Source organism: Cornus florida, unplaced genomic scaffold, assembly GCF_030987335.1.
Source record: "Cornus florida cultivar Cherokee Brave unplaced genomic scaffold, ASM3098733v1 CherokeeBrave_3.0.0_Hap2_Chr05, whole genome shotgun sequence".
Taxonomy (NCBI): Eukaryota; Viridiplantae; Streptophyta; class Magnoliopsida; order Cornales; family Cornaceae; genus Cornus; species Cornus florida.
Genome location: NW_026775575.1, coordinates 81,255,003 through 81,310,789, shown reverse-complemented (window position 1 = coordinate 81,310,789; position 55,787 = coordinate 81,255,003). Strand labels below are relative to the sequence as shown.

The 55,787-nt window shown below is 35.2% G+C and overlaps 5 protein-coding genes across 8 annotated transcripts; 1 reads left to right on the top strand and 4 right to left on the bottom strand.

Annotated features, from left to right (window-relative positions):
* The first annotated feature begins 17,126 nt into the window (after nucleotides 1-17,126).
* On the top strand, nucleotides 17,127-28,997 carry LOC132307134 (transcription initiation factor IIA large subunit-like). Of its 2 annotated transcripts, XM_059804805.1 has the most exons (11): nucleotides 17,128-17,489; nucleotides 17,742-17,909; nucleotides 18,018-18,227; nucleotides 18,436-18,493; nucleotides 18,642-18,718; nucleotides 20,350-20,469; nucleotides 25,331-25,477; nucleotides 28,011-28,074; nucleotides 28,166-28,326; nucleotides 28,432-28,515; nucleotides 28,675-28,997. In XM_059804805.1, the coding sequence occupies exons 1-11, from the start codon at nucleotides 17,364-17,366 to the stop codon at nucleotides 28,696-28,698; spliced, it is 1,239 nt and encodes a 412-aa protein (XP_059660788.1). In that variant the 5' UTR covers nucleotides 17,128-17,363; the 3' UTR covers nucleotides 28,699-28,997. The 2 variants fall into 2 exon arrangements, with proteins under 2 accessions (XP_059660789.1, XP_059660788.1); XM_059804806.1 differs by lacking the exon at nucleotides 20,350-20,469 and having other exon boundaries at nucleotides 17,127-17,489.
* Nucleotides 28,998-29,434: 437 nt separating this feature from the next.
* LOC132307135 (uncharacterized) lies at nucleotides 29,435-30,263 on the bottom strand. The gene has a single exon (XM_059804807.1). The coding sequence runs from the start codon at nucleotides 30,085-30,087 to the stop codon at nucleotides 29,701-29,703; it is 387 nt and encodes a 128-aa protein (XP_059660790.1). The 5' UTR covers nucleotides 30,088-30,263; the 3' UTR covers nucleotides 29,435-29,700.
* A 910-nt stretch (nucleotides 30,264-31,173) lies between these two features.
* LOC132307133 (uncharacterized) lies at nucleotides 31,174-38,379 on the bottom strand. Of its 2 annotated transcripts, XM_059804802.1 has the most exons (5): nucleotides 37,928-38,379; nucleotides 33,194-33,365; nucleotides 32,095-32,127; nucleotides 31,866-31,960; nucleotides 31,174-31,750 (listed from the first exon to the last, which is right to left on the bottom strand). In XM_059804802.1, exons 1-5 carry the CDS (start codon nucleotides 38,366-38,368, stop codon nucleotides 31,526-31,528), a joined length of 966 nt encoding a protein of 321 aa, XP_059660785.1. In that variant the 5' UTR covers nucleotides 38,369-38,379; the 3' UTR covers nucleotides 31,174-31,525. The 2 variants fall into 2 exon arrangements, with proteins under 2 accessions (XP_059660785.1, XP_059660787.1); XM_059804804.1 differs by lacking the exon at nucleotides 32,095-32,127.
* A 2,774-nt stretch (nucleotides 38,380-41,153) lies between these two features.
* On the bottom strand, nucleotides 41,154-42,422 carry LOC132307132 (transcription factor PCL1-like). Its single transcript, XM_059804801.1, has one exon. The coding sequence runs from the start codon at nucleotides 42,225-42,227 to the stop codon at nucleotides 41,304-41,306; it is 924 nt and encodes a 307-aa protein (XP_059660784.1). The 5' UTR covers nucleotides 42,228-42,422; the 3' UTR covers nucleotides 41,154-41,303.
* Nucleotides 42,423-44,457: 2,035 nt separating this feature from the next.
* On the bottom strand, nucleotides 44,458-55,491 carry LOC132307131 (pumilio homolog 2-like). 2 transcript variants are annotated; one of them, XM_059804799.1, is made up of 9 exons: nucleotides 54,212-55,482; nucleotides 50,384-51,972; nucleotides 50,153-50,294; nucleotides 49,959-50,066; nucleotides 49,236-49,448; nucleotides 49,045-49,155; nucleotides 48,169-48,363; nucleotides 45,666-45,840; nucleotides 44,458-44,986 (listed from the first exon to the last, which is right to left on the bottom strand). In XM_059804799.1, the coding sequence occupies exons 1-9, from the start codon at nucleotides 54,845-54,847 to the stop codon at nucleotides 44,949-44,951; spliced, it is 3,207 nt and encodes a 1,068-aa protein (XP_059660782.1). In that variant the 5' UTR covers nucleotides 54,848-55,482; the 3' UTR covers nucleotides 44,458-44,948. The 2 variants fall into 2 exon arrangements, with proteins under 2 accessions (XP_059660782.1, XP_059660783.1); XM_059804800.1 differs by lacking the exons at nucleotides 44,458-44,986; nucleotides 45,666-45,840 and adding an exon at nucleotides 47,046-48,041 and having other exon boundaries at nucleotides 54,212-55,491.
* Between the last annotated feature and the right edge of the window lie 296 nt (nucleotides 55,492-55,787).

Genomic DNA, 55,787 nt, shown 5'->3' with positions numbered 1-55,787 from the left:
GGTTTCTCATTCCTTATTTCACCTGCTTCATTTTTGCCTCGTTATCCAAAAATGTTTATTTCCTAATTAAGGAAAATAAACAATCCAACAATATCCAAGCACCATGCTTAACGGATCATAAATCAACTAAACATAACAGTTCCCCCCATCAAATAAACTAGAAGACCTTCCACCATCCATTTTGTATCGAACAGAACTATACACTCTGAATAGTGCAGCTAAGACTCAATTAATCATAGGCTTAGCCGCTCAGGTTAAGGAAAGAAAAAGGTAGAAAGAAAAATTGTATGGCTTGTTAATCAAAATGGGCTATAAATTGCTTGGTATAGAAAGTTTAATGGCTGGGACTAAAATAAATAGTTGCCAGAAATATTAAACAGCATATACTTCTTTTCTTTTCTTTTCTTTTTTGAAAGATCAGCTAATATATCATTGTTTCAAGTATTAAATTAAAGGTGAAAGGGAAAGAAGAAGATGAAAGTAGGAATCTCACAAAGAATTCCTTTATACTCAACCCTTAAAGTCGAAAACAGAAATTAGCAGAGCATCACATTCTCTCATCAACTTTAATTCAACTAAAGGAAAGAAATCAAAAAAACATATACATAACCTGTTGTAGTGCTACTACTTCTACTAAGACAAAGATTTCATAAAACAAATTTTGACCATCAATACTAATCTAAACGCACCATATGGTAAGAACCACCGCCCTACCATCCAATAACAGAACAATAAAACTCTAGAAATCACAGAAGATTGTTGATTTTCTTTTTCATCCTCTTTTCGTTTTTGTTCTTTCTTACTTCCTGTAAAAAGGTGAGATAATTTTGTATTCTTTAATGTCTTTTTTTTCTTTGATAAATTATTCTTTAATGTCTTCAGTGGTGATCATATGTGTTGAGTCATAATCTGACTGCAAAAAATTGACCTTTCTCCATCTCTTTGGTTCAAGATTTGGTCTATTTATTTTTCAAATGATTTTTATGTTTTTTTTTCCTTTATTATTGTTTTTTAATCTTTGCCTTTGACATTGGCTAATCACTTGGTTTTGGATGTTAAATTATGGCCTCGACAGTTGAGGAACACCAGTAGAGTTGGTTTAGTTGATTTTATTTGTTGTGCAATATGCAACAATCATTGTTTGTTGTGTGAGTTTTGTTGCAGATTTGAGTTTTGTTTCAAAATCCATGAAACTAAGAGAAGTGAATGAATGAGAAAATGAAGGCTACTAAGGTTTCAGATACAAAGTAAGCTTCAACATGCAGGTCTAGTTAAACAGACATGCTTAATCATCACCCTATATTATAATACACACACACACATATATATTATATAGTTTAGTTATAAAGTATGTTAATTACCAACACATGTATGGTCCATTAATTCCCATCTAGAAATAATTTATATAGAGCTATACTGTAGATGAAGATTGGGCAGAGCAAGCCGACCTCCCAGCATCATTGTGGTCGAATCTAATTAAACATGAATGGATAATCAAATAATCGGAGATGAATTAAGCAAGCACACTGAATGAACTGCTACGACACCAATGAAAATGCAACCTCCTTTGAGAAGGCTTTCAAAGCAAGGTGGTTTTATAGCCAGTTGTTTTACAGAATGAACACTTCCCCATTTTGAGGTACCCAACCCTAGGACTGATCACCAATAATGGCTTCAAAAAATATGTAGAATTTTATGTTACTTGGTATGTAAATTTGGACTAAATCTGGCGCTTTGGTGAGGCTCGTTATTTAATTTTGATCTTTCTGAGAGTTTGATTTTTAACCCCATTCCTTTGTTAGATCTCCTGTTTTCCAATTGGATTCAAACTGTTGAAGTCTGCCCTAATTAATGGGCCTAATTAGTGTTTGGTTGCCGAGAAAACCAGGGAAATGAGTGAGTTTTATTTATTTATTATTATTTTTTTTCTTGAACATCATTGACTTTGCTAAGCAATGCAAAACAGTTATGTGCTAGATTTGGTTGCTACCTTGGAATTTTATTGGTGTTTCTAAATATTTAAAGCTTGTTTGATTCTTAACTGTTGGATTAGCATTATCAATTTGGATTAGAAATTATGTTCAGAGGTGGATTAACTTTATGGGTATGATATATATTTGAGTTGTGTGAAAATCTTTTATTACTTGTAATTCTTTGCCTAATGCACAAATAAAGGATGGCATCTCAAATTGCTGATGTTGAGGAGTCAGCTCTGTGGTCTACACAATTAAAGAGATGTTTTGTTGATATAATAGTTGAGGAGGTCAACAAGGGGAACATGCCATCTGGGATATTTACTTCCAAGTGTTAGAAAAAGATTGCGGAGGAGTTCATAAACAAGACTAACCACGCTTATAATGTGAAGCAACTAAAGGAAAAATTTAATCGATTACGTACAAAGCATCGTGAGTTTTCAACACTTCTAAACGAGACAATTGGGTTTGGTTGGGATGCGGAAACAAACATTGTGACTGCTGATGAAGAAACTTGGCAAACATATTTGCGGTAAAAATATGTATTTAATTAATTATTTTACAATAGTTAGTTTAATTTTTGAACATGGTTATTCCTAAGAATCTTTATATATATATATATATATATATATATTTTCAGGCTCATCCCAATGCTAAGTGGAAAATTACAAACTTTTGGGAGTTCTTTTTAATACGTCAACTGCTACTGGGCAACTTCACTATGCATCCACTCAAGATCCACCTAATACAAACGAAGAACGAGAGCAGGAGGATCAATTTATGAATACAAGTGTCCGTGTTAGTTCAACTGCTGAAGGTCAAGATGATGCAAATAATATTCTAGTTGAAGACAATAATCCTCATCGTCGTAAATCCATATCCTCTAATCGTCGTGCAAAAAAGGAGCGTAAAAAAGATTCCATTAATGATACTCTTGCTTGTATTGTTGAAGCTTCCAAAGCAAGGACTGAAGCTTCATTAGTTAAGGCAGAGACGTATAAGAAAATAAAACATACTCAAAAGGCAACTAGCCCAGACGCATACTCTCTAAGTAATTGTATTGAATGCCTTGAGGGTCTTGATGAGATAGATGATGACACATATTTGAAGGCAACTGAAAAGTTCAAGGAATTGCACTACAGAGAATTGTTCATTAAGATGAGTATTTTCAGGAAGTTTGCTTGGTTGAAGAGCTTGGACTGACTTGGGTCGTTACTGAATGCAAGGTTTAGTTTTTGGTTGCATGTGACTTGAAACACATATTTGGTTTTATGTGTTATTGAACAATTTCCTTATGCCTTAATTTGTTTTTTTTTTTTTTTTGTTTTTTTTCCTATGCATGTGACTTTATGTTATATTCGTGTGGGGGACAATTTATTATGTTTTATGTTATGAAAACTTTGTTTTGGTGTACCTTTTATTATGTTTAATTTATAATGTTTCATGTAACTCTTTTATTATATTTAAATTTAAGAAGAATGTACATGGAGTCCCATGAAGGGGAAACAAAATACAAGCACCAAACAGAACCTCCATTTTGGAGTTATGCAGAAGGAGGCTTGTAATTAACTGGATATATGTATTTGTGTAACTGTTATTAAGTTAAGAATACTAGCTAAAATGAATTTACCTCCAACACTTATTTACATTAATAGTTAATATCATAAATTAAAGAAATAAAAAAATGAGGTACAATAATATTTTTATTTATTTTCTTAGTTCATAAAACTATTTTCAAAAACTCATACAACCAAGTAGTTTTATGAGTTTTTGTTTTTCGGAAACTGTTTTGTAAAATCTCTTAACCAAGCAGGCTTAAAATCTGAAAAAACTAAAAACCGTTATCTGAAAATTGTTTTCGAGAACTGTTCTTGAGAACTGTTTTCTGAAATGCAATCTAAGCATGACCTTTGTATTTCTTAAACAATCATATTCAGGAACTATTAACAATATTTTTATACAAAACTATCCTGTATCGGAACATAAATTTCTTACTCTAATGTGGAGTTGTTGTAAATGACAATAAATGATATCTCACATAATTATAGAGATTATATGTATCCTCCCTCCAAATCTACAAAAATCTCCCTTCTAAAATATTCTCTGCTTTTTATAAATATCTACAATCTTTCTAATACTATAGAATATTCTAACATTTTGAAAGATAATTTCATTACACTCATGCCATGCAGAGTATCCTTAGGTGTCTGAGTTCTTGAAGTTCCAAAATCCAATAATTGAAAACATGAACTTGTTGTGAGATATATATTTTGTAATTGGTTAATTTCGGTGTCAAAACAAGTTTGATCAAGTTGTATTTTTAATTTTAAAATTCAAGTTCGAGATCAATTGCAGAATTGAAGAATTGTTCGCGTTCGATAGCTTGAAGTCTACGAAAAGGTAAGAACAACACCTTAGGAAGATGAGTTAGAAGGTTATAACACTTGCATACATTGTTTGATTTTCAAAACTACATGTTGCCGAAATTTTTCTAAGTGTTTAAACCTACCGTTCAGGTCTAGCCAACTTGAATTGGTTCCAGACAGCTGAACTAGTTCAAGATGTAATGCTTAACAAAATCAATATTGGCCAACTTGAACCGGTTCAAGTGTTTCTGCAAATTAAGGTAACTTGTTTCCTACTCTGCTTTAACTTTCTATTTGATATAGACTTCTTTCCAAAAACCTGTGCACGAAACTAACTTATTTTCCAAGTACAATTAGGGTTTTGAAAATTTATGTAAATATCTTTTCTTATGGCTTTTTGCATTAAAATTATGATATTCATTCAAAACCTTTTTTGTGAGATTTTTAAGAGTATACACACTATATACACACGAGTGATTTTAGGGTGGTGTTCAAATCTTGATCATGTTCAAGTCTATTGAAGATTGTATTTACAAGATCAGAGAAAATAGATCTATTTCTTCTACATCAAATTCAGATTCAAATAAAAAGAATTTCATATCACACTTTGAATGGATCAAGTCACTTGTGGAGTGTTGTTGATTTACCAACAATCCTTGTACAAGGTTTGAGGGATAAGTTTGAAGTTAAGAACTGTTGGACGAGAAGTTCGGTATACTTTGCTTCATACACAGTGGATCTTTTTACGCTTGGGATAGCGCACAAAACCTCAAGGTTTTCCAATTGGTGTCTTCGCTAAAATCTGGTGTCACTCTAAACTTTACTTGCTTTTATTTTGCATGTGATTGTTTAATTAATCGATAATTTTAGTAGAGTTAATTGAATAAAAATACATGTGATTAAATCTTCTCTCGATAAAACTCAAACTTTCTACAATATATTTCACTACATAACTCATACTTGTAAAAGAACACTACCACCATTGCTTTTTCTTCCTTTTTATAAAAGTAAATTCATATTTGTAATTTCTACTCACATGATAACAATTGTATTTTATTTTATTTTCATTCACAAAAAAAGAAAAAAAGAAAGAGGATAATGTTATGAGTCCGTTTATTTTTTAAAACTAATGTTATCATTATATTTTATTTCTTTTCAGCATATTTTATTTTTTCCAACTTTAATACATATCAAAATGCATTGTTAAATAAACAAATGAAGTACATTTATTTTTAAAGGCTTTGTGCTCTGGTCGGTAAGAAGTTAAAAAAAATTTGGATGGAAGGAAAAAAGTAAATGATGGATGAGACATCCGATTGTATCATTTCCTCTTTTAGTTCAGTTGAATCGAAAGAATAGAAGATAGAGTTTTAAATTGTTTTTATCAACATATCCAACACTATCTATATTATTGTCACTATTTATACTATAATATTAAGGATAGTATTGTTATGTAAAACTTTTATAATAGCTCACTTGTTTTCTCTACTCTATTCCATCAATATTTGGAGGGATGAAAATTTGTATAGGGGGAACGATAACTCATTCATCATATTATTTTTATCTACATATCTCCTCTTTACCGAACAAAGGAAGTTTATTTCTTCATTCCTATCTTTCTTCCACCCCTCTTATTTCATCCCTGCCAAACAAAGCATTAATTACACAAAGCTTTCCGATAAAGGAGCATAAAGTAATCTAACCCAAGCACAAGGAAAGGGAAATTAGTAGGTATTATTTAATTTTGGGTTAGTTACAACATTTCCCATGGATTATTCTTAAGGGCTAAAATCATAAAACAACCCTATTGTTTACAAAAACTATCAACTAAAGAAATTATCATATTACCCCTTGATATTTTTATAAATCTATCATATCACCTCCTCCCCGTTAGTTTATCGTCTAAAATTAATGGAAGCAAATCACATAACAATCATGTGCATTATTTGTTAGTTTTAACTGACCAAAATACCACTGTAATTGCGTAATGACCAAATTACCCTTTCCTACACCACCACAAGTGTTACACGTGACCTCCCTATGTTACTAATTATGTTGGTATTGATTTCATTATTAGCAACACTGGTTAGGGCAAAAGAGACGTTTTGGGTGAGATTGGTTTAACCAACCCAGGTTGATTAGTCACTTTGTTCATGGGTTCATAGTCTCAATTCCACCCCACATCAATGGTTCATACGCTAGATTCTTAGCCTCTTTACAAATTGAAACTTCATGGATTCCAATGACCATGGCGTCCATTGATTCTGATGATTGACCATGGCGACTATCTCATCGACGACTATAGAGGCTCCATATTTGGAGACCATTTCATTCCGGTAACAATTTCTCATGTGTTTGAGGATGAATGGTTTGATGATGGTGACTTAATTCTGGTGAAGGTGAAGTCACGATGCTGTAACGAGGCAAACAGTGCTAGGTCTTGGGTTTTATAATTGGTTTATACGATCGGTTCGTAGGATTTATGGGTCTTCGGTTTGGGTTTGACAAAACGTGGGTAGGGGTGGTGGTGGTTATAATACCCCTAATTTTAAAAAGGACTTAATTGGAATTTAATTATTGTATTTTAGGTGCTTATGTGGATATGTGTTTATGTGAGTTCATGTTATTTGTTTAACTGTTAATTGTTTAAATTGGTAATTGATTTCTTTGTGATTATTGAATTATATGCTTATGTGGATGTTCGTTAATGGGTTAAATTAATTTGTTTGTTTAACTGACATTGTTTGTTTAATTGAAATTATAAAATAGGTGACTTGAATTAAGTGGTTAAATAAATTGTTTCAATTAAGATGTTTAATTTATTAAGGATGGGATTGGATAATATGGAGTAAATGGGTATGGTTAATACCTATGAATGTGTATATATGTATATATGGGTATATATGTATATATGGATTAATGATAATTATTAACAACTGGATTATATTTTTATTCATTATATAGGGTGTAATATAATTCTAGGGTTTTGTATATACTCACGAGTTAGCCGACTTGGTGTAGCTTTATTTTATTTTTCTTTTCCGTCTTCCCTAAGAATTAAAATTAGGTTTTCCTTAAGCCTATATAAATATTACACTAGACGTCGGCTTAGGATTAGAAATCAATAAAACCTTGAGCACAAACAGAGAGTGTTAAGAGAGAAACTGAGATAAGGGGATAAGGGTTTTGGCCAAAGAATTAGGCTGGAACAAGGACGAAAGTTGAGGGCTGTTCGAGGGTTAGAACCAGAGCAGAGGAGTCCTTGACGGCAGTCACAATCGCCAGAAGAACCTAGGAAGAAGATGGTTAAGGTTTCAATTCGAAACCAAGAGGCAAGTTCTATTCTGTCTCTCTCCCCTTAGCCCGTGTTCTGTGCATACCTAGATAGTCTCTAGAATTTTAATTAAATATTAATTGAGTTTTTGCATGCGTATTATATGTCAAAGTGATCATCTGTATATGTTTAATGTTTGTCTAAAATAATTCTTGCAAGTTTGGAGGTTCGTCGTCTGTTCTTAAGGCATAACAAATTGATATTGTTTTAATCGTTGTATTAGTTCTTACTGTTATAAACTAAGAACTAGGGGTGATACTGGATATATGTTAGATTGTTATGAGCAATTTTAGGGAAGAACAGAAGGGTAGGAAAAGGAAGGAGACGGAGCAGATAATCAGAATCAGAGCTGAAAAGGGTTTAGTGCTCTCAAAGAAGGAGAGAGCCAACTCCAGGAGGTTGGGAGCCGGCTTCCCCCTTCATAGAGTCGGCTCCAAGGGCTAGCAAGCCCGCTCTATGGTGCTTAGAGCCTGCTCTGTTGGTTAGAGAGCAGGCTCCCTTGCTTTCCCTTGTTTTGACGAATTCCAGAACAATTTTGGGCACTGTTTTGGACGTGTTTGGGATTCTGAATTGTTTCAAGGACTGGAATGAGAATTTTAAAAGTAATTTCATGGGATTTTAAACTCTCTAATTGCATAATTTGATCTGTAGTGCAAATAAAATAAACAGTATAAAAATAAACAACTTTGCACGCTGCTAATGGATAGGAAAGACTGAATTGTTTAATCTTGTTTTAAAAATTTAACAGATTGTAGCATGGACTCTAAACATGATATTATGCTGTAATTGAACCCACAGTGCATAATTTATCTCTATATGCTAATGATATTCACAGTGTGGAAGTTTTAAGCAATGTCGCACATGGTTGACATATGTAAAGTATTTAGTGCTTACATTTATTTTAGCTACCTAGATAACTGGAGTAGGATTTTTAAAGTTGTATTGGATGCATAATAGGGTCTTATACATATTAGATTTTTGTTATGTTTCTCCCGGATTTAATTGAAGGATAAATTACATATTTTCTGTCAATTACATGGATGTTGGTCTGGTTTTTAATTGAAGAATTAGTAAATTATATTCTGTCAATTACATGGATGTATACTAGATTTTGAATTGATGAACTATTAAATCTTGTCTCATCAACTACATGGATGGATTCTGGATTTTAAATTGACGAATGATTAAACATTGTCTCATCAATTACATGGATATTATTATGAATTTTTAGTTGATTAACTGTTTGAATTCTGTTTTTATCAACTATATGGATTATGTGGATTTTATTTGATGTACTGTTTAAAGTGTTGCATCATTTACAGATCATATGCATTATATGCACCGGTATGGGACGGTGGCATATAGAGGGACGGATTAGATCAAAATGATAATTCCTGCCCATTCATACATACGGAATGGATTAACTAAAACAGTTAAATCCTACATGGTTTCATGTCCTGTTAACTAAAACAGTTGAACTACATATTGGATGGTTGTTTATATTTCTGTATTAGGAATGATAGAGATTTAATTAAAACATTTAAATCCTAATTATATGTTGTGTTTTGGCGACGAACAGTTGACCGGCACAACATTATATTTGGATGGAATTTATATATATAATTATGGTACCGCGATATGAGCTTGAGTCTCATAGTCGACAGTTAGGGAGCACATATGCAGTAAGATGCGTAGCTAGCTATGTTGGTTGAGGTATACCCTGTTAGGCTTAGGTAGTCATGCCCACTCAGGTGCGTTTTACATGTTGCCTTCTATTCAAGTTGAGACCTTCATCATAGTCCAGTGAGAGTTCTGTAGTGTGGATATATATATTTATTTACGAACTATATAGATATGGTTGAGACATCTAGGATGTATCTGCGTATCAGGTCTCTGTTTGGATTGTAATTAGGATAGAACTTGTTTATGGGCCTGACCCACTATCATTTTTTTAGGTATCGAACGGTTCCAGTCTTAGAGCTTATTCGTGCTGAACAGAGACGGTCTCTCATTCTTCCGTTCTTCCGACTGCGTAGGATCACTATTTGTATTTAGCTTTGGATTTCCTTTTTTATTTATTTTGTCTTCAGTTTAAATTTTCTAGGGGTCCACACAGTATGGATTCCCGAGTTGTATTTTGGAGGATCAGTTGTTATCAGAAGACTTTATTAATCAATGGAAATTTATTCTGAGGTTTTCATTATTGGATTATCACTTTAGTATGTTTTCAGTAATTTTCTTTTATTCCTATTTATCATAATTGTATTCTGTGTTCATTTATTACTAATTGGTTTGATATCCTCGGGTAATCGGACGTGGGCCTGGCCAACCTGCATCCGGAAATCCGAGGGTATCACAGTGGTGGTAGTGGTAATGGTGGTGGTGGTGGTTTATTCTCTGTAATACATAATTATGGCGGTGTTGGAGCCACCGATTATGATGGTCGTGCTTTCAATTTTGCGTGGTTTTGATATGGAGATGATGGTAGCTCGTCTCCGAAATACAATGGTGGTGGTGGAAATAAGATAGGGATGGCGACGGTTGCGGTACTGGCATTGCTCTACATCTGTGTTGGCGTCACTGCCTATAATCTCAGTGGTGTTATACGCTATCAACCCTGGTGGTTCTATATGTCATTGACCTTATGGTGCTTTGCGCCGGCGGTCCTATTGGTGCTCTACGCTAATAATTATGGTAGTGATGAAGTCATTATTGTACAAAATGAATCTTGAACGAAGGGGTGTGAAAAAAAAAGGTATGCCAAACTACGTCATTCATCTTTAATTTCATGAAATTTTTAGTTCATTTGTGGTGGACCCTATGAAGGACATAACTATCATTTTTAAGAGGAGACATTTAACTTTTAAATTAATATTATATTATAAAGGTCGTTTTTATCAATTTGCAATAATTTAACGGTTCTGTCACGAAAATGGGGCAAAACGATAGTTTTTGTTAGTTTCTGGGATTTTTTTATCAATTAAGGGGGTTATTTGACGTTTTTGAAAACAATAGGGAGATTTTATGATTTTAACCCTATTATTAATTCCAAAAAACTCACTCGACCATCCGAGCATATCCCCTGAATTAATCAAAACCTCATTTAAATTTGGGTTTATTATAGCATATCCCTTGAATGGGATCTATAGCTACTTTATAAGTGTAATGCATATACCCACATTAGCAATTTGTATCAGGCTTTACTCTCCGTGAATCTCCAAAGTATAATGAGTGGGCACTTGCCGATTGTGATACCCAAAAGCTTAAGTTATTGAATAGTGCTGCATACCTATCCATTTATATCAATTACTCTCCCATCTGGATCCGATGTGGGACAAATTTCCCCTTATAACATTATACCCCACCCGAACTTGCAACGCCCTCGTTGCGATCAAGCCACCCTGCCAACCCAGGTGGCTTACCCGGACGCTTTCCGAGCCAGGCGCTTGGCGTGGCACCAGATCAAGGACTGGGTCTGGCTCTGATACCAACTATAACGGGTCGGCGCTTACCTATTTACCCAATATCTTAAGCTATTAAATAGTGCTTTATACCCACCCATTTATACCCAATCACTTTCCTATCCGAATCTAATGTGAGACAAATTTTCTCTTGTAACACAAATCCTCTAACTCAACGGTATAATCTCGATATCTAATCTCTTTCTGTCCGAGGGAAAATCCTTCTTGAAAAAAGAGTCTATAAATATTTAGGTGACAAAAAATAAAATAAAATAAAAAACAAAAACTATTAATCATTTAATGCAAAAATAACCGAAATACAGTGTTGTGTGTATTATCAATGATAAAACCACTCGAAATAGAATGAATCCTTGTAGGATAGGGTTATGTTGAGGATGTAGAACCTCAAGGACTGTGGTGAATTGTCAAGTGTAAAATTAATTACTGATTTAATTTCGAGAAAAGATTTGTTTGTTTGTTTATATCTAAATAACATTAAAAAAAAAAAAAAAAAAAACAATGAAAATAATGATTGAGATCAAGAGAAGAAATACTTAGAGCTGAACTTCACCACGAACCTCGTAATATGGTCAATTGATTCAACCTTAGGGATTTTAATATGATCAGGAATTAAATGAATTAACATTCTATTTAATTCAATTTTAAGAAAATAAATCATGAATTCATGTTAAGCCATAACTTATTTTCGATTGACACGAATTGTCTGCCTAACTACTCTAATCTAGGTTGCAGTACAACTTGTCTTCCCTAGGCATAGATTATTAACACATTCATTCATAAAACAATTTACCAACCATTGCATGATCACTATTCAGATCGTTATGAGAAACCGTTAGCTACTAATCTCAAACACTAATAATAGTTTGGATTTGATTAAGGACAAATCAATTCTAAGACAAGATATTAATTTTAGCGAAAACTAAGTTTATTCCTTAAAACTCCAATTGCTTAGAAACCCTAAATTAGTTGCTCTTAATCATGCAATCAAAATACATAAATAATGAAAATCCTCAAAGTTAAAGAACAATCAAACCATATTATCATCAAGGCCTAAGATGGTGTTTAGCTACTCATGGAGAGAAAAGATGTCTTCATTGATGTTTTAGAAGCCATTTCCATGGACCACCAAAAACTCCTTTGGATCTTCTTTTTCAATCTTCAAAACCCTAAAAGCCGCCGTGAGATTTGAGAGCTGCAAGAGAGAGTGAGATAGATGATGATCTTAATATGTCTTCCCATCTTCTTTTATAGTGGAGAATAAGTCCTAATCCATTTTGGATGAGTTTTATAGTTTTTGGGAACAATTGGACCCATAAGGAATCAAAGAGGGTGATTTTACATCATTCCCGCATGTTTTTTTAACTTCAAAGAGGTTTGCGCTCAAGCACAAAACTTTGTACCCGAGCATTTTTCTTTTAGTAAATTATTCTAAATTTGTAATGCTATTTGGATACGTTTAGAGTATGAATCTCGAAATTGCTATTAGAGATAAAAATATCGGACTTCGAATCTTCTTTCCATAGCCTCTAAGTTTGCCCAATTTGAATTTTGGAGTGAAAAGTTATGCCTAAAATACCAAAGCAGGTCCAGAATTTTTGGAAAATGCTTGAGCTCTGGGACTAGGAACTTCCGGGGCGTCTTTTTATCTTTCCAAGGGTGTTTGTGCTTAAGCATTTTGGAAAATGCTCAAGCTTTTTGGCCTTGTGCTCTTCAATTACTCTAGAATGACTCAAGAATAAGCTTGGAAGGTCCAGTACATCTCTAGCAACCCCGAAAACGTCTTTTTAAGCTCTAAAATCATGATTTTGTCCTATTTTTAGGGAAATGACCTACAAAAGGCAAATATTCGAAAAGAAGTATAAAACCTGGATAAAAGTATCATTAAGGTGTTAACATACGCATGTTTAGAGACTTGAATATGCAATATTCATCGCTTATCTTACAGTCTCTAATATGGTACCTCGAGTTGCATTCATGGAGTTGATTGAAAAATTATTTGCAATTGTTTATTTATTTATTTATTTTTTATTATTATTATTTTTTTAATGGTAAAATAAACTCACACACATATGTCTCCACGAAGACTTAAACTATTGGGCCAATTTTGTACCAGTTAAGTTATACTGGAGTGATAATCACATGAATTAGAATAGTAAGGAGTTGACTTTTGAAGTTGCTCTTGGTGTGTGTGTGTTTTTTTTTTTCAATATATATATATATATATATATATATATATATATTACAAAATTAATTTTATATATATAATGAAAGAATAACAGTAATTTTATGTGGTATAAGTAAAGATAACATGATGTTTTTTTTATTTTATTTATTTATAGATTTTTCTTTTTTATTTTTTTTGGTCCAGAAAGTTATATGAATATATATCAATAACTAAGTATACAAATTTGTGTTAAACCTTCAGGTTTTGGATGTTGTTTACTCCCTCAAAGATGACCTTATCAAAATTCCACACTAAAACCGTGATAATTGCCTTTTAATAACCAACGTAAGAAAAGAAAAATTAGTTCTTAGAAGGCCACTCTCGTGGTTTCACAATGGAATTTTGATAGGGTCGTCTTTGAAGGAGATGCTAAAGTGGTGGCTAAAATTGTAAATGATCTCGTTGCTTCTCCAGTTTTGTTGAAAACATTATTGCATATATTCAAAATTATTTGGCTGGCTATCAAAGCTTTTCGGTTCTTCCGTGCCTTGTGAAGCTAATATGGTGTTAGTTCACCATTTAGCAAGGTGGGCTTTCACCAATAAATTGGAAAAACTTTTTTATTTTTAAAATTCCTTTGTGTATTCAAAGTTATATGGCTCTTAAACAACTATCAAATTTTATTTTCTTTTCTTTAGAAAAAAAAAGAAAAAAGAAAAAGGAAAGGATGACAAGTTTAAGTGGGATCTCGTTACAAGTGGGATTTATCCCACATCAGATCTGGATAGGAATTAAAATATGTATAAATGTGTGGGTATGTAGCACTACCCAACAACTTAAATTTTTAAATAAATGGGTAAGCGTTCACCCGTTACAATTGGAATCAAAGCCACACCCAGTTCTTCATCCGGTATCACGCCAAGCGTTGGAAACGAAACATACAAAACATAAATTTTGGGCAAAATTTTAAGTAGATCCCGCTAAGAATTTTATACGAATCTATAGATGAATGCGTTTCTCTCTATAAGAAGATGATCGTGGTATATTTATTTTCTCAAATCTGTTTCCGAGTGAATTGGAAATTAGTTTCAAAGTAAAGTGTTTGATAAGCTTAAATAGGTATGCATAATGTGGGAAGTCATTATCCTACATTGAAAATAAAGTGAAACCAATTAGAGTTTAAATAAGCCAAATTTGGGTTTTGGGTTTAGGCCCAAGGGCACCAAAGTTTTTTAGAGGGGGAAGACCTAGGCAAATTTGGGTTCAAACTATTTACCACACGCGCTTGCCCGACCCGGTCCGATCCGAGCTTAGGTTTGGGCTTAATTATAAAGTCCGGTAAATCTTTTTTTTTTTTAAACAGAATTTTGAATTGGGCCTGTGTTTGGACTTAATATAGTTTTTGGGCTGAGCTTATTTAAATGGGTTTCATGAATGGGTGCATTCAAAAGGTTAAACCTGGTCCGAACCAACGTTTCTGTTTGAACCGAACCATCACATCCAGTGCAGGTGATGGTTTCAGGCCATATGAAAAGGCACCGGGCTGCCTATAAATACCCTATTGGGGTCATTTGTAAATCACACAAAAAATTCAGAATACTTATCTTCTACTTCTCAAATTTTCCTTTCTTCCTTCTTCAAATTTCTTTGCATAAAATGGGATTTTATTTTTTTATATTTTTGTAATTATAAAATATTTTTTTTCCTAGTTGACCCCTCTCTAAGGAATTATTTGTATTCAAGATGAGTCAAACTTTAAACTAGATATTTCTCTAAGCACCAGGACCAAATGACTTTCTTACTTAAGCCAAACACTTTAAATTTTGTAGTTATAAAGCAATAGTTTTTTTTTTTTTTTTTTTTTTTTTTTTTTTTTTTTTTTTTTTTCGTGAATTTTAAAGCAACATTGTAGTTATAAAGTTTGTTAACTCATAGGTGACATTATTATCATAATTATGTTAAATCTTATTTATAACAATTTTACGATCACAAATCAAATCACTATCTAAATAATTTAGTGATCCATTTAATTTGAGAAATGAAAAATAGATTGAAGAAAAATGAGGAGGGATGGATGAGATATCCCCAGATTGGAGAATGTGTCTCCTTCACTTTTTATTTGATTGAATGAGAATGATAGTAGAAAGGATTAGGGATGGCAACGGGGGCGGGTTTGGGCGGATGTACCCACCTCCGCCCTTGCAACCGTTTAAAAATCTCACCATCGTCCCCGCCCAAAACAGCAAAAAGGGGGACTTTCCACCCCATCCCCACCCCGCCCCGTTTAACATCTTTACCCCCGCGGGTACCCGCCTCGCCCTGTTTAAGACCATAAATTTTCCTCCATTTAATATTTTTTATCAACTAAAATTATATAATTATTGAAAAGATTCATTAAAAAAAATGGACAATAAATAGTTTAACATAAAATTCAATATTAAAAACATTCTAAACGGTCGTGCAAGCTACTTGTTCAGGATTTTTAGATTTTGTTGCAAAACAAACTATTTCAATATATATACTAATGAAATAAGGTAACTAATGCGAAATATATATTATAATGAAATAAGGGTACTTAAGTAATTTACCTATCTAAACAGGGCGGGACGGGGGCAGGGTGACCTTTCCCCCACCCCCGCACTGAACTTGTGCGGGTTTTTATTACATCAAACTATTTTCGAGATAAACGGTCCTCCAAAATTATTAAAAACGGAGCGAAACGAGACAAGTATCTGCGGGTGGGCCAAATTGCCATCCTGAAAAAGGATGGTTGAGGGGACTTATTTTTATTGTTTGGCTGCAAAGAAAGGAATGAAAATATATATATATATATATATATTTTAGGGATGTGCGCACTCATTATATGTGGGAGAATTTTATTTACATTTAATAAGTAATTTTGTAAATAATTAAAGTTAAAATTGATAGTAGATACTGTATTTTATATTAGTTATTCTTAACAATGGGAAGGAGGGATGAAGAAAGCTTCTAGTCTCTTTTATCCTTTCTCAATCCCTCCATAAAATAATTACAATAAATATACAACTTCTGTTGTTTAAAAATTAAAATATTGTTAAGCTTCGTCCTCTTCAAGCCCTCATCCAATAAATAATTACAACTTTCCTTGTCTACATAAACAATCACACACATATGCATATGTGTGTGTATATATATATATATATATATATATAAAACTACTATATTAGGAATAATAAAAAAATGATAAATTATATTAATTTCCAATGAAGTTTGGACAAATTATACACCCAAAAAATGTTTAATTTTTATTACTCTAACATTATGTTTGCAGGTGATCAAAAACAAATTGAAGTTTGGACAAATTAGACGCGGAAAAAAATATTTAATTTTTATTACTCTAATATTATGTTTGCGGGTGATCAAAAACAAATTTTAAGTGTGAAAAATTAACATGTCTTTATATTATAATACTCTATATATATTATATTATATTTTGTATAAGGAAAAGACGAAAAATATTAGTTTATAAATTTTGGTCACACCAAAAAAAATGTTAGAGATGTCATTAAATATACACATTAAATTTAAAATGAGGTAAAATAATAAATGAACGATTTATTTGTCTATAATTTTTTTAAATCTCATAGTAGATTAGTGTAATTTATTAAAATAAAAAAAGGTACAAAGAAAAAAAGGAGAAGCATATATATATATACATACACGTGTGTATGATGTGTATATATATATGGAAAGGAGGCGACATCCCCCGAGCGTGAACATCTTGAGAGTTGACACGTAGACTCACGCATATAAACGGATGCAAACCTATTTATATTCCACATTTATTTCCTTTTCTGGTCCGCCCCTTTCTCTTCTCTTCCCCTCTGCTCACCCATATCCACCCTTCACTCCAGACCCCGCAACCTCAAAACCCTAGACCTCTGCCCAACAAACCGTTCAACACTCTCTATTTCCGAAACATATCTCAGTCAATATTGCGAAGATCTAGTATCATCTGTGTTGAAAAATTCGACGGCAAAGAACAAAGGTTCGGAGAATCGGAACATGGCGGGTTCGTCGACGACGAGTACTGTGTATGTCCACGTCATCGAAGATGTCATCAACAAGGTCCGAGACGAGTTCGTCAACAACGGTGGTCCAGGCGATGGTGTTCTCCACGAGCTTCAAGGAGTAATCTCTAAATCTTATTAATAATTGATTTTTTTTTTTTTTTTGTAATTTGATTGATTGTTTTGTTTGGGTTTATTTACACTGGATGTTAAATTAATTTATAGTCTTGGTTGTATCGGAAATTGGCTTCTTTAGCTGATGAATTTAGAGTTTTGATCTGATTAGGATTAGGGTTTTGTCATCTATTGATTTATTGATTTCTAATAGCTACTGAATGTAATTGGAATAATCAATTTATTGCAAATCTTTTAGATTTGGGAAATGAAAATGATTCAAGCCGGTGCTATATTGGGTCCGATAGATAGGGCTCCCAAGCTGGCACCAGGGGGCCCTATTACTCCTACTGTTCACGATCTTAATGTACCTTATGAAGGGACTGAGGAATATGAAACTCCCACCGCTGAGATACTCTTCCCTCCAGTGAGTTGTCACTTCTTTTTGTCTCTCTCTCTCGTGAAAAATTTAAGTGATTTCTTATGTTAATAGTTCCATGGTTTTTGTTTTTTTGATATGGGTGTTCAAACTCAGACACCATTGCAGACTCCCATCCAAACACCTTTACCAGGAATGGCACAAACACCTTTACCGGGGACGGTACAAACACCTTTGCCTGGAACAGCAGACAACTCACCATATAACATTCCTACCGGTACTCCCATCACCCCCAGTGACTATAATTCGGTAAATGATAGTGGTGGTGTCACAGAGATGAAAGCTGGGAGACCTAGTCAGTACATGGTAAACACATATTTCTCCCATCTATTTTATTGACTTTTGTTATTTCACAAGCTTTAGGTTCACTTATTTTTCACTCATTTAAATTTCTGCATTTGTGTTTTGTTTATGTTTCCGGAATGGCGTTGCATTTGTGAATGCTATTCTTGCTGTCTGACACGTGTCTTTGGGCTGTTTTATATAGTGACTTCTAAATATCTCTTCTGTGCAGCAACCACCTTCTTCTTGGATGAATCAGAGGCCCCCTCTTAGTGTCGATGTTAATGTTGGTAAGTATTACGGGGAGGTGCACTTATAAATGCTGACATTTTTTGTTTTTCTTCTGGGGGTTGTGGGAGGAGGGGAAGTAAGTAAGAAACATAAATAGTAACATTAACACTCAACAGTTATGCACTGATTATCATTTTCTTTCTGTAGCTTACGTGGAAGGGCGGGAAGAAGCAGACAGGGGACAAAACGCAGACAGGGGACAAAATCATCAACCCACGACACAGGTTAATATTATTTGCAGTTTGGGGTCCATATGGTTTCGGCACCGGGTTTTTTTTTTTTTTTTTTTTTGTAAAAAAAAAAACTGGAAAGATGTACGTGTTACTTTTCTTCTTATTTTCTGGAAATGGGGAATATGTTTGGCAGAGTTATTTTCTGCAAATGGGGAACTTGTTTGGCAGAGTGTTACATATTATTATATTTCCGCTTATATAGTTTCTATATGTGTGGTAGACACGATTGTTTTGTTTGGTACGGGGTGGGAACAGGCAACCCAAGGAACAATTGACATACAAAGATAGTAAAAACACAAATTTAATATGATAGAATTAAAGTTACCAGGTAAAAATTCAATGAAGTACCATAAATTCAGTAATTCCCCCTTCCAAAAGAAAAAAAAGAACGGAAAAGGAAAAGAGAACTGTACCAAACTGTAAGCATATATACAAATTGTTCAGTTACACACCCAACAAAAAATGACATCACAAGTACCACAATTACTTTGGATGCAATCCCAGTCAGTTGGTTGGATTGAGGGCTCAACCTGGGCTCAACTTGGGGTGTAAAGTCCTTAATCCATGCTCAAGCCCAATCCGATCTCCAATCGAACAAGCCCAATCTGAGACCAGCCTAAACTTTCTTTTCTAAGGTCGAATTAAGCTCGAGTTAGGCTCAAGTTAGTCAGTATGAGCTTGCGTTATACTCTTATTATGCTCAGGTTGGGATTGGTTTATTAAATTTTCTATAATAACATTGATGATAAAAATATAACTCGGTTTCTGGTTGGGCTTGGGTAGCCTGACACCTTTGTTTATTGAAGTGAAGTTGCGGTTGAATTTTTTCAAAAGGTCCAACCCCAAGCAACAAAATAGCTCCCCAAGCTCATCTAAAAACCTTGTAGATCTCAGGCTGAGTTTAGATTGGCTTGTCCAAGTTGCACCACTGAAATTATATGAAGGAAAACATTGCAGAAGTAACAAGAAAAAGAAGTAAAAAAAAAAAAATCCCAGACTTCACAACCTGATAAGATGGATTAAAAAAGAAGAAGTCGAGAGTGGAAATTAAATTAATTAATGTACCAAAAAGTGAAAAATCTTACATTTGACTTCAAATTAATCACCAAAGGCAAGGAAATAAAAAAGATGAATTTTGATCAATTCAGGGAATCTAAAAAAGGATCTGACTTCCTTGGATTCTCTTCCTGATAAACAACCTTACTCCAACAGGGATGTACTGTTTGAGACGGCAAATGGCTGAGATGAGTGCAATACAGGAAGTGTCAAAGTAATCAAGATGAAAGTTGGTTTTAGGGTTGTGGCTAAAATGATTCTGTGTTGAGTGACTTGAAACTGAACTTCTTACCCCAATTAATGCTTGAAGAAATTATGCACACATCCACCCTGTGTTTTCTCTTTGTTTTGGGAAACACTAATATCATGTTTCCTGAGTTTTTTTCATGATAAAAGAAAAAAACTGAACGCTTTTTCTACTATCTCTTGTTCTTGTTAAAACTGGAAACTTAAATTAAAAAGTAAAGCCAACACGCCGTCTGTTTAAGAGATACTATCTCATTTTAAAATGATCATCTAGTGTGACCAGTGATCATTATTGTTTTTATTGTTGGAACAAAATTCAGGACTTCTTCTTGATGTCTGCTGGAAAGCGGAAACGTGAGGATTTCGCTTCGCAATATCATACTGGTGGATACATTCCACAGCAAGATGGAGCTGGAGATGCTATATCAGCCCACATTGAGGTGGATTTATTTCCTACCATTGTTTGTATTACTTGATGCCTTGTTTTGTCTTGGGAAAATATCATCATCTTGATGCATGCGTGAATAAGTAGTACCTTTCTTGGTAGTAAGAAGGTAGGCTATGTCTTTTGACAAGACTGATCACTCTTCTAATACTAACTTGCCAACCACTAACCAAGAACCCTGCTGTCAATACCAGCAAATGTTGTGAATGGGTCTTATTGATGCTTCAATAACTTGCCTTGTGGGCAAAAATAACTAAAAGAAGGAATCTTTTGTTAATTGTTTTTATTTTTTTAGTTGAAAAAGTTTCCAGCGACGATGAAGCAAATCAAATTTAAATGAGCAAAAAATTTTTAAAATCCTGTCATTGTTGTAATGGGTCTTAGGGATCAGTGAACCACCTTCTCCTTCATTGTCCAGTGGCAAGGGATGTGTGGTCTTTGTTCTTCATTGCTTTTGGCATGTTATTGAGCTAAACCTGGACTACTTTACCTTAAACCAAATAACCAATTAGATACCTTGATCATAGGTCTTGGCTTGGGTGTTTCCCGAATGATATGTTAGAGGCTTGGAGAGGGTGTATATTGGAGAGCCGAGCTAGGGATGCATGGAGAACCACACCCCTTTGTTTATGGTGGGGTCTGTGGCGTGAGAGAAATAGGAGATCCTTTGATGGAGAGGAGTCCCCTATTTGGTCTCTCAAATACAATATTCTTTCTACTCTATTTTTTTGGGTCAATGGGGCAAATTGTAAATCTTTGGGGCATCTTTTAGATTTTGTGGATGGCTTGAAATTTGAGTGCCGTTTTAGGCTTCTTTGTATTCCTTTGGGAGCGCTTCCCTCTTGAGCGCCTTTAATGAAATCTTACTTACCAAAAAAAAAATACACACACACACACACACACACACATTTACCACATACATACACATACATATAGAACATCTATATATATATATGTATGTATATATAGGAAACATAATTTATTTTCTGATTTTGGATCATGTTTAGGACATTTGGAGTATTCAGTTGGCATGCTCTTGTGGTCGGCCACAATTTAGTTCTGGCTACTTCATAATTAGTTTAAGCATTGGTTGTGTATGAAAATAGCTTGAGTTCTTCTTTTCATACATATAAACCCTTGTGTGAGATGATATATCGTTCCCTCCACACAACACACACGGTCACAACCAAAAATGTGAAGTTTTGGAAATTATTTCACTCCCTTTTAGGAATTACTAAATAGGTTCATGGTTTAAGTCACTGGGTTGGTGGTGTTATGGGATTGGACTAAAAATCTGAACATTAAAAGTTTTCCTGTTCTATTGTTTAGAGCAGGAAATTAACTTTTGATCTAAGTATTGTTGGCTCGGATGTGGGCTACATGACCCATTTTCCTGACAGCCCTAAGCCCCCAGTACTTATGTACTATTTACGACATTAATGTGCTAACTGAATTTTATGCTGCAAACCACTTGGGCTGGAATCTGAGCTATTGCCTTCTTCTCTCGCTCCACCTCTTTGTTCAAATTGCTGATCTCACTTGACTTTGATTCATAGGACCTTCTATCATAAATTTCCTCCTCCTAGAGCAAAAAACAATACCTTTCAACAAGCATAATCAGAAGAAAAGTCGAGAATATCTTATTTTTTTATTTTTTGGGTAAGACACGTTCACCCACCAGTTTTTTTTTTCTCAATTGGGACTTGAACCCTCAACATCCTCTTTGGAAGGTGGGGGAGACCACACAAGCTAATGCTCAGTGGTCAATTAGAGAATCTGTTCATAAAGCAGCAGTTTCCAAAATAAGAAATGCTTTAGTTTGGAAAGTTAGGATTAGGTTATTAAAATTAAGTAAGACACACACCAACTTTTTTCTCTATTGGGACTTGAAGCCTCAACCCCCTCTTTGGAAGGTGGGGGGGACCACACAAGCTAATGCTTAGCAGTCAAGTTGAGAACATATTCATAAAGCAACAGGTTCCAAAAGATGAAATGCTTTAGTTTGGAAAGTTGGATTAGGTTATTAAAATTAAGAGGTGATCTCACTATTTATTATCTATTTTCTTAGTTTCTCTCTCAAGCACCCTAATTTAATGTCAATCTTAAAGTGGGTTGGTTAGGGGGTAAAATAACATAGTGCAAAACGATTAAGGGTGTAAAATATGTTGGTTACACACATGTATCTCATATACCTGTTGAAAAGTTCTGATTTAATGCAATTGGCCCTTTATAAGTACCTATGTTATATGGACTTGGACACATATATTGGGTACACTTACAAAAAAATTATAGTGGGTACACTTATGTGTCCAAGTTTTGGACCTCCTTGAATCCCAAATCTTAGGATCCGGGAACTTAATTTAAACTGTTTCTAAAACTTGGATACGAATACGTGGACATGCCTTGCACACTTAAAAAATATTATGATATTGATACATAAAAGTGTAATTTATGATGCCATTGCTCTTTAAAAATATACTCATTGGTAATTTAAATTAAATAAAATATGGTGAAAAAGGGAATTCCATCCATCTTATAAGTAGGAAACCCTTCTTTGCCATATGAGTTTCTTCTTCCATAATCACAGTTAAACTTCAGGTGTCCGATTTGGGTACATGCTTCGAACACATTCCACACCTATACCTATACCCATGTTGTGTGTCGTGTCGTGTTGACACTCGACACCAGTACATTAAGAGAGATATGAGAGTCCATGTAGCACTGATAAGTACCGTTATACACATTGATACAATGGATTTTGGTACCTAAATTACATGGGTGCCACATTTTAGAATCACATTAAATAATTATGTTTACCAGAACTTGGACCATCTTGTTGCAATACATTGGCAATTTGACATATATAATTTTCTAAAAAGACATTGAATGAATGGTGAAGTAATTGGTCAAAAAAAAAAAGGCGATGAAAATATTTGGTATAATCTTGTTAGTATAAATCATTTTTTAGGGGGTTGTATACCAGCATTTGCTTGCCATTTTTGGTGTTTGTTGTTAATGTTAAATCAGTTATTTTGTAATGCTGTTATACCCTCATGCTTTGGTCAACTAATTCGATTTGTTAAGAGTTCATACTCCGACCTTGCTTCGTTTGTGCCTGAGTTTGTTTTCATTTATTATATGTAAGACTACATTTTTGCTTATCCGAGTTGGTTAAACCATCTGGCTTCAAACTATCCTGCAAAATGTTAAAACAATGTTGCATCTTTTCTGTTTTTACCATCCTCATGTCTACTTGAGATCAGAGGCCTCCAGAGACTGCCTGTTTCGTATTTATTATCCCTATTCCTTTACCAATTCTTTATCCTTAAGCTTAAAAGGAAGCATTTTTTGAACTTGGACCACTCAAACCCTTGCATTTCATTTTTGAATTAGGCAACTGAATGCTACATCTTTGCAGTAAATGATTCCTTCGTCTAATTTAAAATTAATGGAGCAAAGACCAAGTACGTAAATAAGCTAAGAAAGAACATGATTGTTGTGCTATATATTCTTGCTGAAATAGGGTTTTTAATGTGTTTTGAGATATCTCTCCCTATGTTGTCTTGTTCTCCAAATCTTTTTTCCATTTGATATTCAGTCAAATGGCTAGCAAAAGAGATATGTCAAATGAACCATCAATTTCTGAACTTCACAACAATATTAAAGGGACAGGGAAACAAAATCTTCCTTACTCATTAGTTTAAGGCCAGGGAAACAATATTTTCTCAACAGAGGCTTCTATTTAATTTTTTTTTTTTCTTAGTTATAACTGGCTAGCCTTTTCGGGTTATTTAAATCTCAAAGGGATAGGAACAAGAATAAACCTTGTCCCATTTGGGTACGGCAACGGGGCGGGTATTGGATGGGATCATGGGACCTGTTGTTTTGACGCTGTCCTGCCAGAAGCAACACACACTCCAATACCGTCTCATCCTGAACCTGCATCAGTTTCCATCCTTGGTCCCATCCCTGACCATGAATTTGTACAACGCCTTGCCCTGAGGGAGGCAGGGAGTACTACTCCTGAGTCCTGACCCCGAGATAGGGAAGGAGGGCCTCAAATCTAACGAACAAGAGTTGGGAGAAGATGGAGACAAATAAGATGACGATGGAGAATGACATCATGAATCAAAGCTAATAAATCCTTCATTACATTAAGGAAAATACCTACATCTGGAAACCCATGGTGGTGATGAGTAGAGGGAACAATGGCAAAGAGTCTTTAAGTGGGTCACCTGCTTGGTAGACTTTCTTCACTCCCTTTTCCTTCCTCCTCCCTGTGCATTTTTGTGTATGCATTACCAATGGCAGAATTATGAATGAATATGTGAATTACTACCCAACCATTAATTGGATTGAATAAAGAAAGTTTATTATTATTATTATTATTATTATTATTAATACTTTCAGATAAAAATTGCTGGCTCTAAAATGTTGCAGTTACCCCCAAGTCACAGTTGAGCATATTTTATTTATAAATAGTAGAAGCTGTTGATCATATTGCTTTACGTGGCCTATTTATAGGCACTGACTGAGTATGCTGTGGCATCTTTTATAATTGCTAAGTGTTTGATGCTATATGGTTTGATGATTTCAAAATTTTAATATGCTTATGTTTTAAGATGATGTTGTTGATGGAAATATGTCAAAATAAGAGGGGAATATGTAACCAGAGTCCATTAGGTGTAGTAATTGTATTAGTTGTTAAAAGGAGGAATATCCCTTAATGTGTGTGTGTGTGTGAGAGAGAGAGAGAGAGAGAGAGAGAGAGAGAGAGTAATTCAAGTTTTTATTAATTTTTTATATTTTAATAGATAATAGTGCAGTTTATTGAAACATCTTATGGTCATTTACAGGCAAATAAAGGGGGCTACACCCGTCGTGACGTGGTCAGTGCTGCCAACCCTGAGATGGTTGCACATGGGGCGAGGTTGTCTCCTAGGATTCCTCAACTGGATGGGCCGATTCCTGATGCATACGATGATATGCTTTCTACACCCAATGTAAGCTGTTGCTTCTGTGTCTTTGATGCTTATGCTGGTACCTTTTTTCTGTGCATGTGCATATGCATGTCCGTGGAATGTGCTGCCACGCTACCAATTGTAGCACCTTCGACGTTTATGCTCGGGGCATTTTATATGCATATCTCCTTTGTCAGTTTAATAATCGTAAGCCTAATGGTGGTGCCTTCTGACTTAGTAGACATTACATCTGCTTCGAGGCTTTTATTGATGACTTATCCTTAGTCACACAATTTGCCTAACTTAGAGGTGAACTATCGCTCTGAGTGCGGATTAGCAATTTGAGAGCAAAAATGCCATGAATCTGCGTTCTCAATATTCTGAATTTGCGAATTGAATCTCAGCATCCGCAGTGTTAAATTCTTAAGGGTGGGATGCTGCCATGCAGGGACGGATCTATTGTATGCCCAATTGGCCCCACTGATTTTTTTTTATTAATTATTATTATACCTTAATATTATTTGGATTTTGATATATATACCTATAAAATCACACTATTGCCCCCACTTTAAAAATTCACAATTGCCCCCCCTCACTTGTATTTCTGGGTCCATACCTGCTGCCACGGATACATGAATGCTGGCTCCCACTCCTCTATTTGCTAAAATTATGTAGAGATGATGAAGTGAAGACTCAAACTCCAGGCCACCTAGTGAAGGTAGCAAATACGTTTCCACTTTGCCACTACATCAGTTGTTTTATAAGATACTAATTTATTTTATTTAAGAGAGTCAACCAACTTGAACTACGCATACTTGCATATATAACCATATAAATGCTCTGAGTACCATTTTTTAATAATTTATAAAATAAATAAAAACTATAGTTGCTTAAATTTTTAAAAAATGACGCTGTGAAGATGCTCCCACACTCAAAAGAACTTTAGATTTTGATGCTCTCGCTTTGTGTGAATTAGGACTTACTCCGTATCATGTATGGTGTTAATGCTTAGTTAATTACAAATTTATAACTGGTAGAAGCAGGTCGATCCAGTGCTTGTAGGGGTGCAGTGTTAGGTTAGATTTGGGTTCATGCTCAACTGAACCCAACCCGTCCATTAAATGGGGTTCTTGACCCATTTAAATGCCATGTACCTGAAGCTTGCAGATGCCCTTAGATTCCTTATATTTCATTTTACTTGAAAAAGTAATATTGGTATAAAAATTAATTATCTTTTAATTTTTTAATGTACAATAATTAATGATTGTTATATAATAGTATTAAACGAGATCATTCGAGTTCTAATTAGGTTTAGCCATTTAATAAGCTTTAGAGGAATGACTGTTAATAAACTTGCAACAAAAAAAAAAAAAATGATACAAGTGATGTGTATAATACAAGCCATGATATTTACTCAATTCAACTCAATAAAGTCTTTTCCAACTACTTTGAGGTTGACTACATGAAACTTATTTTCCATTCCGTCCTATCAGTCAAAAGCCATGATATTTGGTGGACAAAAGTGAAAAGACGTGATTATCCACATTTAGTGTATAAGTTTTTATATTTAAGTGTACAATTGTCAAATGATAATATAATTAACTCATCCTTTTTCTTCCCTTTGACTCAACCAAACAGAAAGAGAGATGGGGGAGGGATACCCTCTTCCATCCCTCTTCTTCTACATCCATTTTGCCATCCCTCTTACCAAACAAATCATTGTTTTTTTGTGATATTTGAAGCACTTTTATGGTGGTTGAAGTACAGGGCCGCAAGGTGACCTAGCTTGATGTCTATCTCAACATAATTTAGAGAGGGACAATGGCCTCGTCCTGACGAGGTGATATGTGTGTGACCAACCTAGGCAGCAACACCCTACAGCTGCATTACTGCCCCTACTGTATCTTAATGAGTCAACCACCACTATACGTGGCAGCTGCCCTCTTTGAACTGAGGTCGAAAGTGTGGTATGACCCTATGAGATCACGCCCCCTTCCATGGCAGCCAATGGTTTCATCAATATAAGGATACAAATCACCATAAATTTATCTACAATTTTAACGTTGCAAAGAAGGGTTTAGGAAAAAAAAAAAAAAAAAACGTTTCAAAGGAGGATTTTTAGGTTTTTAGTTAAATGCAAGATGCACCATGGGTCTCCGATATATTTAAATTATTGTACGGCAATTCTTGTCCAATTAAAAAATTCTGCGGAGTGAGTTCTGTTGGATCATTTTGATTGAAAGTTGGGATGAATATGCTATGGATTATGTGTTCTGACCAGGACAAAGGACAGTAGAAGGGTACTGCCATATTTTCAATATTTGATGCTGGTATGCTGTCCTAATTGTGTTGCATTGCTTAATGCTATGCATATACTTCAAAATTCTTATGAGTCATTGCATTCAAGTTCCTTGTCCTCCTCCCTTTTTTATGTTAGTCACTCTCAACCCCATATCCACCCCGTTTTGCTAGGTTCTCTAACCCAACCTATCAGACCACACGAATTGAAAAACATGACAAGTTCACTAGCTGTTGCTTTCTAAACTGACTTTGTTACTTTTCTCTCACCTTGCAGATATACAATTATCAAGGAGTTGTCAATGAAGATTACAATATAGTGAATACACCAGCACCAAATGGTAACCTCATGATTCTGATTAAAAAGAATTAAAAAATTATGATCTATTTTATAGTCTGATGTTGGGTCTACCTGGTTTCTGCATCTTTTAGATTTACAAGCAGCTACTCCTGCTGTTGTCGCTCAGAATGATGTTGGAGATGAAGACGATGACGATGAGCCCCTGAATGAAAATGATGATGATGATTTGGATGATGTGGACCAAGGAGAGGAGCTAAACACCCATCATTTAGTTTTGGCCCAATTTGACAAGGTATTTTTTGTGTTAATTGTGCGAGCATAATATTTTCGTATGACTTATTTGTTGATATGGCTGCAATAGCCTCATTAAAATTGCACAATTCATTGGGATGGGTAGGTGACTCGTACAAAGAGCAGGTGGAAATGCACTCTAAAGGACGGGATTATGCACATTAATGACAAAGACATTCTCTTTAATAAGGTGTGTTTTATGGTTTATAATCTGTCATCCATCTCTTGTTGTGTTTTCTCTTTCTCATAGTTCTTTGTTGTTGAAACAAAAAATTAGTGATATTATTTCGTTCTCCCTGTTCGTGTTATCCTTCAAAATCCTCATAAAAATGCTGCTTTTCTTCTTCAGGCCACCGGAGAGTTTGAGTTCTGATTTTGTTAGGAAAAAAGTCATTCGGCAATGAGCTGCAGTTGCTCAAGGGACCAAATCTGGAGATTTTGTCTTGTATTTCCCATAATTATGAATTAATGAAAGATTGTCGGAACAATGTGAGATGTTTTATTATTTTAGAGGGGTTGGATGCTTGACCAGTTGTATATAAAGGTAGAGCAATTTTTGCCCTAAATTGACGGCCACATGAAGCTTAATGTTTTATGACAGAATGCATGATTCTGTTCACTGTATACTTGGACATCTTGGTTAATTTACAACGATTTCACGTTTTGTTTTCATTTTCTCTCCGAATAATGTGTTTCTTTTTTTTGATTTTTTGAAACAAGTATGCCATTTTCCCCTCTTTGCTCGTTTCTGGATTAATTGTTAAACCGCAAGTTGTGGCTATCAATATGAATCTCATAGGGCAGCAAATCATGCGGTGGCTGGGCAGTGATCTTTGTGGCAGCGGGGTAGAACTCGGAAGGCTGGCTAGGGTTGTGTCCTTCCGAGCTCGGGGGTAGAACTCGGAAGGCTGGCTGGGGTTGTGTCCTTCCGAGCTGTCAAGGTTGTCTCCGTGACGGAGGGCTTGCGTTTGAATTGACCGCATTGGGTGGGGTTTGTCTGTGCTTATTGGATTTCTGAAGGTTTTGTATTTTTTAGTTGCTTCTTTACGAGGATGCTTTCCTTCTTTATTATGCAATGCTAAGAATGGTCCTGAAGATCTGGTAGTTATGTTATTCTATTGAAATCCTCAGGACATCCCATGTTAACACGAGAGAGAACGTCAAGTCGTATTATTTGGGACATATAAGCTTGCCTTAAAAATTCTCAGTTTACCCTTGATAGAAGCAACAACCCATAAAAAAAAAAAGGAAAAATAAGTCTTGGAGAACCCAAAGATTCCAAAGTTCGACAAAAACTAAGAAACATGTTACACACAGAGGGGAGAGAAAAAACAAAAAAGAGACGATGCATGTTCAAAGCTTCACTCCACGCATTTCACATCACGCACTGCGATTGGAAGAAAGCAAAGAGTGATGAAGCATCTGTCATTGTGCCCATGGCAGGATGCTGCCACCCTCCCGTCGGTGGTTGTGCCCCATTCTCGCCATTGCCACTTTGTTGGTTGTTGCCATTCTCCGGAAACCGCTTTTCTTCTGCCTCAGGTAGTGGCGGGGGTGACACAATAAGGGGCGATAACAAAGGAATTGCAGACCGAGAAAAATTGGTCTCGTTGTAGGAATCGAACGGGTTGGTGTTGCCATTGTAGGTGCCAACATGATCGAGCTGAAGAGCTGCCGGTGCATGGTTTTGCAGCCTGGTTGAGAGCTTCGCTCTCGGGACCTTAGCCTTGGCTTTGGATTCTCTGTTGCTGTTGTTATCCATGGTTGAACAATAATGTGGATGGACAAAGAGATTTTGTGATCTTTATGAGATTGGCAATTTATTTAGAGATTTTAGAGGTGGTAGAGAGAGAAAAAGGGGAGAGGCTGTAAATGAGAGACTTTGTCTTGAGGAGCGGAAAGTATGGGGACCGTTATGGAGGTGAAAGGCACAGAGATGAGAAAAGGGAAGTCATTTTTTTTAATATCAGTTATTTGCAACGTATTATACTTTCCGGAATATTTCACCATATTTATCTTTTTGTATGTGTGGCTTGTATGTTTTCCTAACTTCAAACGTATAAATCGTACATTCTATTTTATTTTTCTTTCATTTTTCCGGGAAAGGGGGATCGCCCTTGCCTTTATTTGATCCCTTTTTTAATGGTACAGAGAGAGAGTCATTAGCAATAAAGTGACCAAAATAATAATAATACAACAAAAAAAAGTTTGTATGTATTTCATGCGTAACCTCAAATGTATAAATCGTACATCCCATTTTATTCTTCTTTCATTTTCCCGGAAAAGGGGGATTGCCTTTGCCTTTATTTGATATTTTTTAATGGTATAGAGAGAGAGTCATTACCAATACAGTAACCAAAATAATAATAATACAACAAAAAAAAGTTTGCTGATCGTTTTGAATGGAGAATTTCATGGTGACTGCCAAGGAGGGAGTCAACTATGCTAACCATATTTTTCTTGAACAGGATCCCCTTCTATGTTAGGGGATCCTTTGCTTGGGAGTCTCGGTTGCAATGCAACTACATTAGGTTGCAATGCAACTACATTAGTGCAACACGCTACTTTAGTGTAACACACTTATATCACGATGCAACACAATTACATCATAAAATATAATATCATTAAATAAAAAATTAATGTAATTGTTGCGTCCCTATTTAAAGTTATTACATCTACAATTTTAAAGTTAAAATTGTTGCACTGACATACATAGAGAGCATTAGATTCAACATTGCAACCCCTTTGATCTCATAATTAATATTATCTATTTCCATCTTCTAATTTTCCTCAAAGGTAAAAAAAAATGGAAGCTTTCTAGTCATTGGTTTATTAATACAAATTATCAGATCACCAAGTACATACATCAACATATACTGCTCAATAATAGATAAGTTCTTAGATAACAACAGTTAATGGTTAAATGGACCAAATATGTACAAGCACAAACTTAAATTCAGACACAAAAAACAAAAAAAAAGCCCCGGACTGTGAAGGAAGAAATTGATGGCAAGTGTAAATATCATTCCTCCCAAGCAGAATCTGATGGATTTGAACGAGGCCTTCTACTGTAAAAGAAGAATCTGGAGATGTTAATTCGCGATACAATTAATCATCTGGTTCCTGTCATTTCTTTACTCAGTGAACATGAGGAATGACTCGGCTTTCGTTTGATAAAGACTACAAAGCTGCATTTCCCTTTACAAACCCAGTTCCTTTTTCAGCTGAGCAAGGGTGGCTTCAATCTCATCAATGCTCTCATCAATGTTGTTGCTTTCCTTGCCAGCTTCATTTTTACTGCCACTTTCTGTTCTTTCCGTTCTGTAACTTTTAAATGCGCTGTCTTCACTGTTTTCTGCTTTGACATCTGCATCATTGATGTTCAGCTCTTTCTCTAGAAATTCAACAAATTCTTCCCCAATTTCCTGCACGCGCAAAAACTGATACTTGATCAACCCAAAAAATGAATGGACTAGGATTATGCAGATAATGTTCGTTGTAATTATTCTCAACGAACTTGTGTGCATAATTATTTCTCACCGCCAGTTCTTCCCACAAGCTCTTTGGCTTCCCTTGTGAAGCAGCACTTGCTTCCCAGTTCTGATATTCCTCTCGAAGGTCCCTAAAGAAGTCCTCTGTAACACCAAAAGCAGACTTCAGCAGCATGCCAAGGTGAATTCTACGTGCAACATAAAGAGCTAAAAGAAAGGGACAAAGAATTGAAAATGAAGCAAGGAAACTTTATGGCCCTCCGTGTCCACAAATCTACCTATTGTTATCTGAACATCCCTCACAAAGTTACCTGCAGCATAAAGGGGTTAAATATAAGAACGTAAAGAAGAAACTAACACCTAATAGAGGGAATGACAGTAGGATGAGGTTTTGATTTTGCTTTTTTTTTTTTTTTTTTTAACAGTACGGAGGTCATATGCACAGAAAATATTTGGTAGCACAAAGAAATCACAGGCACTAATGCCATAGACCATTTAGAGTCGACCAAGGAGTCCGGAGTATCTGCAGTTAACAAGGCACCCAGACATGTCATCTGAAGAATAAACTGGTCTAAGTTGTTGATCTAAACATTTAAAGCAAATCTAAATATGCCCAAAAAGATCCAACCAGTTGGATACTTGGGAAAATCTAATTGGTCAATGTGACATCCCACATCACCGCGCATGCGCGGGCGGGGGAAGTTGCTGACACTTATAAGGGGCATGCCTCTTACCTATGTAGCTGTGTTTTGAATGAGGGCCAAGAGGGCGCAAAGTGGTCAAAATCTGCAGAGTGCGAGGTGGGTCCTGACATGCCAAAAGCTTATGAGATCTACTTCAGTGAAGGACCAGTTTGATTGTTTGTCAGTTACAATCATGACACTAGAAGACATTGTCATTTTGGACTAGATGAAGGTTGACGCAGGATGGGAAGAGCTTGATAACAATTTGGTGCAGAGGCGGAGAGAAAGAAGAAGAGAGGAGAGGAGAAAGAAGAGAGGAAAGAAAGAGAATAATAAGAGGGAGAGAAGGAATTAAGGCAAACTGAATCTGTGTTAATCTCAATCATTCAAAAATGCAACTATCTCAATGTATCAAACACCGTGTGGGGGCAACGTGAACCCTAAAATTAAGGAAAACCAAAATTTTTGAAATTACAAGCAGTAACACTAAAGACCCTCAATCTTCCTCTTGTTTCTATGCTTGTGTGGCATGCAGGTTTAACCCCGATCTCCATCAGAAGTACCAAAAATTTGCTCTCAGGGAGATTTGACACACTACTGAAAGGCAGTGAACCTTGAAGTATAGAAACTTCTTAAAATATAAAGACAAGAATGAAATAATAATAAATCAAACTGGTTCCAGCTAAATTTTTACCAAGTCCATAGAACTCTTCTTCATCTTGAGTGTTCCCACTTTGGCTTCTTCCAGCAGTAGAATATGAATAATTAGAGGAGTGATCTCCGGAACCATATCTCCTTCGAGATCCAGAGTTCAGCAATGTATTGTATGCATGTTTTATCCTCATGAATTTCTCCTGAGCATTTGCCTGTGAACAAATAAATTTAAAATTCTCATTCTATATACAAGATAAGGTCCCTTCCATCTAAAAGAAATAAAAGAGGCAGGATTTGTATAACAAACAATGAAATATTAAGTAAAAAGAATAGAACTCACACTTAATATAACAGACATTAATATTCCTAATCTCTATATCAAACAATCACAGGTAACCATAATGCAGCATCCTTGCGACTTCTGTTTCAGCAACCATTGTTATTCTTAGGTTCCACATTGATCCCAAAAAAAAGGTATATCACATATAACAGAACCAATATGTTTACAAGAGAAAAGGGCTCTTACTCTGGTGGACTCACTCATAAATTTTAAACTCGGTTCTAGGATGAGAAATGCCATAACTGAAATATAACTAATTGTAGACATAGACGCCTGGTTTCCCTTAACATCTTCTCAGGGTTTGGAAAAAGGGCAAAAAAAAAGGGGCAAAATTAGGTATCCACAAAATATTTTCTTTGGAAAAAGAGTGAACTTCAGCCAAATCTGAGAATCCCAGTCGGTTGCATTTCCACAAGACTCTTGAACCAGGAACCTTAACAAAAGTTGAGAAATTTCCTACAATAAAGTATAGTTATATATTTTGCTCATATTAAGAAGTATTTGATTGCCAAAAATAAAAGAACTATCTGCCTCTATTGAAAGTTGATTTTGCACTTGCCATCTGCTTGGACATAAGCTGAAATTACACAAAGTTATATATTTAAAAAAATAACGGTACCACATAGCCGAAAACAGACCCACAAAAAATGTTGGATTAAGGTCTTATTTTCAAAAGCAACTTTTAAAAAGAAAATACAATATTTCAAAATTTTAAGTATAAAAATTCAAAATCATGCAATACTTGACAAGAGTAACGGGCATGATTCATTAAAAGAAAAAGGAAAAACTACTCTCACTCAATGTTTCTGTGTGAAAAGCTATATATCGTGGGATTTATAGGATCAGTGTTTACATTACAGAGGAAAATATAAATAAAAGATGTTTTGCACTTATATCGTATTTAGAGTGATATAAATCCAACAGTTCCTCATGTTCCCATCACTTCAGATGGGTATATAGCGAGAAAAAACATGAAATCCAAAAATTTATACCACAATCTATATAATTTATAGCAATAAAATGCTTATGCGGCATCTTGTGCTGATGGGAAATCCTTGGTAATTTAATATTACCTAGAGCAGGTTCTATTAGAACAAGATGTTAAGATCGGTATATGGCAATTTGGCATAGACCAAACTTTAAATATAGTATTCTGGCTCGCAGGTTTCCACGGCTCTTTAGGATTGTTATGGACAGACAAGCCTGGGTTGCCGATTACTATCGCCTTGAGAGTGGAAGGACGATTTGAGATATACAGTTTCATAGATACTTCCTTGATTGGGAGCTTGCGGAGGTAGCAGAGTTCTTATCACTACTTTATAGTCAGACAATGGAGGGGGAGGGGATGGATGTGATGGTTTGGATGGATTCCCCAAGAGGGTGTTTTTAGTTTGTTCGTCTTACCAGAGTTTGATGGAGATTCCGTGTCATTCCTTCCCTTGGAAGGCTGTTTGGAAATCGAAAGCCATTTTGAAGGGTCATTCCTTCCCTTGGAGGGCCGTCTGGAAATCGAAAGCCCCTTTGAAGGTGGCTTTTTTCACTTGGTCAGCAACTCTCTGAAGGATTCTCACCTTGGACAACCTTAGAAGGAGTCGCCATATTGTGGTTAATTGGTGTTGCATGTGCAAAAAGATTGCAGAGTGAGTGAATCACCTCTTTCTTCATTGTCTGGTGGCTTTATGTGAGAGGGTGTGTGTGACCTCAAGAGGAACATAAACAAATGCAAAGAGAAGGACCACAACAATCATGGGATATTCCTAGGCACAAACCTACCCATAGATCCCCCAAAAGAAGACAGAAAATGGACCTATCATATGTCCAGACCGGATCCTCTTCTGTAACAACATCGTGTTGTACAATGGAGGACGGTTGTGATTGCTCACACGTGAGTCTGCTATTTCCTGTTTTGAAATGTTTACATGCACCCTAGTCATCATGGCATGGTGAAAGAGGCAAGTCCCCTTAGCGTTTGAGGAGTTTGGCTAATTGTTAGAATATATGATTACGCTGCAAGAGTACATGATTATTAACATGGTATTACTAAAATATGGAAAACATTCATATAAAATGTTAGGTTTGTCTCCAAACGTCTGTCACGGAGCAAAAATAATGTCTTTTTATATATTTGTACATATAATAATAAAAAAAGAAAGTCATTTCATATGAAATGTTACATATATATACACACTTTTTTTCCCATCTTATACCACTTTATCTCAAAAACTAGCTAATCAATAAAATAACCAATGACACCCATTAAGATAATTATAATTATATTCTTTATTACACAACTCTTTATCAACCATTTGTGCAAAGACAAACATGTCAAGAGTAGTCTAATAAAGAAAATAATTATAATATCTTAACGGCTGTCATTGGTTATGTTATTGATTAGAAAGTTTTTGAGATAAAGTGGTAAAAGATAGAAAAAAAGTGTGTGTGTGTGGGTGTGTGTATATAACATTTCATATGAAATGACTTTCTTTTTATTATTATTATATGCACAAATATATAGAAAGACATTATTTTTGCTCCATAGTGAAGACGGACGATTGGAGACAAACCTAACATTTTATATGAATGTTTTCCATATTTTAGTAATACCAAGTTAATCATCATATACTCTAGCGGTATAATCATATATTCTAACAATTAGCTATACTCCTCAAACGCTAAGGGGACTTGCCTCTTTCACCATGCCATGATAACTAGGGTGCATGTAAACATTTCGAAGCAGGAAATAGCAAACTCACATGTAAGCGATCACAACCGTCCTCTACTGTACAACACGGTGTTGTTTCAGAAGAGGATCCATTCTGGACATATGATAGGCCCATTTTTTTTTTTTTTTTTTGTTCTTTTGGGGGATCTATGGGTCGGTTTGGGTAGGTTTGTGTTGGAATATCCCATGAATGTTGTGGTCCTTCTCTTTGCTGATTGTTGTGCTCCTTCTCTTTGCATTCGTTTATGTTCCTCTTGAGATCACACATACCCTCTCAACTATTTTATTGGTATTTTATTTGGCCAAATTGTTTATCTTTACACTATCCCCTCCACCCCATCCCTAAGCATAGTGGCATATTATTATCTGCACAAAATTGATTTGAAAATGATTTTGTCACACCAATTTTTTTTTTTGTTGAGAAAAACAGAATAAAAGTTAGGAAGCCTATAACCATTATCCACTTAATAATTTTTCTCAGTAAGTAAGAATGACTATTTACTTAATTATTACTCCTTCCTGTAACTGTTTGGTGCCTCTACACTTTGTCAATCTCCCTTAAGATCAAATAAAAACCACATGTACTTATCTAGTAATATCTATGACACGAATTGATTATGGCCCCATAGATTATTAAGATATGGAAATATAGCAGAATACGCAATTGTGAACACATAAGCAAGAAATGATTATTAAGATATGGAAATATAGCAGAAGATACTATTGTGAACACATAAGCAAGAAAAGGATTACTATTCTCATTAATAAGTTGGTAGTGATACTTAAATTCTTAGTAATGGGGACTTGAAGATAATCCAAAACTAGAGAGAGAGGGAACAAATTCGATCTAACCCTCAAGTTTAGATAGAAATAAATGAATCAGAACAGAGTATGGAACATTCTATCATCATGGGAAGCAAAGCGCTTCACACAAGGATTATCAAATAAGTTCTGAAGCCAGCCTCTCCACGGCCATTATTATCCCGTAGCATGGAGTAGTGACTTCTAGATTATTAGAATCACTCACCTAACAAGGTGATGTTCAACCATACCAAATTATTAGCAGATCACCCCCACAAACTACAAGCTTCTTCAACTTCTAAACAACATAGATGAGCTGTTAAAAGTTTTACCAAGTACTACAAAACCTTAAACTCTTGATTTACACGATACCTATCTCTCATAAGAGGGACACTAGACAAGCTTGTGTCAATCTCTATGTGTCTTGGAACTCCCTTAGCTTCAAAAGGGTTTCAGTTGTCTCTCTGTGAAAGCAAGTAAAGCATGCCAAAACATGAAATTAAACTTGTGCAAGCCAACACAACAAAATCCATTTATGTCATCGATTCGGTGCTCCCAAACATAGCTTTAACTTACAGGCTGCAACAGTCACAAAAATCTGATTTATTTGATTAAACTGTATCTAACAGAACTGAATTGCCTTCTTCCAAAATTTATCTACAAATTTCCCCAAAACCTATAAATTTACAATAGAACCCTTCAGAATTTGAGCAACAAGTATACACTAGTGTCTTTTCTTCAACCAAATTGTTAAAAAAACCCAGATATACCAGCAAAAATTAAACTAAATTAAGTAAAATGCACCGAGTCTTCTTTAATTCAACATCGAAAACAAACAATCAAACATGCATATAGTTGCACATATCAAATTGAGTGACTACTGATTATATATTGTTATACACTCGATTTACCTCTTTGTTGACATCAGGATGGTATTTCAGAGCAAGTTTCCGATAAGCCCTCTTGATTTCATCAGGAGTTGCAGAGGGAGTGACCCCCAAAACTTCATATGGAGACTCTCTGCGACTCGATTTCACCACTGCGTAATCACATCTTCTTTTCTTCTTCCTTTGATTTCTGTAACTTGGTGAGAAGGCTTGTAAAGCATACGCAAGAAGGCTGAAATTGCTTCCATAGCCAATTCTGCAACTGGGTTTTGAAGATTTTGCTTGGTTTTGCAGATTCAGAAGTCTACAATGATTAGATCTTGGGCAGAGATGAGAGAGCGAGGAGGGGTTGATTGGTGTTAGAAACAGAGCAGATTTGTGCATGTTCATCAAGTAATAATAATTTGTGCGACTCAATGAGTACTCCTTGTGGAATGTGTTGCGGTCATGGACACCCTTCTTCATGTGGAACTAAAATCAACGGCTTCGAACCACTTATCTAGGTTATTTTACCAAAACGCCCCCAATAGGAATTCAATTTTTTATGTTATTGTGTTTTAAATATTTTTTTATTGTACTGATAATAGTTGAATTTCAAAATTTATTCTTATTAAAATACAAAATAGTACTCCAAAGACATCTCAAAATGAAAACTTGGTATTTTCCCTGGTTTCAGTGAGAATAAATTCAAAATTTTGTAAGTATATAATTCCAGAAAACAAAATTAGTAGGTATAATAGCGAAAAGAAAAATTTTCTAGTGAGGGCAATTATGAAACCTTATTTTAAATTTAAATAATAGAAATAAATATTAGTAAACAATTATGTTATTAAATTTAATAATCCATCATTTTACTATTTCTCTACTATTGATCCAGTGAGCCCATCATAGATAGGTGGTGCCAGAGGTATTTGCCTCCAATGGAGTGAGAAAATTATTATATACTTTGAAAGCATATATATTAATGCAACATGATACAAATATTGTGATAAGGTGAATCTAAAAATAAATAAATAAAAATGATTACCGCATGAATTCGTCAAAATAATAATAATAATATAATAACAATTTATATAAGTCATAATTTTTACTGATTTATTCATATAATCATGAATAAAATCACTAATGTTGAAATTTAGAGATTGATATTTATTATTTTTATTTTTTAAAATATTATATATATTTTGTGATAAGGTGAATCTAAAAATAAATAAATAAAAATTATTACGGCATAAATACGTCAAAATAATAATAATATAATAACAATTCATATAATTCACAATTCTCACTGATTTATCCATATAATCATGAATAAAATCACTAATTTTGAAATTTAGAGATTGATATTTATTATTTTTATTTTTTAAAGTATTATATATATTTTGTGATAAGGTGAATCTAAAAATAAATAAATAAAAATTATTACGGCATAAATAAGTCAAAATAATAATAATATAATAACAATTTATATAATTTATAATTCATAATTCTTACTGATTTATCCATATAATCATGAATAAAATCACTAATTTTAAAATTTAGAGATTGATATTTATTAATTTTATTTTTTAAAATATTATATATATATTTTTAATTAATTTATAATATATTTCAAATTGCATTAACTGTCATTCTTCTAAGAAAAATTATTAAAATGCCATCTATTTTAGAGTGTTCCAAACTTGTCCATCAGAAAATTTCAATTATATATGCATAATGCATTGTAATATATATCTACTTGTTTGTATTCGACTTTCCTCGGCCAGTCATGGCTTCACAGGTGGAGCTTAGTTGTTGTGTTTTTTTTTTTTCCCAAAAGCTGGAGCTTTGTTTAGGTAAGTAACCTTCTTGTTCGAAAGCTGTTTGGAGTTTCATGAATTTAGCAAAGCAATGGTGGTTTTAAAAAACAACTCATCATAACTCATTTCGTTATGATTGATTAATGATGAAAAGTAAGTAAAATCATATTGCTAACATCCATTCGTTATTAGGAAGAACTTTATCGGGATGTTGGATTGTGTAATTGTTTGATTTTTGGGTGCTCGAGGACTGATTATATCTTCATGAAAATGAGTACTCTCTCCGTCTCATCATTAGTTATTCATTTTTTCTTTTTGAGTTGTCCCAAAATACTTGTCCACTTACCAAGATTAAACAACATATTTGACTCTTAAAATTTTTAAAAATTTCAAACTTGATTATATATATATTTAAATTTAAAAAGGTAAGTTTGTAATTTTTAAGGAAACAAAGCAATAATTACATCTACTATCCAGGACATCTAATATGGGGAGAGTACATTAGTACACAAACACTATTATGCTAACAGTTTAAACTGCTGGACTCTTTTGGCAATTGAAGAAGGCAAAAGCAGCTTTATGCCCATGTTGTGAAGATGCAGTATTTATTTGAAACAGGAACAGCTCCTCGCTAGCCTGACTCTCATAGGCTTGTCTCCCCCCAATTTTCAGCGATCAGTAAGAGGCATTCCCCATATAAGCGTTAGCGACTCTTCCCTAAACGATCCATGTTAGCAACTTTTTCCTAAACGTTACCAGCAAAAGGCCTTTTAAGAAGGGTTTGAGGCAACCCCATACCTCTTCTCTCTCTCTATATCTCTACCCAAACTCTCTATTTATTGAGTCTTCACAAAAAGCTTGTTCTTCAATTGCATCCCTAGCGACTACTTCAGAGATCCTCCAATCTCATATAGTAATAGACAAGTCCGAAACAGACTTGCATGTAGAAGCTTGTCAATATAAGCATATCAGCATATGTTTAGATATTACCACACAACTGAAAAATGTCCAGGGACTATTTTAACAATGGGAGAAAGAAACAATTGTACTCATTCTAATTTCAAGACTGTCAAAACACATTTCTGAAGCTTGTTTCATAGAAAATGGTACTTTGTTAGAACACTTCACTTCACTTGTGTTGTTCTAACAGAATACAATAACGTTTGTGACTGCATTGTAACTTCCCATTATGGATGGGGAAGATGCCACTTAAGAGTGAGTTTGGATGCCAAGAACTAACTTCCTTCTTCGATTTCAATTTCAAGACACCAATTGCATGCTACCACACACTAATTACAAGCTTCTGAACATAACATTCAAAGTAAAGTTTTGTTTTCAAAAATAGAGCTGAATAGAAACTTATGTAGCCGGCTCCAAATGGTTGGAATGAACTTTTAATAGAAACTCATGAGTCTCAATTTAGGAAAATCCAAATCCAAGTATTGAGACCATACAAATCAAATCTTGTGCTGTAATGTTAATTTATTATCATTACAAAGATAGATTCATTAAGAATAATTATGATGCAAATGCTAACAATTTAAAGAACTCAATTATAGTAGTTCAAATAGATCCAAAGAAAACTAGCCTCCCTAATGAAGTTATTTGTCATTATGACTAACATGATTATAACCAAACATAGTCCCTGACCAGTCTCTTTGCTGCATATTGAAAGGATGAGACTCAAACCCATGATACTGACCCGGACCCGCTGGATTACCCACCGGCATACCCATATGGCCATAACCATGACCGAAAACCGGCACCGGTACCGGTACCGGCATCGGCATCAACTGTGTCGGCGCATAAGGCATCGGAAAATGCACCGGAACTTGTCCATGTCCACTCCCTCCTCCCGACTCATGTGAGCTCTGCGGCTCCGGCGCCGACGCGAAGAGATGATCGGACGGCGACGGACCCTCATTCGACAACCCCTGCATCCTCTTCAGGTAAAGCCTGTACTTTTGCAGATGACTGGCCACGTTCTCGCGGGTCAAGCCCTCAACATTCATCAATTGCATGATCGTCTTCGGCACCGCGTTTTTTATACCCAGATGGGCCACGACGTCGACGAACCGCTTGTGCAATTGCGGCGTCCACACCAATCGCGGCCGTTTCACGCTGCAATTCTCCGTCCGCAGCGCCGAGTCATCCTCCTCCGCGCCGCCGCTGTCCACCCTCCGAATCTTCCTCGGTTCCGAATTATCGGTCACATCTTCTACAACCAGAGGATCTCTGGCTTCTTCGTCGTTGAGATTGAAATTGGCGGACGAAAACAGTGTCTGAGACTGTCCCCGGAGACTCGATAAGGTGGTCTGGGAGGCTCGATTTACGTCGAGTATGCTCCGGGAGGGTTCCGGGGATATGCTGAAGGCCGACAGGAGCTCCGGCGAGATCAGTTTCTGAGAGAGAGGAGTCAGATCGTCGGCGTTGGGTAAACCCATCTCCCACTCCGACACTCTGTCTTCGTCTCCGGCATCTTCGCCCCCTCTTCCGTATTCACTCATCTGCACTTCTTCACCCATCTTCCAATCTGATTACGAAATTACAAATATAGGGTTTTCTTCAATTTCAGTTCACGTTCGCAAACATTTGCAGAAATTTTCAAGAATTGGTCTGGGTTTGAATCAAAAGTCAGAATTTTAGAGAGAGAGAGAGAGAAGAGACGGTGGTTGCAGATATTTGGTAGATTGAACTTTTGGGGAAAATGAAAATATAATATACATTTTTATTTATATATTAATATATAATTTCGAAGGAAGATAAAGGTTTCAAAAGTGCAATCTCTGGGATTCCAGATAGGTGCTTTCCATTTGACGACGTGGCAGCCTTAGCCAGATATTTTTGATCCCCTAAATATCTATCTCGTTGTGAAGGACACATATAATCTACTTTTACTATTGTCGGTCTAGAATCACAAAATAACCATGTTTTGTGGAACTGTTGTAAATTTCCCAAGTTTACTTCGATTATACCTCTACTTTTAAAATCTGCATAAAACTTTCGCTAGAATTAAAAAATTGCATGAACTAACAAAATTATCTAAAACTCGACTTGTTAAATGAGTTATAAAATGTCAAAGTTAAGTTTACTATTTTTAAAAATAGTAAATAAGTAAATTCATGTCGAGTAAGTAAGGTAATGTATGAATGTATTCGTAATTTGAATTGCTCATATTTGTCTTTATGAGTCAGGTATTGCTCCCATTTGTCTTTGTGAGTCGAGTTTCGAGCCTTCGCACTCTTCTCCCCACTCCACTTAATCAGTTACTACTAATTCCCTATTCCCACTCCACTAATCAGTTACTACTAATTCCTAATACTCTTGCCAATTAGATTAGGTAGATACATTAATTCTCATTTTTTAGAAAATGATTTTTAAAAATTCAGAATTTTTTTTTAAAGAACTATAAAATATAGTTTTTTGAAAATAATTTTTTTATTTTAACTGATTTTTTTTTTTTTAAATAATTGTTATAAATAGTCAGTGGGATAGATTTTTGTATAATTTTTTGATTTTCAAATCTCCAAAAATATAAAACTGAACTAAGTAAGCCTATTGTTTTACTGTTCTTATATATATATATTAATGTTATTTTATTTTTGAAAGTTATTTTAATGTTATTTTAGCACCTCCTTTTTTGTATATTCCCTTTTATTTTTTGCAAAAAGAAAAAAAAAAAAAAAAGACAAAAAAAAAAAAGCCTTTTCACCTCGACTCTTGAGTGACTAAAGGCCAAAAAGTGCAGATATTTTGAGAGTTTTGCAACATGTTAAAGTGTTCAGAAGGACCAATAGAATCAAAGGATGTTGGTTGACAGCTGGGGAGGGTTACGTGCAGTACTGCAGTGTGTCCCAAAAAAATAATTGTGGGGTTAAAGCTGAGAGAAGGGAATGCGGATATTTTTGTCCTTGTTTTGTATGTATGAGATCGTATCAAAGTTATTAGCATTTTCAATTTGAATATTCATTCTAAATAGCATTATTTATATAGATTATCTTTATATAATTTGATAAATAGCTTCTATCAATTTGTGCTAATACGAGTTCATGATCCATCTTTATATCCCATCACCAAGCTATAATTAGAATTTACTAATTCATATTTTGGCAAGCTTCATTTCACCAATATTTAGGTGAATAATTCAAATTTACAAATTCGTATTTTTCGTAATTTTTCCAGAGAAAAGAACAGATTTTTTTCTTTTTATGTTGCATGACAATCAAATCTGCATGGATTCAAATTAATCTTAGATTCAATCCATTAACATCCCAAGGAAAATCCATCACATCCAACACATGTAGAAAATTTCTTTCAGTTTTAACTTGTTCAGGCAATCAATCTCTTTTATCAGCAAAAAATACATTCACAAACTCATTATTGCCCCTATCGGGACTTCAACTTTCAAATCTCAACCTTCTTCTACCTTAAAAAGCAAGGAAAACACCCCTTTTTGCCCCTGTTGGGACAAATCCTAGACCTATTTTAGAAAGCCAAGAAGGCACCCCTTTTTGCCCCTATCGGAACTTAAACCCTCAAACTTCTACTTTAGAAAGCGAGGAAGTAGGTAAATGCAATCAACCTTCACCATGCGTTTCAATGTCTATCACCACTAACGAAGATGCTAAATAGCAGATTGGTCTACAAAGGTCAAGCAAATCGAATCTATCAATCACTGACTATACAACAACAAATTAAGCTTCTATATGGAACAATAAATAAATAAAAATCAACATGGCCAAAACACAAACCAGAAGAGATCAAATTGCATGAATTAAACAACAAAATCCATAAATGGAATATAGACAAGTCGAGAGATCTAAACATTATTACTCGGGCCACTTGAGAAAATTGCCATTGCCGTACATGAAAATTTTCCACCCTCTCACCAAACATAATCGACTCTCCACATGGCAACATTTTTGTACAGTGACATTATAACAAGTACTACCTCAACATTTTTCCATTTTTACATCCTCGAAAACTTGTAATTGTCGTTTTATCTCGTCTGTTGGGGCATCGGGAGTTACCCGACATCTGAGCCGCCTCTTGATTCTATGTATAAACCTTAAACTACACAATGTACAGGTTTCTAATACAAGCAACAACTTTATTTCCAATTAGCTGACACCTATCTTAAAGATAAGTAGACTGCAGCAGCACTAGATACCGGTAGAAGAAAGAAGAAGAGAGGTAGCTCAAACTAGCCTCGGTTAGCTTTACAACTTCTTTCCTTCCTACAGCAACTAAACGGTTTGTGGAGACTGAACAGCCATTCTCCTTTCTGCAAACGATTTAACAATAGGCCATAATTAGAAAGCTATTTGAATATTGAAAGACGCAAAAATCTGCGGCAGGCTATCTGTTCTATTGATGTAATATGAAATATACACATGATTGGTCAGTTAAGTTTAGAACAATCACGAGCACAGTTTTAGCACGTGGACATAAAGTAAGGTGAAGTCAATTGTAGTGGATTTTTGGCAACAATTTTGGGTGTAACAGGACAGCAGCAATCAACAATGTAGGAATTGTAAAATATATATATATACATACACACACAGATATATCATATAACTCTTGAAAGGGTACTCAACAAAAGGGAATAAAAAGCAGAGGAAGCAAATTTAGTATATTATGAATTCATTTGATGGTGACTAGCATCTGAACACTACCCACAAAGACGACTGACTAAAATGAACTACTGTGGCAAATTAATCCATGATCATTCTATTCAATCTTTATCTATTGGATAGCCAAGTTCAAGTTAACCAGGCACAAATAAAATGGTATTCCTTCCTCAATAATCGTGTTGTTACGTAATGTGATTTCCAAAAACAAAGCAGCATAAAAAATTATAATACTAGGGGCCAGGGCAGGGCAGAAGAAAACTGACACGCTGAAAAGCTTAAGTGCAAAAGGAAACCAATGTAGATGAATGAGTGAAGTACAGAGCGAAGTACCTCCAGCAGCAACAAGTTTCTCTACGCGAACAACAATATGCTTCCCATAAGTGTATTTTTTCAGTGCATTTAAATGAACCTTAATTCGCGTTAGGATCAGCTCACGTTGCTGATCATCACAAGTTTCCAGTACCTTTTGTACAACATAATTTGCAAACTGGTCTTTCATCATTGCCTGGATACAAAAAATAAACACGGGAAAGTTGGAAATTAGTATGCATACTTAATTCCTTGCTGTGTGAAAATTAGCCTCGAAGTAGCTCGTACTCAATTATTGAAGGTTAGCTGCTCTCATTCCCCCACTCCCCACCCCAAAAAAATAAAAATAAAAAACACTATCAGATAGCACTAAACGCATGTCCAACCAAATAGGTCTCATTTCAGGACAGTAAAGATTAGCCACATATACAGCCCAAATAGATCATAGATCTTGTGAGTACAACAGGAGATCATCCCTTAAATGTTTCAACATTAAAATATTTTCTTATTGAGGTTGGACAGTGCAATTATCCACCTAAAAATTTATTGTTTAATAAATTCATAACCTCCAGTTGAAGAGCTAACTTGATTTATACTGGATAATGAATAACCACCAGTATTACCTAATGATCAATACTTATTTAACTTACCAAAAAAATATCAGTAATTATTTAGAAAAAAACTGTTAATGTTATACTATTAATTGTTCACGAATTCATACAAAAATATGCATTAATATAGGGAAATGCATGTACAAAAATTCCAAATGCAAAACTAACTATACATAAATGAATGAGATTTTGTTTTTGATCAACAATAACTTCTCACATGTCTTTTGACACTAAAATGTAGGGGTGCAACTTGGGTGGGCCAACCCACCCCAACCCGAGACCAGCCCAGAATTTTTGGGACTTGGGCATTTTGATTCACAAATTGGGTTGGAAATTTTCAAAGCCCAGACGTGGTCGGGTTGGGCTCGACCTGAACCCAACCCAAAACCCAAAATTTTAAAAATCGTCCATATATATTTTTTTCCAGCTTCCAAATCTTTGATATATATGTATCTACATATGTGAAGTGTCTGCATCATTTACTGACGGGCGGAGCCAGGGTTTTAATTCAGGGGGCGTAGTGTAAAAAAATAAAAAAATTCATATGACATATAGGTTCTTGAAATCAAAGGGCAAAGCAGAAAAAAAAATTCATTGCAGAATTACTATGATTTTTGTTAATATTTTCATTGAATAGCGTTGTAAATCTTTGTATTTTGAAAACCATGTATGAAACTCCATAAAATTACAATATTAAATTTAAATAAGAGAAATAGATAAAAAGAATAAGAAGATGGAAAACAAAGTTACATACTACAAGGGGAAAAAAGAAGAATTTTAAGAAGCAGAGAAAAAAAAAAAAGGAAAGAAAAATGAGAGATATTTTAAAGGAAAAAAAAGTTTAGAGTTTAAATGTGGAAAGGAAATTTAACTTCTCTTTTAAGGAAATTAAAGGAATCTAAAAAGTAAAGGAGAAAATTTTTAAAATTAAAAAGTTTAGGGGGGAATTATATAGAATTTTTTTCTTTATATATAAACAATCAAATTAATAATTGAATACTTCAGTCACAATACTAATAGTTTGATGAGGTTAAAAAATATATATATTAATGAATTAAAATTTTCTGGAAAAATTGATATTTCAAACTGGGAAAAAGAAAGATTGCATTAAGGGAAAAAAAATTTCAAACTGTCAGAGCCCAACTATTTTGGAAGAAGGGGGTAGCAACATCGGGCCGGCCCAACCCAACCCGACCTCAGGTTGAGATAGGGTTGGGACCAGTCTGGGTTGGGCCTGCCCAACTTACAGCCCTACTAAAATGTGCAATCCAATGGTGAGTGTACCATACACCAACACTCAGTTTGGAAGAAGGGGGTAGCAAGAAAGGGGTCTTTGGTGGGGTTGGGGAGAACAAAATAGGGAATGGAGAAAGTTCCATTGTTTGTCAGGACTAAAAAGGAATGGGAAAGGGAAAGAAGAGTAGAGTTTTCTTCCAGACCCACCATTTTCTTTCAACTTTAAGTGGACAGAAAAGAGGAGGGGGACTGTGTAAGAAAAAAAAAGGAAACCTTTTCTCGTATATGTTTGTCCTTCAAGCTACATGTTTAAGTTAATACGTAAATTTCTAATTGTAAAATAACATAACTAATAGGTAAATTTATAATGTAAAATAATGTAACATTTGAGATGAATGCATAAGACAGTAAAAGCTATCGCAATAAACATGATTTAAATAAACTCATGATACACACTCAAGAAAAGAAGCAAAACATGATAAACATAGCTCTCCCAGCTCGATTACTCATCTCCGTTGCAAACTAATGCAGGTAATAGTAACACCATGTACTGTAAAAACAAGAAAAGGAAAAAAAGGGAAGTGTTAACAGTACTATCAGTGAAAGGTTGTATCTTGAGGATATTGATGACCATTTCATTTAGTTAGTTACAGAAAACAAATAGAGATATGGCAAACCTGAAGAGGCTCATTTTCATCAGTAGAGCCAAGCATCTCATTTACAAGGAGCTGACGTTCAGTAGCACTGCCAAAAGTTAAACACTTCTCCACAACATTGGATGCAAACTTCTGCTGGCTCATTTGAACTATCTTCCCGGCTAATTCCTTGATTATTACAGAACGCTCATGTGGCTTTCCATGCTCCAGCACATGCTGTCATAAACAAATGCAAAGGATTAACACAAGAAGAAAGCAAAGAGACAGCACAACATGCCTAGGCAAAACAAATACTTCCGCAACCGAAAGCAACAGGAGGGACTCAAATGTTAAATTACTATAATGAAAGATTATGACTGCGTGAGCAACAATTTCTAAATATACCAACCAAATCATCCACAAATTCACAAACACAAATGTTTCAATTGTGCTTCGATACACTTGGTTGATATATGCAAACAGTTATTAATCAGAGACTCGTCAGAGCACTATCCAGGCCCCGGGTTGCCGACTGGCACCATTATTTAATTGAAGATGCCAAGTTGGAAGTTGACATATCCCTCCTTATTTAACATTAGTAACAAGAATAATTTATGTGTGATCGGTCATGTGGTGTGCGTTTGGGTGTGAGGGAGGGTAAGGGTGGTTTAGCGTTCATTGGCCCTCTGAAATTGAGATTGGGATGCAAATCACTGAGCTACAGTTTCAGTTGGTTCTACTACCTGTCCAACTAGCTTGGTGATTTACAATAGTGAGGCATATACTAACTCCTGATGTCATCGAGCAAAGTAACACGATCTCTAAAAAACAAACACATGCACTCACTGAATTTCTTTTCACTTAAGCTTAATATATAAATACCATAACAATCAAAAGGTCCAGGAAAACTTTACAAACCTGAACAACATAATTGCCATATTGATCTTGTGCCAACATACTAACGGATCCTAAAACCTCATCCATCACTTTACTCTGGGTTTTTGGGTCCCCGCAGTGCTCCAGTACTCTCTGCTAATTCGGAAAAAACATCACTACATCTTCCGGAGTCAAAAGCATTAAGAGACAAATAATTCAATAAAAAGGACAACCTGCACAACCCGACATCCGTATGGATGGGTGGAAAGGGTCACAACTTGATCAAAAAATGTTGAGATGATGAATTGAATATGTTCTTCAGGAACACATTCAATACACTTCTGGATGACATGGTTCCCGTTCTGATCACGCACACAGCGTATGACATGACCATCAAGCTCCGTAACCATTTTAATCTTCTGGTCCAAATCAACAACTTCTATTGCCTGAATTGTAAAACAAGTGTTCTTATCAGAATAAGCAGGGTTAATTCATAAAAATATTAAGGATCTTTGATGTCCAGTAATTATTGAATTAGTCTCACTTATTCAAAGTATAGTATCATACTCAATGTAACTGACTATAGTGGCAAGGATGCTGCTTCAAAATCAAGAACTCCAGCAGCCACAAAGACGATTGAAAAATGTCCATTGAAAGAAAACATTTTTCTTTTACCGCTCTACCAAAAACAAAAATCCAAGTTCCTAATTCTGACAGCACAACAACCAATGATGTCTGACAGTTGCAAACTTATTTTGTAATACATTAAAAAGCTTACAGTCAAATCCATACAAATATAAAGTGCCACTTATACATGGTTCAATATTAAATCCATAGATGAAAATGGTAATTTGTTGGTAGCACAGTAACAGATCACAAAAAGAAAGAGATCATATATGACAAAATACAGGATATGTAGTGACACTAAACTGTGGTTTAGTTGCAACTGATGTTACCTTCTGGATCACTCGACAACCATACATTTGAAGGCTAAGTGTAAGCACATTCCCAAAAAGCTTGCCAGCCAATTCCCTTCTCTGAAATGCAATTCCATGCTCAAAGAACTGAAAACAAATACCGCTGTCACTCATTAAATATTCACTAGAAACTGTGCATATCGTTGATACACATGCATATAAAATTTGGGTACCTTCTGGACCACGTAATTACCAAACACATCAGTCATCAAGGTTAGAGCTTGGGGCATAATTTCCTGGAAAACTATGTTTTTTTCCTCTGTTGTGGCTGTTTCAAGCTTTTGTTGAATGAATCGGCTCCCATACTGATCCGCACTGCTCAAATAAGACGATGAATCAAAGATTTAAATATCAGGATTATTCAAACAGTATTTGAGCACAAAAAAATTATGTGCAGCACATACCTGAACTCAACAACATGACCTGCAATTTCTGAAAGTTCAAAACACTTGGTTTTATTGCTCTTAAACTCTTCCAGCAAAGAGGGTGCAAAACTATCATCCACGTTATAACCGGCTTCCAACTGCCAGGATCCCATTCCCATGACACCTCCTGCCAAGTTTCTCATCCCAGAAGGAAATCGCATATTGAGCTCACCATGCCTCATAGGACTACCAGGTCCAGCTGGAGGGTTTGGGATAACAGGACTCACCAAGGGACTTCCTGGATATGACAAGCTAACACCATATGAAGGAGTACCATAGTAACCATGGTTATTAGAAACACTAGATTGAGTGCCCAAGGGAACACCGTACTGGGATTTCTGAGGTGATAGCAAAGTTCCCAGATAAGCTTTCTGAAGTAAATCCATGTATGAATTCCCCAAATAATTCATATCCACAGAGGGATCATTAAGAGCTCCAAACTGTGCCGCAGCATACTCAGCTGTCCTCAAATACTGAAGATACATTGGATCTGCAAAAGGGGCCTGAAGAGCACTCCCTGCCATCTGGTTTCCAATTCTGCTAAGATTCTGTGTCTCTGATGCTACAGCATTTAGATTTGGTCCAGAAGGCAAGCCTCGCCCCAACACCATAGAGTCCATTCCATGGATACCCATAGCTGATGCTTGAGCAACATTTTCATACAAAGGTGGAAAATTGGAAGTGCCAAGATAACTTGCCATTGTGGATTGCATTGCTGGATCTACTGAATACCCATTTAAACTATAGTCTGAAAATGATGAATTCACACCATCCGCATGCTGATAGTGAGGAGAAAAGCCTCCTCCGCCGTTTATAGTTGAAGTAGAAGATCCTTTTAGGTATGAATTATTGGGAGAAACAACAGTTTTACGCAGGTCAACTTGCCTTTCTGGTACCAAGGAAGAGTTACTAAGGTCTGACCGAATCCCATTACTCCTGCTTGAATCAGAGTATGATAGTTTTGCTATCTGTGTAGCAGAAGGTATATGCAAATTCCCATGTTCAGATTTCTTTACGCGTGAATGTTGCTTTATATTATTCTGACCACCTTGAAGACTGAAGAAATAATTTTTGTGATCATCAACTTCACGTTCCATCTGTGGTGGCAAATGGTTTTCTTCACCTATTAAACCATTTGATAGGTTCATACCAGACAAAGCAGTTACCAAATCTGCAGATTCACTCATGGTAGATGAGATGCCATTAAATGAATTTGGACTATTAATGCTTTTCTTTTCTGAAGCACCTAGTCTCTCTCCACCAATAGGAGGAAGGCAAGGACTAGGAGCCCTAGCGACAAGTTGGGGATCAGGAGTGGTGCTCCGAGACAAGGCAGCACCCAAAGCAGCAGCATAAGAATATGATGCAGAAGGACCAACATTTTGGGCAGAGGATGAGTTCTGAACATTTACACCAGCTTGTATAGCATCTGCAGATGCCAATTCGCCTCGTAAATGAGCAAGCTCAGCTTCAGCAGAAGCCAAGGTCATGGTATTTTCATCAAATGCATTACGGCTGGCAGGGCGGGAGGGGTGCCTGGAGACAGATGTTGCACGGCCCAAATCATCCTGCACAGACACTAGTTCTCATTCACAAGGTAAACAATAGAAAGCCTGAAACATGCCACAGTGGACGAAAGCACACAATGTATTCACTTCAACAACCCAAAAAATGCAGTCAATTTCTGCTCCTAGTCTCTTCAACATGTATTAACTGCCACTAACAGCTAGCACTGTCCTAGATCTTCTTAGTACATGTCTAAAAAGCATCCTACTGGGTGCTCATTTTTTTCACTGAATACAGTGAGCTTTGATTTTTTTTAAAATGAACAATCTTTAGAACCTGTCTTCCGTATATTTTCCATTCATCCATACCAAAATCTTTATCACAGGCTAAAGCCATTTTATAAACAAATTCGCACTTGCTCAATATACAGTTATAGAACGCGAAGATTAAAAAAATAAATTCAAAAAGAACTTCCATATAGTTGATCCAAATCAAAGCTCCTAACCAGGGGTGACATCAGAAAATATTTTTCTCCCTTTTTCTTACCTCCTCATTGGGGGCAGGGCAGGGAGTGGGATTGAGAGTTACCTATTCCTTGCTTCTAATTATTAAATAAAATCATGTTCCTTGCTAAAATTATTTTTTAAAAAAAATATTAAAAGAAAACATATCTGCGCTTTTCAAATTAGAAAGAGAAACTCAATTCCTTTAGTGGAGTTACTGGAGTCAAATATCATTTTTGTTTTGTTTTTATTGTTTTTTTAACTTCCTAGCTATATAAGGAAAGCATACTCTTCTCAAGTAAGAAAATTAACTTTTACCCTTTGCCCTTGTTTAAGTTTCTTTCAATGTATTTGTTAATAAAGATCTCAAAATTTAAGATTTGGCAAGTTTTTTTTAACTATTTTCTAAATTAATAGAAATAAAATATTTCATTCAGAAGGAAACTTGGGAAATTTTCACTAAATTCCGTCCATGTTTCTCACCAACTTCACTATAGGAGACCGCTCTAATCTTTTGAGCTTGAATAATATCTTGAGTTCTTAACCCACAATGGCAAGAATTAAAAGTATACAGAAAAGGTAAAATCACTAGAAGACTGTAGGAGTTCTAGCTATGCTTATGCCAGGACACATGAAGACATTTAGGCCCTCCATGTTTCCAGCAATGTGCTATTGGCATGCGCTGTCATTTGGTGAGCTAAAGCACAATTCAACAAGAAAGATAGATATGAAAATGTGCCAACACAACATAAAGATATTTAAATTGGAAAGACTATAAAATTTTCAACTCGTAGAAGCAAAATGAAAAAACTATTAGCTGATGGAATACAACAAGAATTGTAGTTCACTAGTTAACTTTAAACCAACAAATTTTGGGTCCCTTAAATCTAATGTTAGGGAAGGAGTAATTTATTCCCTATAGATGAGTGAGGCTAAACCGCTAAATTGAAATGAGCAAATAATTGTTTAATTGATTGGATTGCTTTCGAATAAGTTGAACAAGTAATCTAGGTCAGTTAATGCACTCAACCGCTTTGCTTCGTGTACTCCAAACAATCGTAAAATACACCCTTGCATTCCCAAAGTATAGCGTAATACGCAAAGCTAAAAACCAAAAAAAGCTGCCGGACTTTTTTATAGCAAAAAGTAAGCTACGGATTATGTTCTCACCAACCAAAGAAAAATACATTCACTAAGAGTTCTAGTTGAGATTATTAAGAGATGTGTCACAAATGCTCATTAAGTATGTAACACATTGCTGTTAGTTGCAGGCTCCATAATGCATCAAAAACTAAACATGGAACAAATAGTCTGACCGACGTTGTACTACACATAATATTCTTTGTTGCCAACGTTGTTCATTACCCAATGTAGTCCATAAAACAAAAATTAACAGATAAGCAAGTTAGCAGAATTAAAAAAGAAAAATAAAAAAATTGAACTTAACAATAAACGACAAATAATGCATTAACACCAAGTAAAGAGGAATCAAAAGCGTCAATCCCTCTTCAAGACACATGTTCAATAGTAGGAATATTAATAAGACAACTCAATGCACACAACATGACACAATACAATACACGTCGAAGACCAATACGGCAGAACGAAAGACATTAGATGACTGAAGCGATTATAATACTCCAATGCACAAGCTATTATCAGCTAGGATTACAGAAAATCTACTACATTTAATGCCACATTCAATTTTGTAAGAGCTATATACTACTTACTAGCAGGTGGATTTAAACACATAAAATAAATACATATGAGAAAACACATAAGTATTTGAGAAAATCACCTGAAATATTTCAGCAAAGCTCTTCTGTTTCCCACCTAGTCCTAACCCAGGCAAGCCAATCAATCCATCACCGCCCCACTCTGCCGAACTACTAACTTTTTCTGATTCACACCCACCCTCTGCTTTTTTCAAATTAAAACCCGGGGGTTTTGAAAATAATGATATTCCTTCACCTCCACTACCATTGCTATTCACTTTTCTTCTATCCCCAATTCCCCCCAATCCCGAATTCTCTCCTTTGAGCCTCTGAGCAAATCGCCAGTCCTCTTTTGAAAGCAAAGGAGGTGGCAACCTAGGGTTTAGATTCACATTCGAGTAATAGTAAGATAAATAAGCAGGATCAGACCTAAGTTCTTCCTCAGACATAAACCCATTACCACTCTTACCACCGGCAAACTCCGAAAACGCACCACTATCACTGACACCGCCACCGTGATTAAACAATCCACCAACAGCACTCAATGAACCCTCAACAGTAGGTGGAGCTGACCCACTCCTATACAAATTCAGCTCCTTTTCGCCATCATCGGCCTCCTGTCGCCGCTGTTCGCGGAGCAACAACCCTATTTCCTTCTCCAATTCATCTCCATACTCGTCACCAACAACCATCTGTCTCCTTCCCATTTCAGACAACATCTTCACAAACTATCTCAATCAATCATTCCACAAAACCAATACCCAAACCCTAAAAAAACCCTAACAAATTACAATAATAATATATATAAAAGAAATCACCCCCAGAGCACCTAAAGGCTAAAACCCATATGGATATATACACACGAACACTAAAAATCACCCATTTAAGTCATAAAAATCCAATCTTTGATCATCAAAACTTCAAAGAAATTCATTTTCCGCATGAAACAACCAAAACATAACAATCAAGAACAAGAGCTTTATCATCCATCAATCGGGAGGTTATAAATAAAAGAGAACATTTTCAGCAGCATCTTCACATTGGATTGAAACCAATGAAAGCAGTGTGAGCTGAAGAGTGTTGTGAGAAAGAGCATACAGAAAAAGAACAGTGAGCTGAAGAGTGTTGTGAGATCAAGAGAAGATGGGGGTGGGGATGTTAGAAGTTGACGGCTGAGATCAATTCTAGTGGGGGGAATTGTTATTACAAAGAACCCCTTTTAGGGTTTTGTTTTGCAACTATTACAGGATTAGATAAAGTAACATATTTTATTTTTTTTAATTTTTTTTTTTGTTTTTTGGGAAAGTGTTAAACGTTGTGAAAGTTAGTAATTTCCTGATTTGTAGGGGGTAATTGAACCATGTGATAATGATAACCAATATTTGTGCCCACAATAATACACTAAAAAAACACACATATGTATATGATATATAATTAGAGAGAGAGAGAAAGAGGAGAGGGGATGATGGGTTTTCTACTCGTGCTGGAAAAGGAAGAATCAGTGGGTACCGCGTAAAGTAAAACACAGTAGATTCGGTGGTCCAGAAGCAAAGCTGGCCTTGTTTCTTGTTAAGGCAATAACGCATGACTGTCTGAATTCATGTTTGGATTTTGTTTCCTACTTGTGACAATTTTTAGGATAGTTAAAGTCTTTTTGGT

Excerpts from the sequence above, each read along its gene's own strand:
- LOC132307131 (XM_059804799.1), bottom strand. The coding sequence starts at position 54,847 with ATGTTGTCTGAAATGGGAAGGAGACAGATGGTTGTTGGTGACGAGTAT. Across the intron at positions 49,156-49,235 it reads ACGGATGTCGGGTTGTGCAG|AGAGTACTGGAGCACTGCGG; the intron begins GTTGTCCTTTTT and ends CCGAATTAGCAG. Across the intron at positions 45,841-48,168 it reads ATGAAAATGAGCCTCTTCAG|GCAATGATGAAAGACCAGTT; the intron begins GTTTGCCATATC and ends TTTTGTATCCAG.
- LOC132307134 (XM_059804805.1), top strand. The coding sequence starts at position 17,364 with ATGGCGGGTTCGTCGACGACGAGTACTGTGTATGTCCACGTCATCGAA. Across the intron at positions 25,478-28,010 it reads ATATGCTTTCTACACCCAAT|ATATACAATTATCAAGGAGT; the intron begins GTAAGCTGTTGC and ends CTCACCTTGCAG. Across the intron at positions 28,075-28,165 it reads GAATACACCAGCACCAAATG|ATTTACAAGCAGCTACTCCT; the intron begins GTAACCTCATGA and ends TGCATCTTTTAG.
- LOC132307132 (XM_059804801.1), bottom strand. The coding sequence starts at position 42,227 with ATGGGTGAAGAAGTGCAGATGAGTGAATACGGAAGAGGGGGCGAAGAT.
- LOC132307135 (XM_059804807.1), bottom strand. The coding sequence starts at position 30,087 with ATGGATAACAACAGCAACAGAGAATCCAAAGCCAAGGCTAAGGTCCCG.
- LOC132307133 (XM_059804802.1), bottom strand. The coding sequence starts at position 38,368 with ATGAAGAAGGGTGTCCATGACCGCAACACATTCCACAAGGAGTACTCA. Across the intron at positions 31,961-32,094 it reads GGATGTTCAGATAACAATAG|AGGACTTCTTTAGGGACCTT; the intron begins GTAGATTTGTGG and ends TTGGTGTTACAG. Across the intron at positions 31,751-31,865 it reads GCTTGTGGGAAGAACTGGCG|GAAATTGGGGAAGAATTTGT; the intron begins GTGAGAAATAAT and ends TTGCGCGTGCAG.